Source organism: Danio rerio, chromosome 25 (assembly GCF_049306965.1).
Source record: "Danio rerio strain Tuebingen ecotype United States chromosome 25, GRCz12tu, whole genome shotgun sequence".
Lineage (NCBI taxonomy): Eukaryota > Metazoa > Chordata > Actinopteri > Cypriniformes > Danionidae > Danio > Danio rerio.
The window spans coordinates 11,321,703-11,393,791 of NC_133200.1; the positions used below are offsets into that span (position 1 = coordinate 11,321,703).

General features: G+C 34.8%; 3 protein-coding genes, 1 long non-coding RNA gene and 1 other non-coding gene across 13 annotated transcripts in view; 2 read left to right on the forward strand and 3 right to left on the reverse strand.

Annotated features, from left to right (window-relative positions):
• Positions 1 to 8,105: 8,105 nt before the first annotated feature.
• tesmin (testis expressed metallothionein like protein) lies at positions 8,106 to 39,580 on the reverse strand. Of its 5 annotated transcripts, XM_073941654.1 has the most exons (13): positions 39,459 to 39,580; positions 38,134 to 38,496; positions 33,949 to 34,041; positions 33,764 to 33,853; positions 29,708 to 29,876; positions 20,980 to 21,089; positions 17,468 to 17,538; positions 17,303 to 17,362; positions 16,999 to 17,101; positions 16,767 to 16,904; positions 14,372 to 14,487; positions 10,022 to 10,254; positions 8,106 to 8,167 (listed from the first exon to the last, which is right to left on the reverse strand). In XM_073941654.1, the coding sequence occupies exons 2-12, from the start codon at positions 38,461 to 38,463 to the stop codon at positions 10,059 to 10,061; spliced, it is 1,476 nt and encodes a 491-aa protein (XP_073797755.1). In that variant the 5' UTR covers positions 38,464 to 38,496; positions 39,459 to 39,580; the 3' UTR covers positions 8,106 to 8,167; positions 10,022 to 10,058. The 5 variants fall into 5 exon arrangements, with proteins under 5 accessions (XP_073797755.1, NP_001410769.1, XP_073797754.1 ...); XM_073941653.1 differs by lacking the exon at positions 8,106 to 8,167 and having other exon boundaries at positions 9,960 to 10,254; XM_073941655.1 differs by lacking the exons at positions 8,106 to 8,167; positions 33,949 to 34,041 and having other exon boundaries at positions 9,960 to 10,254; positions 29,708 to 29,885.
• Positions 39,581 to 43,106: 3,526 nt separating this feature from the next.
• zgc:110339 lies at positions 43,107 to 49,534 on the forward strand. Of its 3 annotated transcripts, NM_001017792.1 has the most exon segments (6): positions 43,107 to 43,315; positions 43,413 to 43,464; positions 45,161 to 45,348; positions 45,425 to 45,580; positions 49,044 to 49,154; positions 49,240 to 49,534. In NM_001017792.1, coding segments are annotated over 6 exon segments (768 nt in total). In that variant the 5' UTR covers positions 43,107 to 43,168; the 3' UTR covers positions 49,354 to 49,534.
• A 2,602-nt stretch (positions 49,535 to 52,136) lies between these two features.
• On the reverse strand, positions 52,137 to 60,214 carry gal (galanin/GMAP prepropeptide). Of its 2 annotated transcripts, NM_001346239.1 has the most exons (7): positions 60,137 to 60,206; positions 59,969 to 60,049; positions 58,013 to 58,067; positions 56,966 to 57,037; positions 54,215 to 54,301; positions 53,976 to 54,047; positions 52,143 to 52,389 (listed from the first exon to the last, which is right to left on the reverse strand). In NM_001346239.1, the coding sequence occupies exons 2-7, from the start codon at positions 60,047 to 60,049 to the stop codon at positions 52,328 to 52,330; spliced, it is 429 nt and encodes a 142-aa protein (NP_001333168.1). In that variant the 5' UTR covers positions 60,137 to 60,206; the 3' UTR covers positions 52,143 to 52,327. The 2 variants fall into 2 exon arrangements, with proteins under 2 accessions (XP_005163049.1, NP_001333168.1); XM_005162992.5 differs by lacking the exon at positions 56,966 to 57,037 and having other exon boundaries at positions 52,137 to 52,389; positions 60,137 to 60,214.
• A 4,408-nt stretch (positions 60,215 to 64,622) lies between these two features.
• si:ch211-107e6.5 overlaps positions 64,623 to 72,089 on the reverse strand; it is a 19,892-nt gene continuing 12,425 nt past the window's right edge. The window contains exons 1-3 of one of the 2 annotated variants that reach the window (XR_011008745.2): positions 67,079 to 67,533; positions 65,141 to 65,271; positions 64,623 to 65,010 (exon numbers count right to left, since the gene is read on the reverse strand). This is a non-coding gene — a transcript (si:ch211-107e6.5). Of the gene's footprint in view, positions 65,011 to 65,140; positions 65,272 to 67,078; positions 67,534 to 72,089 lie in introns of those variants that run through there. The other variant, XR_001797651.3, reaches the window with a different exon arrangement.
• The window catches only part of LOC141380904 (uncharacterized), a 6,084-nt gene continuing 4,772 nt past the window's right edge, over positions 70,778 to 72,089 (forward strand). Inside the window, exon 1 of the long non-coding RNA XR_012400272.1 lies at positions 70,778 to 71,891. This is a non-coding gene — a long non-coding RNA (uncharacterized lncRNA). The remainder of the gene's footprint in view (positions 71,892 to 72,089) is intronic.

Genomic DNA, 72,089 nt, shown 5'->3' on the forward strand with positions numbered 1-72,089 from the left:
ATTACATTCTAGAAACATACTATCCACATACCAGTCAATACTAATCTACACTAAATACATCCCAACAAACATACTATCATAATAGCAACATGCTAATTCATACTATTCATGCTAACAACATACTAGTTTATACTATAGTAACATGCTAGCGACATGCTATTTCATACTAGAACTATGCTAACATATGTACTTTTCTAACTGTTTCAAACTTCTTAAAACTACTTGAATTATTTTAAACTTTGAAACTACTTCAAACTTACAGACTCTGCTTTCTCAAGCCACCGTGAAGTTTGTCTAGGAACTTTAATTTTCTAGTTCTGATTGCTTTCTTTTTTCAGAAAATGAAATAATATTTAAATAATGACATACTTTTTGGAGAAAAGAAAAGAAAAGTGGTTTGACATTATCCGACAGCTAGCTCTGCAACTCTCACATGGTGGCCCACTGAAGCTAAGCAGGGCTGCCGGGTCAGTTCCTGGACAAGTGACCAAGTGGCATTAGTACAGCTATCAGGGGGCGCTAAACCTGCGGTCTGTGTGGGTCCTCAGTGAGCATTGTCTTTCGGATGAGACATTAAACTGTGGTCTTTAAAAATCCCAGCATGTTTAACCTGACATCCTGGCCAAATCTGCCCACTGGCTTCTGTTCATCCCTGTATCAGAATTGGATCACTCTGTGATCTCTCCACCAATCAGCTGATGTGTGGTCTGGTGCAATATGGCTGCCGTCATGTCATCCAGGTGGATGCTGCACACTGGTGGTGCATGGGGAGATTCCCCCCAATGTATGAAGTGCAGAGCCAAGACTCGAACCAGCGACCTTCTTGCTGTGAGGCGACAGCGCTAACCACTGAGTCACCAAACAGCTGAAAACATTTATACTTTATTGAATACTTTATATACTATTTTGACAATAAGCAGTAAGTGTATTTGATTATTTTAATGCTGTTGCAAAGAAATAACAGGCTATTAGTTAATTGCGTCAAGTTCTGCGCTCGTAAAAATGGACACAAAAGCAAATCAACTTGATTTAATATGCAGTCTTGAAAGCGAGTGCACTTTTGAACTTGTTCTGCAGCGAACTGTTTATCTTGGTTAACCACAGAGTTCCTGCTGCCTCTCCAATAATGAACCAGGAGATGGAGCCAGATGATTTATTCAGCAGAACGCATTACATTGAAGAAAAAAACAGAGTCCTGAAAAATGTTATGAATTTAACTGCACAACTATTTTTACACTTTGATAATGCTGTTTACTGAGCTCTGAGTCGGCATACGACACTATTATGACTATGCTGAAAATGCAGCGTTGTATTCACAGTGTAAATATATTTAAGTTTGGCCAGAGGAGAAAAGGTTGTGCCCAACTGTGCCTGCATGGTTCCTCTCTAGATTTTTTCATTCACTTTGTCAATTGGGGAAGTTTTGTTCTTCACTGCTGGCTTACTTGAGGACTTGTGGAGCTGCGCATCAATGGATTTGCTCTTTAGTGTTTGGACTTTCAGCAGTTAAATTTAGACCACACTGAACTGAATTAAACTGAACTTCAGTTCTGAAAACTGGACTGACACAGTTTCAATTTCAATTTACTAGAACTTCTATGATAAGCTAAACACAATCTAGATTGTAAAAGCGCTTTAAAAATAAAAAAAATAATTCAACTGAATTTAAGAGCAAAAAATTGTTTCAGTGAGGTTTTTTAACTTACATTTTTAAGGGGAAAAAAGTGTTCAATTAACATGCTCTTAATTGACATTGTCCAAGAGGAAAGTAGGCCTACATCACGATAAAGAGATGATGAAAAACAATAAAATACTTGCAGGTTCATTAAGTCAACAACTATACTATGTGAGCCAGTGGCGGCCTTAACCAATAAGCAAAATTAGTGCGCCCCAAACAATGCCAAGAATTGCCTAAATTATTCATGTAGCTCATTTAAAAATTTTCTATCATGTTTTGTAAAATTGGCGGTTCATTCCGCTGTGGCGACCCCTGGTTAATTAAGGGACTAAGCCGAAAAGAAAATGAATGAATGAATGTTTGTAACCATTAATATTTTAATGTTATTACTTATTTTCAAAACCGGTGGCCCTCATAAACAGTGGAACGTTACTTACGTACTGCACGTAAATATTAAAATCTAACCACAAATATGGCTCATTAACTGTACATAAAGTTAGTTTGTGAACCTTTTTTTATTTGTGATTTACAATAAGAATATAAAAGTTCCACTTAAATATATATTTTAACATGCAGTTTATATTACTATAAAAAAATACAGGAAATATATATATATCTATACAGAAAAAGAATGTTTCGAGTTTCAATGCTTGGGCCCCACCTGGAATTGCTTATGGCCCCCAAATCCCTAAGTCTTACCCTGTATATAGCCTATATGGGCAAATAATACAGTGCGTACAGAAAGTATTCATAGCACTTTATTTTTTAATGTTACAGCCTTATTCCAAAATGGATTAAATTTATTTATTTCCTCAAAGTTTTACACACAATATCCCATAATGACAATGTGGAAAAAGAGTTTTTGAAATTGTTGCACATTTATAAAAAAAACAAAAAAAAAATACACATGTACATAAATATTTGCTCAATAATTTGTTGATGCACCTTTGGCAGCAATTACAGCCCTCAAGTCCTTTTGAATATGATGCCTCAAGCTTGGCACAGCTGTCTTTGGGAATTTTTGCTCATTCCTCTTTGCAGTACCACTCAAGCTCAGATGAGATGGATGGGAAGCGACAGTGTACAGCCATTTTCAGATCTCTCCAGAGATGTTCAATAGGAATTAGTTCTGGGCTCTGGCTGGGCCACTCAAGGACATTCACCGAGTTGTTGTGAAACCACTCCATTGATATTTGGCGATGTGCTTTGGGTCATTGTCCTGCTGGAAGATAAACTTCATCTTTCCCTTTATCCTGACTAGTCTTCCAGTTCCTGCTGGAGTATTCCTATGGGGTATTATGTGTAGAATTTTGAGGAAATAAATGAATTTAATCCAATTTGGAACAAGACAGTAACAAAAAAAAATGAGGAAAAAGTGAAGCGCTATGAATACTTTCTGGATGCACTGTAAATAAACGTAGGCTTACAATACCGGTATACGTAGCTCCAGACTATACGTACAGAGGTGTTTTGAAGTATTTGTTTTGCCAGTTCTGTTTATGAACCACAAACGACCATGTGTTAAAGCTAGACATTTTCTTAATTGTATTACTAGATATATTAATTTCAGATGCCATGGGTAGGCCCACACGGAATCTGTGCGCGCAGAATTCCCCAGATTTTCCACAGATTTTTCGCAGAATTCTGCAGATTTCTGCAGATGTTTAGCCCATCATTAATTCTGTTTATTTACTTCCGTAAATGTGTAAATCTGAATTTATTCAGTTTTTATTATTTTTTATTTCATATATTAAGGTTTTAGTTATGATACTCCGCTGGATACTCACAAAATAATTCTGCAGAAATCCGCAGATTTTTACCAAAATTCTCCGCAAAAATAGCAAAAAACGTCCGCAGATTCCGTCTGGCCCTGGCCATGGGGCAAAGGTGAATAAATTAATTAACATTTTAGGATGAGCTATTCCCAGGGGCGGATTTAGTGATTTGGGGAATCTAAGCAATTCCAGGAATGGGGCCCAAAAGTCCTATACACTCTGTATTTATTAATTTATTTTGTTTGTTTTGCTGACTGAAAAAAAATAAAAAAATTATTGTTTCATTTTTAAAACTGTATCTTCATATGATTTGACAGCTAAGATGCTGCATTATTGGTAGGTGGGGGACAAATTTGCAAAGACTTAATAATTATGATACACTTATTTAATAGACGCTTAACTTTACTAAATAATAGAGAAAATATACATGAAACAAAAATGTTTTATATATATATATATATATATATATATATATGTATATATATATATATATATAATTTATAGATATAATTTATACTTGAAGGTATTCATTGGGGGTTACGCTTACCTCTATTATTGGTTAAATCTGCTCCTGACTGTCCCTATAAGCTGAAAAAACCCATTATCCCAGTGATATAATTAATTGTTTTTATGCTTGAGTTAGTATCTTTTCATTTGTACCCATATGTTTGTCTCTGCCAATAATTTAAATTAATAAAAAGCCAAAATGCATACACATTTGAAGGTTTTTAAGTAGGCTATGCAACGAAAATTGAAAAATTCTGTCTAAACTTGTATGATTTTCTTCTGTTGAACACAAAAAAATGATATTCTGTATAAATACTGTATGTCAATCGCTGTTTTTCCTCAACAATCTTCCTTTGTGTTCAACAGATGTCTCTTATATAAGTTTAAACGAGTGAAGGGTAATTAAACAATGACCGAATGTTATATTTGGGGTGAACTATCCCTTTTAACTTTATAGCTCTCTGAATGTGCATTGCATGTATTGAAGGCATGTGACCTTAAAAGAGAAGTCGTTTTTGACAGAAATATGCACTTGCTTTCCAGAGATTAAGTTTGTAGATAAAAAATGGGCACACACTGTTCAACAGATAGCACGTAGTGATAGAATCTTTCCAGTACAGTTTGCGGTGAACATGTGAGTGCAGTGAAAGGAGCCATTGCTCTCTGGACAAGCCTCACGTCTGCTTCACATGATCTGATCTGAGCTTCTGCAGCTGTTGGAGGTTTTTGAGGTCATCTGAAATTTCTCGATCTGCTGCCTTAAATCTATATATGCACATACAGAGAGCTCTTTTGATCGAGAAAAGTGCAACTAAATGTGGAACTGAAACCAATGTAAATGCATAAAATAAGAACAACTATGGATGTTTTACATTATACGTTAACAAATAAAAGCAGCTTTTAAAAGCGATAAAAAAAAATCTGAAGTTGATATGAATAAACACTTTTTTATGGCAATATTAAATCTAATATATGGGTTGACGATGCATTTTAAAGATCAGGTCGGGATCAAACTGTCAATCACATGTGATCGACTGAAAGCAATGCACAACCGTCCAATCAATTTCAGACACAAAATTGGGTCCCGCACAACGTTTTCTCACTTGAGAAGGCATTAATGTGCGTCACAATAGGGCAGAAAAAATCTCAGTGTTGTGTCATGTTGACTTTAAAAGCATAGTTCACCTAAAAAACAAAAGATCCACTTAAGTCGTGACGTATGGAATACTATATCCGGGTCCAAGTGATGACCAATTTTTAGTCATATCACACATTAAAGTGAATTTCATTTAAAATCATGGTGCACATGACATCACAGACACCAATATTTTAACAATTTATAAAAACAAATGACTTTCTGGCCATCTGATATAAGGCATGGATTTATATATTGCGATCGTGATTTTCAAAAGCGCTTTCTAAACGTTTATTATTACCATTTGATATAGTTTGATATGGCGCTTGTACCCCGATGCTGCTACACGTGACGTCACACTTAACAAGCGGCTAGTTTCTTGCACCGGCCAATTTTGTGTCTTTGACCTCAAAGTCGGCAGCTAGGTATTAGTTTTGTTTTGCCTGTACCTATTTTTTTGACCCTCAAAGAGCCAATAGTTCTACTGAAGACGAATAATGTTGGCCTGAGGTGAGTAAATAAACAGATAATTTGTCAAGTTTGGGTGAGCTGTTGCTTTAAAATCTTAATTAAATCAAAATTTACTGTTAATTTTCCTAGCGCACATCAAGGTTTTTGCACACTGAATCCCAAATTTTTGTCCGTAAGTTTCAAAAGTAAAAAATAAATTCAATCTCACGTTGTGTCAATTGTGACAGACTGCATCCGAAACCTTCATCCGTCATTAAAAAAATAAAAATAAAAAATAAAATATATATATATATGTTATTTATTTATTTTATTTTTTTGCATCCGAAAAGGCATTTTTGTGAAGCGTTTTGACAATTCAGGGCCAGCATACAAACAAAAATGCAAAATGGCGTCGGAATATGGAGCCAGATCAGTCTCAAAAATAATACATTTACAAAATACAATTCATAGATCCACAATTTGTGAATTTAAAACATGATTTAACAATACACATATTCAATGGGTAAATTCAAAACATGATCCGAAAATACACAAATCCAATTCTTAAATTCAAAACATGATGTGAAAACACACAAATCCAATATGTTAATTCAAAATATGATTTAAAAATACACAAATCCAATTGGGTAATTCAAAACAAGATTCATAAATACACAAATCCAATTCGTAAATTTAAAACCTGATTCCAAAATACACAAATCCAATTTATTTGGCGAAAAATTTTATGATTTTTATTCCTGAATTTTTTACAAATTTACAAATTGTGAATTGTGCTGCGCATTTTTGAATTTAATTTTGTAAATGTATTATTTTTGAGTCTAATCTGGCTCCAGAAAAAAAAAACTATATAGTATAACACAAATGTTTTGTGGTTTATTGTATGTTTGCCAGATGACAAATTTTTCAGATTTGAATTCGAAAAAAACATACAAATTTTAAAAACTCACTGTGCAAAGACCTTTATTCTTTAGGTAAACTAACAGTCCATGCAAATTAATCCACCGAAAAAAAAATGTTTTGGTTGTCTTCAAAGTCTGAGCGTTTGCTTCCGCATTTAAAGTGGTGGTCCTTCTCTTTTCGCATCAACCTAATGGCTTCCATAGCAACTGCATAGCAATACTCTTAACCCTGACCCTCTTATACCGTTAGTTTGCTAAGAGTGTATGATGAGCAAAAGAAAGCCCCGCCCCTAAACAATATTCCGTTTTAATTGGAAATACACCAAAATACTAAATTAAAAGTCTCAGCAACTTCCGATTCAAACAGACCTTAACCACAGCCCTCTTACCGTTAGTTAATTTGTCAGATTAAGGAGACATCCAAAATATCTACTGTTGGCATTCCTTAGAGAACAGGGTTGGAAAACACTGTTCTAAAATCTAAAAATCACATAATGATCAAAACAAAACCATTAACACTCCAATAAGTTGCGAGATCAAAAACCTCTTCGTACATTTGATATTTCATTCACTTTAGGCAGATTTGACTTATGTGTTTAACTTATGGTTTAAGTACTTCGTTAACTTGTGTTTTTATTGCGTCTTTGTTTGTTTTTTGGATTTTGAAGATGCGCAACAGCGCCCTCTACCACATAACAGTGAAAACACAGATTACGACAAAAATTAAAGAGCAGACACAAACATCCTTTCCCACACATATTTGACATAAATAGATTTATTTTGAAGTCTTGAACGGTACAAAATATGTCACACTGTACATAAACCTTCGAACTAACGGATAACAAAATTACGGGGTGTGAAAAATACTGTCAGTTGTCTTGCATTCGGCGACTTCAGCTTTTGCAATCCTTAAAGAAAACACAATCATAGAGGTTAAGCAACACAGCACAACATGAAAAACTAGTATCTTCAACAATTAACGAAATTAGCGCACCTTTGAAAACTGCGTACCAGCTTTTCAACCCTGAATTGGAAATGAAATGATCATCAATGTCAGGAACAAACCGTCTTCCATCTAAAAAGACCCCAAAAAAATAGAGAATGAAACAAATTGAAGATCATTAGCCAAAACAAACACTCTTAACAGGCGATCAATTCGATTACTTAAAGTGTATTGAGGAGGTCAGTCGTAACTCACGTTTTCCTTTTAAGTAAAGCATGGATTGTGGTCCCCAGTTTTTAGATAACGAGCTCTATAAAAGACAAATGAGTAAGAACTTGATTATAATAGATGCTACAAACTTCAAAAATAAATAAATAAATAAAATAAGACATACCTTTTGAATGCAATGAGACTCTGTCACCAATAAAAATAACACAAGTGTCCATAAAATCCACACTCTTGATATCTGAAAAGAGAAAACAGCTAATAATATATCTGTAATACTATAAATAAATGTATAATAAAATAGGTATATATGTAAATTTACCATTTTTGTTGAATCAAGAATCGTTTTTGATGGGAAGAACTAAACAAATGTGAAGAGTCCGGTTGTCTACTCCTCTATTTATGTCCTTCTTTAACAACAGGACTCAGGATTCAATAACAACCCCCTGCGAGAAACATCGCTTGTTTGTACCTTGTCCTATCATGGAAATGCTCTCCATATTAACCTGCACAAAAGCTTGACGTCAAGAGGATCTGCTGTAATGAAGATCGATACAGTGAGGTTTTCTCCAGAAGAAAAAAAATACACATGATGTTTTTGTTTTTGTTTTTTTCTGGAAATAGTCTCAAAGTTGTATCTGAAATTACTGTAATGAGTTTTTTTTTAGTAATTTAGTGGTTGGTAGGTGTTAAGTGAATAAAAAGAAAAGAATATAAGAGTAGAATGAAGGAAGTCAATATGGTATGGAAAGAGTATAAATCACAGATGGATAAATATTGTGACAGCTCCATTAAAAATAAAATTGCCACACTGCATTTGTAACACACAGAAATAACTGTATTGAGTGCAGACATAAAATCCCCAACACGAACACTAAAAAACATTCCAAAACAAGGAACAAGCAATAAATATGGAAACATCGCTTCTGGTCAAATTGATTACAAAAGTGGTTTTGTTAAGGACTTTGCTATATTTTTTTGGTCTCATATTTTAGATTTAAACAACATAGCCTTTATATTTATGCATAGAAACATGAATCAAATGTTCAATTGTGCAGCGGAAAAGGCAATAAATTAAAATAATAAATAATGAATGTCAAATATATAAATAAATGCTTCAAATATTAAAATCACAAACGTGAAGTGGTCGGAATCAGCATAAATAAATGGAAGAAATATATATTTATATTATAAGCAATAGTTTAAATGTTAGAAATAACATATTGTTCATATTTAAATAACAAGGTCTTAACATAGAAACAAAAGCAAAAAAATAAATGCAAATATCTAAGTATAGAAATATAAATAAAATGTTCAATTGTGTGGATGAATAAAAAATAAATAAACAAATAAATAAAAGCAAATATTAAAACAGAAAAAAGTTTCATTCAAATTGTGTGGAAAATAATTAAATAAATAAATTAATAAATAAATGCAAATATTTAGAAATATAGAAATATAAATATATAAACATAGAAATATAAATAATAGGTTAATTCAAATTGTGCAGATGAATAAATAAAAAAATAAATAAACAAATAAATGCAAATATTTAAGTACAGATATATAAATAAAATGTTCACTTAAAATTATGTGGATAAATAAACAACCAAACAAATAAATAAATAAATGCTAATATTTAAATATAGAAATATAAGTAAAATGTTTAATTTAAATTGTGTGGATGGACGGATGAATAAATAAATGAATAAATAAATGCAAACATTTAGGTATAGAAATATAAATAAATTGTTCAATTAAAATGATTTGGATAAATAAATAAACAAATAAATAAATGCAAATATTTAAATATAGAAATATAAGTGAAATGTTCAGTTTCAATTGTGTGGATAAATAAATAAATAAATAAATAAATAAATAAATAAATAAATAAATACATTTATAAACAACTAGACGAATAAATAAATAAGTACAGAAATAGAAAAAATGTCATATCAAATTGTGTAGATGAATAAATAAACAAAATGCATAAATAAATAAGTAAATAAACAAATAAACGAATGAATAAATAAATAAGTATAGAAATTTGAATAAAATGTTCAATACAAACTGTGTAGATGAATAAATAAACAAACAAACAAATAAATAATAGTAAAAATAAAATTAAAATATAAAAAATAAAATTTGAATAATTACATACATAAATAACATGTTAACAAAAATAGAAAATAAAAAGTGGTCTAAATCAACAGAAATAAAGGTACACAACATATATATTCGAAATAATAGTTCAAAAGCAATATATCATTCATATTTAAATAACTTATCTGTTACACAGTGTGTACGCAAATCTTTACAAGCGTCTCGTACCGTTTCAAGCACACCAAAGCAGAACCACCTGTTGAAAAAGCTGATTAAAAATCCCACCTGGATCAATGTGTGCCAGCGAGCATTTGTTCCTGAACTACAGATTGAATTGCACGCGGCTGGATTTGAATATTGAGCGGACGATCTGCGTCAGGCACTGGCCGAACTCCTCCAAAATCATTCTCTCAGCGTGAGCCGCGATGTGGCCGTCCTTCTGGGCCTCCTCAGCCTGGGCGAGCAGACAGCCGCATGTGGCTTCCACTACATCGCGCGTGATGACCGATACAGGACACCTATCAACACACAAAACCCTACAGCTCTCAATTACTGCCATCTGAAAAACAAGCAGCAAAAGCAGCACACAAGCAAAGGCCTGTAGCATCCGGCTCGCTTTACAGTGAGCTGAGCGTTCAAAGAAATGCTTTTAAAGTCAAACGTCCCATTAATTCTAGATTTTGCCTTTTGAAGTAATTCGTTGGGTAGATCATTATAATCATTAGATGAAATTTGTAGAGATGTAATTTCTCAGATTACATATTTTACATACATATAGTTAATGTCGGTTCAAGTTGGCCTCATTCAGCATGAAGAATCATCTGCGGTTGAACAGAACGCTCTAATTGGTTATTCAGCAACGAATCAGACCGTGAGAACAAATATTGAAAAGATGTAGCAAGTAAACAATTCAAGAAGGAACACAAAGAAGCTTGCTGTAATTTCACTACATTTCTCAAATATTTGCAAATGATATGGATTATTAGATTATCAGACATATTTGCTAGTGACATTTACTCTGGTAATGGTACTAAACGATTTGTTTACGCTTTGTCTGTGTGCATAGAAAAGTTGGCATTGGTGTGTCCCAGCCCTCAGATAACTTTTATTTGATTTCACATGTCTTAAAGTAGGATAATCTTGTACTATTTAGACAGATAAAGAAATACATTCATTCTTTATCAGGAAAAAAAACATCAACGGCTTTTAAGTGCAATGTTCGGACAGCTAATACTTTAAAATACTAATGACTTGCTGTTAGTATCTGATTGCTATTTAGTGTTAAAGTGTCTGATTGTTATTTCAAGAGTTCACACTTAGCTGATGATTGACTATGAAGCTAGTTTGGCATGCTGTCCTGGGTGAGAGCCCTGAGCTCTTAAGATCCTCGAGCCCAGGGCTCCCTCCTGTTGCAGGGTGAGAGGGGAGTTTGAGCTCAGGTAGATTTCGAAACTCCCCTGTTGTAGTAGCTAATGAAATGATAGTGATTGCTCTTAAGAGATGACTACTTACTAGGAGCATGTCTATGGCGCCGATTTGGATTAGTCAATTAACTTAAGTTGCATGTTTTTGGACGGAGGGAGGAAACCGGGGAACCCCGGGGGGAAACACACGTGAGCACTGGGAGAATGTGTAAACTACGCACAGAAATGCCAGCTGGCTTGGTAAGGACTAGAACCAGTGACGTTTTTGCTCTAAGGCAACAGTGCTAACCACTGGGCCACCGAGCCACCCATTTAGGAAAGGAGGAGGAGTCGGAGTGGAAGGGGATTCTTAAAAATGAAAATGGCTGTTATATGGAACTTAGAGTATTTATAGTGGTTTAGGAATCGTCTGATTGGTGAATCATAAATTGAATAATGCGGGACCAGCTGCAAGCAATCATAAGCATGTGATCCACTCGAAATTAGTTTATGAATAAACTTCACTTCAAGTATGAGTAGAGCTTTTAACCTGACATCACAGACACATATTTCATCTTGACAAAAATAAACATTTGCATATCATTTTGACACATTTGAGAATGAAACGTAACAAGACGATGGAGAAAAGACAATGATAGTTTATTTGAAACCTTATCTTGTGTATGAACTACAAACTCTGATTTCTATAATCGATCTCCATCTTTTTTTTTTTTTTTAAAGGTCATGAAATACTGTTTACATGAAAATCAATCCAGTCATCTTTTACAGCAGATCTCGCTCTTCTTTTTAAAAATCTTTTAGAACAGTTTGGCACATGAAAAATTGAAATTTAAAAAGTTTTTATTCATTTATTTTTTTGTTTTGTTTTTTTATTTTCAAAATGTATTTTATAGAAATCTACCACTAGAACAGCATTCCCTCTCAGAGACGAAAATAAAGAAGTTACGTGGAACGGCGAGAGAAAAGAATCTCGTTCCCTCCTAAACTGAAACCCAAAAACACAAATGTGTTTTCATGATGGCACATAATAACCAATAATGATAATAATAAATCCACAAGAACTTAGAAAAAAAAAATTATTTTTATTTTTTTTAAAACATGGTGCTCACATGCACATCGCTAAAAAATACGCAAGCGTAACGGTCAAACACATCAGTCAAGCATATGTTTACAATGAAAAACAGAGCATTGGGGAAAAGATGCATTCTATGTGAACGGCCCCTTAGGGTGCAATTGCAGCAGAATCTGACACGTTTCTTCTGGCATTTTCAGAACTTATGCACTCATTATCAGGCAAGCAAAGAATTACAGCAAAGAATTGAATGTTGTTTTTGAAGGGAAAAAAAGTCTCCTGTACATACATGTAAGCTATGGCTTGGACATGATTTCTACTTATATATGTTGGGAATGAATTAAGTACTGTTTAAAGGGCAAAATTGAGCAGTTTGACAAAATCCCAATTCCAAAAACCCAACAGAACAATGGATCATTTGTTAATGTGGTGATTTAATATAACTTTCATTAAACTTTACACTTTACTATAACCAGAACTTGTTAGGGATGGTTTGATTAAAAACAAAAAGTATCTTTCTTTTCAAATTTAGATTTTATATAGGTTTTATAGCAATAAATCTTGTATGAAAAAAATTGCATTGACAGTGACACTGAAAGGCTTTTGGATTCACATGATCTGCCTGGCAATTATCCTGAACGATTTTGACAGTTTAAATGTAATTGATATGACATAGTCGGCGCATCGCTGACAGCTCAACTTACTGCTGTTAGTGAGAATAATCGTGTATGTGCTTGCGGCGTTGTGAAATGTTTTACTATATAGAATAACTCTTTTCTGTGTGAATGTATTTTAAGATGACATTTTCTTCTGGGATGCAATGCTGGATTTTCTGCATCATTACTGCAGTCTGCAGTGTCACATGATTGTTTAGAAGTCAACCTAATATGATGATCTGCTGCTCAAGAACCACTCCTTTAAATAAAGAGTCATTTTGACAAGAGTTGTGCTGCTTAATGTAATGGTGTAGACAGTGGTATGCTACATTCATTGGTACAGTGTTCTTACACCTTTTCCGAGGTCAAATTTAAAGGGGTGGTCCACTAGGATATCATATTTTAAACTGTAGTTGATGTATAATGAACCTGCGTGAACACAAACAACATCTCTGAATGAAAGACACTTAAGTTCAATACAAAGTGGGACATTTGCTAATACAGAGTTAGCTTAGCAAAGCCTACAGTGAACAAAGTTTGGTGACTACAAAAAAATACATCCTTTTTAATGATGTCATAAACCCGTCAGGTTACAAGCATTCACCCTGCGCAGAAGGGGCATGGCCAGATGTGCTGTAATGTTATAGCATGATGCTTCCTGGTGACATGGAGCTGACTTCAGCACATTATGTAAGTTGACCAATCAGGCTGCGTTCGCACCAGACGTGGAACGCGTGTCAAGCGCGAGTGATTTACATGTTAAGTCAATGCAAACGCGCAAACAGACATCCTGCGGCACGACACGCACAAATGGCGCACCGCGAATGACACAAATTGCGCGAATGGCGAGGTGCGAATTAAGGGTTTTGCGCGTTTGACGCACGTTTCACGCAAATTGCTTGAGTTCAAAAGTCTGAACTGTTGGACGTTGTTCACAGAAGTACCATAACAAACAATCCAAAAATTTTTTTACAGCACTTCAAGTTAAGCCATTTTAAGAAAAGAAAAACAATCAAATGTATATTTTAATAGATTTATTATAATGCATGAAGTAGAGCAGGGGTGTCAAACTCAATTCCTGGAGGGCCGAAGCCCTGCACAGTTTAGTTCCAACCCTGCTCCAACACACTTACTTGTAGGTTTCAAACAAGCCTGAAGGACTCAATTAGTTTGATCAGGTGTGTTTAATTAGTGTTGGAACTAAACTGTGCAGAACTGCGACCCTTTTGGAACCGAGTTTGACACCTGTGAGGTAAAGGGTTAAATGTGATTTATTTTAATTTGACTTACATTGTAAATTTAGCCTATATTCATTTTAATGACCTCCAAATGTTACACACACACACATATATATATATATATGTATAGCTTTTGCAAATGTATATTAATGCAAACACCAAAATGTCTTCTTTGAAATTCTTAGCACACTTTGACTATTTTCCGTAAGCAATTCAAAATGATTTATTATTGTACTGTTTTGTACCTGGTGGGGAAGTAGATGTCATGCCTGTCCTGCTCAGAGCTCTTCTTCATATCACAGCCTTCATCATAGTTTCTACAGCCCACACACTTACAGGTGGATGTGCACATGATTTTGGCCTGGATGGAATTACACCATAAATTAATCACTGAACATATACACCAAAATCATGCCAGCACCGCTAATGGGAAAATATGAGCTTGATAAAAGTCAAATCTTCAAGTAAGGATTCAAATAGATTGTAATATTAAACCAGTGTGTAAAGCTCAGTCATCTAATATTAAAATGTATTTAATGGAGTTCCTCAAACTGTAAATTAAAATAACCAATACTGGCAAGAGATTAAAAGGAATTTGGGAGCTGTTTTTGAGGTAGTCATTGTTTTCACAACAATAATTAATAACGCTATCTTTATCCTGCACGAGCCCCCATTTATATTATAAACCACAATTTAATTCACAAAAATGTGTTAATTACTACAGAACTCTCTGGAAACAACAATCAGAATTATTATAGTTATTTTAATCCTGGACGAGCCCCTATTTATGTTACAAACCACAATTTAATTCACAATAAAAATGGTTGATTACTGCAGAGCTCTCGAGAAACAACAATCAGAATTATTACAATTATTTTCATCCCGGACGAGCCCCCATTTATATTACGAACCCCAATTTAATTCACGAAAATGTGTTAATTACTACAGGACTCTCTGGGAAAAACAACATAAATTAATAAAGACATTTTTATCCTGGATGCGCCCCATTTATTAACAAATCCTAATTTAATTTACATAAATGAGTTAATTACTACAAAACTCTCAAGAAGCAACAATGTTATTTTGATCCCGGACGAGCCCCCAGTTACGTTACCAACCCCGATTACAGAGCTTATTCGGGGAGGGGTTGAATAACTTAAAAAAGGAAAAAGTTGACTGTGAAAGAAAAGAAAAAAAAAACAATACAATAAAACCACGCATGCAGAAAACAAACCCCACAAATAAGAATAATAAAGAATAATAAAGCTTAAATAAATAGATATTACCTTATACAGGTGGAAAAATAAGTATGAGAAATTGTTAATTTTTCTGGCAACTGGTAAAAAAAATGTAATAAAAAATTTATAAACCACTTAAGTCACTCATGGTTAAAGAATGAACTGATGCTTTACACACTGCATGTTATGATCTTTTTCATTAAAAACTCAGATAAAAGTTGTTGTTTTTTTTTGTTGTTGTTTCCAGGGTAAATACTTTTTTTTCTCTTTCTATTTGAGAATTTAGGTATTTCCTGGTCTCTATATGTATTTTTGGTCCCACTTTATTACAATTCTCGCAATTAATAAGCTCTTAACTAATACTTTTGACTGAATAAACTTCTAATTTGGTGCTTATTATTAGTTAGATATCAGGAAGGTTTAGATCATGTAGAATATACACTACCTGACAAATGTCTTCTTGTGGATCCCAGTTGTAAGAGCAACAAATAACTTGACTTCTAGTTTATCATTTAAAAAAAGTGGCAGAAGGTAGATTTTTCCATGACCCCAAGATTCTCACAAAAAATTATTCAGTATGGGGGCATGCGAGATTTCTGCAGAGTGGATGGCAACATCAACATTCTGAGGTATCAAGACATCTGTGCTGCCCATTACATTACAAACCACAAGAGAGGGCAAATTCTTCAGCAGGATACAGCTCCTTCTCATACTTCAGCCTCCACATCAAAGTTCCTGAAAGCAAAGGTCAAGGTGCTTCAGGATTGGCCAGCCCAGTCACCAGACATGACCATTATTGAGCATGTCTGGGGTAAGATGAAGGAGGAGGCATTGAAGATGAATCCAAAGAATCTTGATGAACTCTGGGAGTCCTGCAAGAATGCTTTCTTTGCCATTCCAGGTGACTTTATTAATAAGTTTTTTGATTCATTGCAGAGTGGACACAGTCCTCCAAGCTCATGGGAGACAAAATATTAATTATTTTTCCTCTGCACCATGACTTTATATTCTTTACTGTACATTAATCCTGTTAAGTGACAAGACGTCTGTCTAAACAAAGTCAGACCTTCTTGTTCTAAGTAAATAATTCAAAATCAAGACATGATCATGTTTTATTTTGGTAAAAGAAGCATAATCTAGAGGTCTTTGCTTCTCATATAAGCCCCTTCTGATACCAAATGATCAACTAGAAGTCAAGTTATTATTTGTTTTACCTAATTCTAGGCAACAAGACTTTTAGTATTAATAAACTGCCAATATTTTAATAACAAAGCAGGTAATACACCACTAGGTTATAGTGAGAATTGGTACTAACACTAAAGTTACAGTATTTTCATTCTGAAAAGGAATAATAATAATAATAATAATAATAATAATAATAATAATAAACGTCCCAATTTACCTCATAACACTCGCAGTAGTTCTTTAAGCAGCCCGAACGTTTGCAGTTACAGCCTTTTGTGTGACATCCTTTCACATTCCCCTGTTTCCTGCTGCCAATTTTAGGCCGAAAAGCCCCTGGATTCCTGTCCAGACAAGCCTAGGAGCAATACATATGATGTATAATAAGCTTATAAGTGGCATGAAGTTATTTGCGTTGATGTATTTTAGAAAGTGACTGTGATGTGGTTCACCTTTACAGCCTGGGATCTCTCGAAGACGTGTTCAGTGTTATTAAAGCAGTTTGTGCATTTACAGCTGCTGCAGAACTCTCCATTGGCAAAACATTCACAATAACTGTCAGAGAAATTGTTTTGTGTAAGCTGATTTATTTTTAGCACAGTTGACCAATATATTTTTTATACAGAAGCATTAGTCATCGTGAAGAAAGTGAGTGCAAAACAGATGACTGTGTTGAGTAAACAAGATGTTGGGTAATATAACAGATTCAGCTGAGGTCACGTTTGATGGCAAAACATTCAAGTTGAAAATACCTACAGTTTCAGACACTGAGATTTTGTGCAGTTGCAAGGCCGCTTTGATTTTTCCCATTTCACACTGAAATAAAAATAAGAGTTAGGAAACATTTGAAGCTACTTCTTAGTTGAAGTCACTATTTAGCAATGAACATGAGAGCATCATTTACAGTAGTGACACTCATACCTTTCACATCCTTTGGTCTGAACAACTTCTTCATGTTCGAAGGCCTGAGTGGGGTAAAGTGTCTGATTGAACTAAAAAAAGGGCAAAAATGTTATTTATTAGCTTAATCCTTCCTCAAGTTATAATAGACAGTTAAAGTCAGAATTATTAGCCCCCCTTAGATTTTTTTAATATTTCCTAAATGATGTTTAACAGTGCAAGGACATTTTCACAGTATGTCTGATAATATTTTTTTCTTCAGGAGAAAGTCTTATTTGTTTTATTTCGGCAAGAATAAAAGCAGCTTTTAATTTTTCATGAACCATTTTAAGGTCAATATTATTAGCCCCTTTAAGCTTATTTTTTTCGATAGTCTACAAAACAAACCATCGTTATACAATAACTTTCTTAATTACCCTAACCTGTCTAGTTGACCTAATTAACCTAGTTAAGCCTTTAAATGTCACTTTAAGCTGTATAGAAGTGTCTTGAAAAATATCTTGTAAAATATTATTTACGGTCATTATGGCAAAGAAAAAATAAATCAGTTAATAAAACTATTATGTTTCGAAATGTGTTGAAAAATATATTTTCTTCGTTAAACAAACATAAAAAAATAAACAGGGGCTAATAATTCTGACATATATATATCAGTAAATTTTGGGCTTGACATTAAATTTTAAAATATGTACCTAAATTAAATTCGACAAGAAAAGAAGAACCATTTACATTGTAGCCTCTAATTATTTAATCTTTTTTTTTTTTGCTCATTTGTCAGCTGGTTTTTAGTTATTTCCAAAATAATAAAAATTTTTATTATTTTAATAGATTCTAAGTTATGAACAACAATTGTACGGTTATTTTATTAGTCTTAGTTTTAACTTCAGAACAAAAATAAAAAAGAGAAAACAATACAAAACTATTCAAATGTATGTTTAATTTACATAAATGTCTACTCAATGACAATGGGACAATTCCATCCATATTGTGATATTTTATTTTTTACAAAGATTTAAAACATATGCTTCCAATGTATATTAAAATGTTGTTGTTGTAAAAAAAATATTGAACTAAAATTAGAAAAAAAAAAGTAAAAAATGTATAGCAAATATATAGCAATTTTAAAATTGATAAAATGTATAGTTTTATATTACCAAATTTATAAAAAAAAAAAATTATAATATACAGTTGAAGTCAGAATTACTAGACCCCCGTTTATTTTTTCCCCAATTTCTTTTTAATGAGAAGATTTTTTTAACACATTTCTAAACATAATAGTTTAGTAACTCATTTCTAATAACTGATTTATTTTTTATTTGCCATGATGACAGTAAATAATGTTTTACTAGATATTTTTCAAGACACTTCTATACAGCTTAAAGTGACATTTAAAGGCTTAATTAAGGTTAATTAGGTTAACTAGGCAGGTTAAGGGAATTAGGCAAGTTATTGCAGTGTTTCCTTTAGGATTTTTTCCAGCTGTGGCGGCAGGCCTTTTTTTTTTTACACAGATCTACCTACTACCTGTGGCGTTATTATTTCAATGACAAATGTCTTGAGCGCAGTATTAGAAGTCGGGATCGCATTTATGTACTACGAGCATGCGAATCTCTGTGTTTGCGCGCCGATTTTCTCTGCTTGTGCACAAAACTTCTTGCACGCCCCCTCAAATATTTGTCGCTTCAAGAGCGCGCAGATCTTCTTGTGCGCTCTCAAATAAACGCTGCTGGGTGCGATTTAGTTTATCAGATTTGCTAGGATTATTTATCAATGTCTACAATAGACCTACAGAGTAGTATTAATGCGTCCTGAAGTAAAGTGAAACGGCTATATGTCGTGTTTGCTGGCCTCACGCATCACGCACCTGTCAGCCTGTCAGTCAGACAGTCAGCATGTCACCTTTAAGGGTAAACAAATGACGCACAGCACTACTACGGTTACAGAAAAGTTTGCGCTATTATAATTCACTTACCCTTTAATAAGTTTTGGTGCGATTATTACACGCTATTAAAAAAAACTAAATGTTTTGAATGAAAGCTGTCATGTAGCTGTGGCGGGATGAATTTTGGCGTGGCGCCTCGCCATGGAAGAATGAATGTAGCGAAAACCATGTATTGTACAATGATGGTTTGTTCAGTAGACAATCGAGAAGAACAAATAGCTTAAAGGGGCTAATAGTTTTGACGTATGCTGTAAGTAATTAAAAGCTGCTTTTATTCTAGCCGAAATAAAACAAAAAAACTTTCTCCAGAAGAAAAAATATTATCAGACATACTGTGAAAATTTCCTTGCTCAGTTAAACATAATTTGGGAATATTAAAAAAAGAAAAAAAACATTCAAAGGGGGGCTTATAATTCTAACTTCAACTGTATAGATTTTTTCTGGATCATATTTTAGCGCAAAAAAAGTTTTTTTAGAAGAAATGTTCAAACTTGTCATGAAAATAATATAGCAATGCAAAACAATTTTAATATTAGAAAAAACAATAATGCTTAAGCCAAATTTTACTTTCGCTTTATTTTTGGTTCGATATACCAGGAGCGGAGTGGGACTAAAAATCAGCCCTGGCATTGTAGCCACACCAGCCCACATTACCACTCCGACACAGCCCCACCCAAGGACACACACATTCACTACCTATATTGGTGTAGATGGTAAAATTATGTAAGCAGTACTTATTTAAGAGATATTAAAACATTTAATGTATGTGACTGGAACAAAAACAACCCATTTATATATGCAATCATGTCATTCATTTTCTTTTCGGCTCAGTCCCTTTATTATTCTGGGAATCGCCAACTTATCCAGCATGTTTTACACAGTGGATGCCCTCAAAGCTGCAACCCATTACTGGGTTACCCAATTCCCAATTGGCCTACCCAATTCACCTATAGCATGTGTTTGGCCTTGTGAAGGAAACCAGAAGGAAACCTACGCGAACATGCAAACTCTACACAGAAACACCAACTGACCCAGATGAGGCTCAAACCAGCGACTTTCTTGCTTTGAGGTGACAGCACTACCTACTGCGCCACTGCACTACCCCCTTTCGAGACTAGTTCAGTAAAATTTTATGTATTTGGCAATGTCTGACTTGATTGCCTATCCCTTTTTATGGTCCATCTCTGACAATTAGCTTGGGTTGCACTTACTGTTTGTTTGACATTCTTGCCAGATTTTGATTACGTCTGCGTAACCTCAGATTGGGTCGGCGAATCTCGAAACCAGCCGGTTGTTGCAGATTGAGCCAATGCTTAACATTTACTATTATTCTTACTATTATCACCATCATCATCACCATAATATTCACATCTCGCAAGAGATAAAAGCTGCCTACATTTAAAAAAACAATACATATGAAAAAAAAAAAATTTAAATAGCTGACCGGCCCACATTTAAAAAATGGTCCGGCCCTTCTGGCATTTGCCAGAATTGCCAGACGGCCAGTCCGCCCCTGCTATATACTATATGGAAACAGTTCAATCAAGGCTAAATTGCATCAGCCAATGATAAAGTTTATCTACAGCACTACCTGTGAGACATAATGTTCTGGTGAGAGGCTGACTGTGACTTCTGCAGATGTGCTGTGGGTCTGAGGAGCTTCAGCGGACACGATCATCTCTATGTGTCCAATGTCTGATCCTGGAAAGACATTCAAATACATCAGCATAAACAAGAATACAAAGGTATAGAGAGTATTAAAAAAGTGATTCTACTGAGAAAACCAGCCCTTTGGTGCAGGTGGCCAACCACTACAGTACATGCGTTTCTACTTCTAGTATATCTTTATCTATGACTGTAAACTAATTCTAACAGGAAATGGGTTGAAATGTTAAAAGTTATATAAGACAAAACAACCATATGTTAACGCAAAAAACAAAAATGATCATATACAGTAGTCATAGAAGCTGAATACATCAACAGTAAGAACTTGTCAAGGCCAGAAAGAATTGCTTGTATTGTTTTTTATTACCTCAGATGTCGAATATTTTCACTTTACACAACGAAAACAAAATTTCATGCGACACTTTGATGATTAAAAATGTTGAAAATTAAGCTATAACATCAAGGTATAAAAGATGAAGTGATATGCACAGACTATTTAGGACAATTCTGCATAATTATAAGGCGATGCTTAGCTAAGCTAAACTGTAGGTTTTGTTCCCTATGTTCCCACATGTCAGATTCAAATTCCATTAAAAAAAGACCCTTTAAATTTAATCTGATCAGAAATCATTGAAATATTTAGGAATTCATTCAACAAAAGAGATTTCAACATTAGCAAAAGTAAATTATGATCCTCTACTAATAAATATTAAAAATGATATACACAAATGGAATGCCATTTCTTTCAGAGCTTTAATCAAAGAATTGACGCAATAACTGAATGTCCTTCCTCTATATTTCGATTTATTTCAAGCTCTCACAATAGAAATTCCCCAAACACATTGGTCAGAATTCAATAAGACCATTTGTAGATTCATTTGACAGGGGAAAAAACAAGGATTAAATTAAAAACAGTACAACTTCCAAAGGAACAAGGAGGAATGGCTTTACCCTATTTTAAAGATTACTTTTATGCAGCCCAGACTAAATATCGTGTTAAACTATGTAACCCAACATATCAAGCTAAATGGAAAGACATCGAAATTACACTAATAAATGATCCTCCAATACAAGCGATATTGGCACATAAAAACCTGGGGGCATACATAGAAAAAAAGCTAAATTTATGGATTAAAGCCCAATTAAAAATTTGGAACATTATAAAAGAAGAATATAAACTGAATGATAAACTGCAAATAATTCAATGGTGTATGACCCTCAATTTAAACCAAATAAAATGGACTATAGATTTAAATCCTGGATTTCTAAAGGAATATTAACATTCTACTCACTCACAGAGAGAGGCCTTTTAAAAACTTTGAAAGTGTGAAGAAAGAATATAACCTGGATAAATCTGATTTTTATAGATACCTATAAAAAAATATTAAAACTAAAATAGACCCGGATGACTCAAAACTAAAAATGTTTACAGATGCCTATATAAGCAGTGGGAGTAAGGGTATAATGTCAAAACTTTATAAAGGATTTAGATGTAATAAACCCTACGGCCCACACAACAGAATATGATAAAGAAAAAAAAGAAAAGGAAAGTAATCTCATTATTCCGGAGGAAGAAAGGTTGGTCATATGTAGATTTACATCAAAATGTACTAACTCACATATGTGGAGAGAATTTGGATGGAAATGTCCAATAAGATTTTTCATCACGCCAAAACAAAGAGCATACGCCATGGGAAAGGACACTAAGTGCTGGAGCCTACAGTATGTGGGTCTCATGAACCTAATCATTGGCACATTTTTTGGGAATGTCCAGTAATAAAACAATACAAAATACAGTAGTTACAATAACTATAATGCAAGTTAAGATAAACTCTTGTTAAATAAACCCACTGAAACTGGTACAAAGGATTTTCTTATATCGGTTCGACCTGCACTTAGGGACTCTATGTCTCCTACCAGAGGGAAGCAAATTATGTGGGAAATTGGATCATTCAGAGTCCTTTCCACCTGATTAGGGACACAATTCTCATATAAAACTTGAGGATTAAAATATTCATCGTGCCTCACAATTTTCCATTCTGACGAGATGCATCAACTTAGATTTACACAGTACAGATAGGTTGCCAAACCACACTGATATCATATCCAACAATGCTTTCAAGAAAAACCTTATAAAACAGCATAATTGTCACGATCACCAGAGATCGTAACTCCCTAGATCGCTGTTTTGCACGCACAATCACTATGGACTAAAAATCCGCCATTGTTGGACAACATTTTCATATATGCACTCCGCTCACATGCACATGCTTCCTCATTCTGACTGATTACACTCGCACCACCAGAGGATTGTCAAAGACTGATTACACACACTATTTAAGCAGCCGACTCACTCCCATTGCTGAGTCTTGTTTACTGTAAGTGACATTTCAACGCGGCTTCTTTATCTTGGTTTTTTGTGTTTTGACCTTTGCCAAGTTTGTCTTTTTGTCTCTGTCTGCCGCCTGCCTTTCGACCTCTCGCCTTATACTTTGACTACGATTCTGGTAGTGATGGTGAAATGACGCTTTCTGAACCAGTGAAGCGCTCGACCCAATTGTATTGGAAAAAGGTTTGTTAGGTTCGAAGCTTTCTAAATCAGAGCTCGATGAGGACCTCTTCTGGTTAGTGTGGGAATGCACTGTGTTGAAATAATGTCAAATGTTCACAACTGACCAACTCATTCATGTAGTAATACAACAACAGTAACACAAACAAATTATTCAATTACTGTAGTTTTTACACACAAGGTATGTTACGTTTCACCACCGATGACTGTAGTAAAATCCAAGGTAATCAAAACTATTTACATTTATTGTATTCTAACTAGTCCTTCACCCACCCACTCGTTCCAAGCAGGGAAAGAATCAGCGATTCCTGCACGGGAGGTGAATGCTGTAGTAGGAGGCTATGTGAGTGATGGTTTTGGGCTGCACTCGCCAGCTGGCCTACGTTAAACATTATACTTCGATATGTAGGGGTTTTCTTTAAAGATAGTTGTAAAAAAAAAAACACTAATACACTTCAGTATGGTTCAAAACCTTTTTACTATAAATTACTATTGTATTTTTTATTTTATTACTGATGTGTGAGACCGGTGCAGTGCTTTGAAACACTAGAAATGTATGTAATCGACGTCTAATCTCTCGCTATACACTTTACTAACCCATGGGGGTGTTTAGATTAGATTCAACTTTATTGCCATTACACATGTACAAGTACAACGCAACGACTTTTGAATCAAAATTCGAAGCAGTCACGTGGGTAAAGGCAAAAATGAAGCTTCGGATGTCGTCAATCACGTGATGATGGCAAAATGAATCAAGCTTTTTATGATACATGCTAAAGCCTTGGTGCACAACGTCACATCACTAGATTCTGTATTTCCTTCACATATCTGTTTGCACCTGTGTTGACCATTGCTCGCCTGACTACCCCAATAAACCTGCAAGTATATCCTAACTCAGTTGTCTGTATCACTCCCCGTGTTACAATCATAAACTTTTTGTTAACTCTAAAAAGATGTTACCTCCATAAAAAAAACGATCTCTGGTGTAAACGAGAGCAAACCCACTCTGTGTGTTGTCCATGAAAAAGAAACGTCAATGTAAATGCCCAAGTATTCTGACTGAGTAATAGGATGGTCATGCACAATCACTTGATGATGGTCACCTATACACTTTGGGTTAAATACCATCACTTCTGTTTTCTTAGTATTTATTTTATATCATTTTTATCACACTAATCAATTAACCGGCTAATAAAATGTATTTTATCATCAAATATACAATCAATTTTGTTTTTCCAGCTCATTTAAAATGAGCAGAATCAACACACATCTTGAGTTTTTTGTGACAACTTTATTATTTTAGGTTTACTTCACTTAAGATTGTAAAAAACAGGTTAACTTAACCCATTTGTGTGGAACCCAGCATTTTTAGGTCAACTGTTTTTTGACCTAAAAAGAGCACCTACTTCTGCTACCCACAAATCAGGTAATCAGCTAGACCTTATCTACACACGACACTGCTTCACTGATCAAACAATAGTAACTCCACTACAAATATCTGATCATTTCCTTCTGTCTCTCAACATCCACATTACTCCTGAGCCGCCACACACTCCAACACTGGTTACCTTTCGCAGAAACCTACGATCTCTCTCACCCAATAGACTATCCACCATTGTTTCAGACTCTCTTCCTCCATCTCGCAAACTCACTGCACTTGATTCGAACAGTGCCACTAATACACTCTGCTCCACACTAGCATCATGTCTAGACCGATTATGTCCTCTTGCATCCAGGCCAGCCCGTGCCAGTCCTCCTGCACCCTGGCTCTCGGATGCTCTCCGTGAGCATCGCTCAAAACTTCGGGCTGCGGAGAGAATTTGGCGGAAAACTAAAAATCCTGCACATCTCTTAACATACCAAACTCTTCTGTCCTCTTTCTCAGCTGAGGTTACTTCTGCAAAGCAGACATATTACCGTCTGAAAATCAACAATGCCACTAATCCTCGCCTACTTTTTAAAACATTTTCCTCCCTCCTCTATCCTCCTCCTCCACTCGCATCCTCCACACTTACTACTGATGACTTTGCTACATTCTTCTGCACCAAAACTGCAAAAATCAGTGCCCAATTTGCTGCACCTACAACAAACACGCAAGATACAACACCAACACCACACACACTCACCTCTTTTTCTCAGCTCTCTGAGTCTGAGGTGTCCAAACTTGTGCTATCTAGCCATGCAACCACCTGTCCACTCGATCCCATTCCCTCTCATCTCTTGCAAGCCATCTCTCCTGCAGTCATACCAACACTGACTCACATAATTAACACATCTCTTGACTCTGGTTTATTCCCCACTACATTTAAGCAGGCTAGGGTAACCCCACTGCTAAAGAAACCCAACCTGGACCATACGCTACTTGAAAACTACAGACCAGTATCCCTGCTTCCATTCATGGCCAAGATTCTGGAGAAAGTAGTGTTCAATCAAGTCCTGGACTTTCTTACTCAAAACAATCTCATGGACAACAAGCAATCCGGCTTTAAGAAAGGCCACTCAACTGAGACTGCCCTGCTCTCGGTCGTGGAGGATCTCAGACTGGCTAAAGCAGACTCTAAATCATCAGTCCTCATTTTGCTGGACTTGTCAGCTGCTTTTGACACTGTCAACCACCAGATCCTGCTATCTACGCTTGAGTCACTGGGCGTTGCGGGCACTGTTATACAATGGTTCAGATCTTACCTCTCTGACAGGTCATTCAGGGTGTCTTGGAGGGGAGAGGTGTCCAACCTACAGCATCTAAACACTGGGGTACCTCAAGGCTCTGTTCTTGGGCCACTTCTCTTCTCCATCTACACATCATCTCTAGGACCAGTCATCCAGAGACATGGATTCTCCTACCACTGCGATGCTGATGATACCCAGCTATACCTCTCTTTTCATCCTGATGATCCCTCGGTTCCAGCTCGTATCTCAGCCTGCCTGTTGGATATTTCACACTGGATGAAAGATCATCATCTTCAGCTGAACCTCGCAAAAACGGAAATGCTTGTAGTTTCTGCCAACCCGACTCTACCCATAACTTTTCAATCCAGATGGATGGGGCAACCATTACTGCATCCAAAATGGTGAAAAGCCTTGGAGTAACGATTGATGACCAACTAAACTTCTCTGACCACATTTCTAGAACTGCTCGATCGTGCAGATTTGCACTCTATAACATCAGAAAGATCCGACCCTTCTTATCTGAACATGCAGCTCAACTCCTTGTTCAAGCTCTTGTTCTCTCCAAACTGGATTACTGCAACTCTCTACTAGCTGGGCTTCCAGCTAGCTCTATCAAGCCTCTTCAACTGCTCCAGAATGCAGCAGCATGAGTGGTCTTCAATGAACCTAAACGAGCACATGTCACTCCGCTGCTAATCCGTTTGCACTGGCTGCCAGTTGCTGCTCGCATCAAATTCAAAACTCTGATGTTTGCCTACAAAGTGACTTCTGGCCTAGCACCTTCTTATCTGCACTCACTTCAGCAGATCTATGTGCCCTCCAGAAACTTGCGCTCTGTGAATGAACGTCGCCTCGTGGTTCCATCCCAAAGAGGGAAAAAATCACTTTCGCGAACGCTCACGCTCAATCTGCCCAGTTGGTGGAATGAACTCCCTAACTGCATCAGAACAGCAGAGTCACTCGCTATTTTCAAGAAACGACTAAAAACTCAACTATTTAGTCTCCACTTCACTTCCTAATCTGCAATTGCCTCTTTGAATATCACACTAACTGTACTAAAAAAAAAAAAAAAAAAAAACTACTAACACTTCCCTTCTTAGACTTTACAGACCTGAAACTTGCCTTTAGTACTTATTCAATGTTGCTCTTAGTTGTGTAAATTGCTTCCTTGTCCTCATTTGTAAGTCGCTTTGGATAAAAGCGTCTGCTAAATGACTAAATGTAAATGTAAATGTAAATGTTTTACAGTCTATGTAAATCTCATTCACTGTAAAAAATAAAATGCTGGGTTCCACACAATTCCTTCATGTTCTCCCAACACAAATCGATTAAGGTAACTAAATCGTTTTGACAAATTTAAGTGGATTGAACATAAAACAATTAAGTTGTCCAAAAAAAACTTAAGAATTGTGTTATTTCATAAGATAAGTAGTTTCAAGAGTTCACATTTAGCTGATAATCATTAAAGTGTATTTGGCATGCTGTCCCGGGAGAGAGCCATGAGCTCGTAATATCCTTGAGCCCGGGGCTCCCTCCCGTTAGAAGGGCGAGAGGGAAGTTGGAGCTCAGGCAGGTCTCAAGAACTCCCCTGCTTGTCGCCGTGTGAGAAGTGTAAACTAAGGTTGTCTTAGATGATAATTTGGTTTAGTCGATGACTATGGTTTATGTTTTTGGACGGTAGGAGGAAACCGGGGAACCCGGGGGAAACCCACGCGAACATGGGGAGAACATGTAAACTCTGCACAGAAACACCAACCAGCCCAATAGAAGGTTGCACCAGCAGTGTTCTTGCTGTGAGGCAACAGTGCAGCCACTGGGCCACCGTGTCGCCCTATCGGAAAAAAAAGGGGGAAGTAGGGGTGGAAGAGGGGAAGCTTCAAGACGAAGATAACTGGAGTGAAAAACTGGTTATTTATTAAGGGTGAAATCGAAATCGATCGAAATTTATGCTCAACTCCGATTATCGAATCAAAAAATAGAATCGTCGATGCTTCCACGCCCCCATGTCGCGTTAGCTTGGCTTGCCAAGCAGGAAAAAAACATGCTTGTTGAAGTGCTTGTTAAACTGCAGACGCAGGAGACCCGTCAACAGAGCTTAAATCCTCTCCTCTTTCAATGAAGTCACCGGTGTGGAAGTATTTCCAGTTAGCTATGTAGACAACGTTCATGTTGTCGACAAAAAAACACAGTTTGCAAGCTCTGCTATGTACGTATTACGGTTGGGATGATAGACGATGGGCGCATCGCGATCCTCCGCCCCGCACCCGTTGTAAATCCGCTCGCGAAAAATACACACTCAGGCCCTGTTTACACTAACATGTCTTTGTTTTTAAATGGCATTTTAGAACGACAACGATCCACATCCACACCGGCGTGTAGCGTTTCTGAGCAGCCCTCCTTCCTCACTACCGCTGAAAACGCACATCACGTGACCACACACACTCATTCACACACAGACACAGACGCACACACATTGTCATGCGCTAGAGACAGCGGGTCAAGGCAGTCATCGGGTCAGTAGACTGCTTCCATCTTTTACTTTCACACAAGTACTTAGTCATTTTAGCGAACACCTCAGATACTGTTGGCTGGTTCCTGTTGGTTGTGCACCTTTTTTTACAGACGCCATTATAATGACACAGATCACTGCCTATTCTCGAGTCCAGCAGAAAAGGTGATTGACAGGTGGTAATTATGTGTGTAACTTACCTTTATTCATTTAATGTATGATTTGTTTATGGGTAAAACAAAGACCATGCAAGTCAGGTAGTTTAAACGGTAGGCTACAAATAATTAATTTGTTATTAATTAATTAATTATTCATAATCGAAAATCGAATCGAATCGAATCGTGACTTTAGAATCGAAAATGTAATCGAATCAAGGATTTGAAGGATCGTGACACCCTTATTATTTATAATGCTTATAAGCTAATGAGGAGCCAGCTGTGTTGATCATAAGCATGTGATCCTCTCAAAATTAGTTTATGAATAAACCACACTTAAACAAGCAGCAAAAGTTATTTTTTGAGTGTTGTTGACCTGTTTTGATTTCAAAAAGTTGGATTTTTTTTCACCCAAATTTTTAGTTTTTACATCTCTGCATAAAATAAGTATATTCACTACTGTGCACTCCATTTGTCTTAAAGTGCACAGACCACGAGAAACCTTCCTTAAGCATTTAAAAAACTTGACATAAAAATGACAAGAATAGCTTAATTTCCTATCAAACATTAATGCATTTACTCATTTTATATGCAATAATGAAAGGTCTGTTTGACACTAAAGTATGTGGAGAATGTGTAGAAAACCCAGTTGAACAAACAGTACACAAATGCATAGAGCTCACGGAAAAATAAAGGATAAGAATGCATGCTGGAGCTGTTTAAATCAATTTTAAGTGTCTATGATGATGACCTGGTTCATGGGGTGAGTGGTGTTCAGAAAAGAAGCTCTGGGCTGGCATAGACACAGACTCTGCGTTCAGATCCGACATCATCGAGTGAGGAATCTGATCCGGACTGCAGTGGTTCAGCACCATGACAGGCCCTCCGACGTTCACATCACACACAACCTGCACTGGCACCTGCAACATCTCAGAAAACACAGCCTGTTTCATCACTTCAGTAATGGCTGAACGGCACCGAAACATAAAGGTACAGTAAGGCCCTGACATTTGTGTTAAGCTCGATTCTCAAGATTAATTTCAGTCCTAGTCAACTTTAATGTTTACACTATTATTTTAAAGAGGACCTATTATGCAAAAATTACTTTTAGAAGGGGTTTAAACACAGTTGTGTGGCAAAAGACTGAATATAACCAGCTTCTAATTGTAAAAATTTATTCATTTTATTTTTTATAATCCCACTTCATAAATAGCAGTCTGCAGAAATACTTTGATTGACATTCTCCCTTTGTACATGTTATCAGAGGGAGAAAGCCCCAGCCCTTAGTGACGATCTCTCCCTCATTGGCATAGGACGTTAGTCTTGTTTTTAAATCTGCCACTATGCTGACACACAGGCATTTCAACCTCCGCCCTCTTTTGTAAAAAGCACAATCCCATTTGAATTTGAAGTGACAGTCACCAAAATGCCACAATTATGATCAAAGCCTAAAAGGGGCAGTTTCAGAGAGCTACATTACTTGTGTGGTATTTTGAGCTGAAAATGCACATACTGTACACGCTTTAGGGACATAAGAGACTTATTTCATATCTTGTAAAGGGAATGATAGGTATCATTTAAAACCAAATCAAAATATATATGCAAAATGGTCTTTTATTAGGCATATTTCAGCCCACTTGTTTAAAATTTAGCTTTTACAGTTATTCAAATGAATCACACCAACAAAGCAATCACACTACAGTGCATTTAAATCAAACTAAAGGTGAACACACCTTTAGTGTGCATCTGCAGGGTATATCAGTTCACTGTGCTTGTAAACGTGCGCTGTAAACGTAAACATACTGACACTGAGGAGAAGAAACTACAGAATAAAGTGATTATTTTTGTTTTATGTTGCACACAAAAGGATTTTCGTAGCATAATAATATTCAGATTTAACAAGTCTGTTTTGTGGATTTTTTTTGTACCTTTCTGAAATCAAATAAAATATTGGGCTGCACAATACTGGGAAAATATATTATATGTGGTATTGCTCCTAAGTACTGCATTATGATATTTCTTTATTATATAAAATTTTCCTAAACAAATGCTATTTTTATTAGCTATGTTTTTAAATAATTTATTGATGTAATGATATCAAAATAAAAAGCTTAGCACTGTCGCCTTTCAGCAAGAAGGTCACTGATTCGAATCCCGACTGGGCCAATTAGCATTTCTGTGTGGAGTTGTATGTTCTCTCCGTGTTCACGTGGGTTTTGCTCAAAGTTCCTCCAAGACATGGAGAGATATTTGTTTCTCTGCTGTGTTTTATAAGAAATATTTCTGTGTTAAAAGTTCCAAGTGTATTGTACAGTCAACTTTTGTATAGTAATGTTAGTCATCATTTTAACACCAGGCATGCATTAAAAGGAAATTTTTTGCTTCCCATTTCAAAAACTAATGCAAAGCAACGTACCGTGATGTATAGAGGAATGAAAATATGGAATGAATTGCCATCAGACATTACATGCTTTGTAACAAGTAAAAGGAGGTTTAAAAAATCATTTAAAAAATATTTAATGGAACAATATTAAGTGGATTGTTGATTTGGATGTTATGTATGAATTTTGTATGTTAATGTTTTTATTAGTCTTTGTTGTTGTGTATTAATGTAATTTTGTGTTATGTTCGATGGACCCCAGGAAGAATAGCCACTACCTTGGTAGTGGCTAATGGGGATCCTGATAAAAAATTAAAAATAAATAAAATAAATAAACATGCGCTATAGGTAAATTGGATTAACTAAATTGGCCATTGCAGGGTTCAACAATAAGGACTACCCGCTGGCCTGGGGCCAGCGTGCAAGAAGCTCAGGACAGTATACAGAAAGTTTGCTGGCCCGATTGGTGCTAGTGCTGTCTTGTCACTAAAGTTTATTTGGCTGCAACTGTTTGTAAATTGCGTGCTTTCATGCCCAGACGTTTGTTTCGGAACCTGTCTCGTTTGCCCAGTAACCGCGGTTCATGTGGCATATGTGAATCCCGCAATCGTGTTTGAGTCTGCGCCAAATCAATCGTTCTGAGATCGCAAACATGAGGTGGTATTGGCTTAATTAAGCGGATTGATTGTAGTAAAACAAAACGATACAACGAACCAGCCTATATCACAGTGTATTATGGTTGTGTAATGACCGAAATTACCATCTGATAATTTTTCCATTTTTTAATCTAATAGTTTGTATTAGGCCATTTGTTTTGTTCATTTCGACACCTCAAAAGAAAGATCCACATTGCTTCATGATCTGACTGCAGTCCCGGTGTTGTGGCGAGAAATGCACCCCTGCACGGACCCCCTCCATAGACTTTCCTTAGCATTCATAGTGTACATTTAAAAAAAAACTCAAAGGCCATAATTGATTAAAACGTAAGCTAATATGATTATGTTGATGGATCAGGCAAGAAATGAAATGCATTTTAAATCTAGGTTTACAAAAAAATGAAAAATAAAAATATTGACAGTATTAAAGATTGATTTAATAAGCCGGTTTAAAAATTAGGCATTTTGGTGGGTTTTAAACAAATAAAAAACATAAAATTGTTGTAGTTTTCAACTAAACCACACATTAAACAATTCACTTTAATCAAATCAGTATTGTATTTAAATTAAATCGTTTTTAAATTGTCAGTTGTATTTAAAGAAAAGTTATGCTGAAAAACTAAATGGCTGACTTCTTTTTTTTGGTGGGACCAGAGAAAATTTTGGCAGGGCAAGTAAAAATCTAAACCACTTGCCCGATTGGGCCAGTAGAAAAAATCCCTGGCATTGAACCCTGCATTGTGTATGAATGCGTATAAGAGTGGATGGGTGTTTCCCAGTACTGGGTTGTGACTAGAAGGGCATGTGCTGCGTAAAACATCACCAAGTATAGTTGGCGGTTCATTCTGCTCTGGCAATCCCTGATAAATAAAGGACTAAGCTAAAGGAAAATGAATAAAGATATTTTTCCAATCTAATTATTGCTTATTAAACTGATTATACAATACCTCATTATAAAAATAAGCACAACCCTGTTAGACCGTGCGCTGGGGCGCAGAGCATATTTTTCCGTCCTTAAAATAGCAAAAGTGAATTCGGACACGGCCTTTATGCTTTTGCGTCATGCGCTTTAGACTTTTGGCCTAGATCATTAAAATAGAGCCCTACGAATGAGTGAAAACCTCAGCAGAAATTTTGATTGGCTGGTGACATTTTCTCCACTCCAGGATAAAAATAGTGAGGCCCCATCTGATTGGTCAAATTTAGATAAAAAAACCAATGTACATACATGCATACATAAATACATGTAACTTATCACACATGTCTGCGATATGAATATTGCGTACATTAATATAACCGCAATAAAAGTAATGTTACAATATATCAAGCAGCCCTAGTTGGGAGCCTTGCTGTAAATGGAGGATGAGGGAGCTCTCTGATTTCCCAGAAAAAAAATAATAAATTGTGCGTCAAAGACAAACAAAGGTATTTTGGGATGAACAAAGAGGATTGGAATGACATGACGTAAAGTAATTAAAAATATACGTTTAATGCGCAACCATGTAGAGACAGAAATGACATGCCATTATGAAAATAAGATATTACATACAGCTCTTTAGCTTGTTGATTAAAGGAAGTTGTGATCTGGCGCTCTATAGAAAATAAAATTAACTTGTTGGGGCGCCACCCTACTATAATGGTAGGGTAAACACGGAACGCTTTAACCATATGTCTTCAAATGACTCCTGCTCACATGCCTGACTAGATTTGTTTTAGTCTTTAAACTATTGTTAAAATTTCATTTATTTATTTCATCATCTGAGAGCATTACCTGACAAATATTGGATGTCTGAGCTGGAATCTTCTCCACCATCTTGTGCTGGTCATGGGGTGACAAAAGAAGAGCGTGTGGCTGATTACCCTGATAAATGACAGACAAAGAAGCCATTTAGTCCCTCTGAACCATGCATATGCTTCACAAACACAAACATCTTCAATGCGGAACATTATATTAACATGTCTGAATCCTTGGTGTGTAGAATAACTGTCCAAACTGTAAACATCTGCACCATCAGAGCCCAGACTGGAGACAGTTCGACAGACGTCTCCCTTATAAGATAAAAAAAAGAATTATATTACATTTAAATGCATAGATTTCAATTTAAAATTTGGTACAAAGCACTTAAAATGGGCACAATAAGCACATAACATATTTTTAAGCCAGTGCACAATAGTTAATATAGCAGGTCACTTAATATAATGTAGTGTTGTATATTAGAGTTTGTAACATTTAAAATGATACCTTTTAAAATACTTATACTCGATACCAATATACACTCACCGGCCACTTTATTAGGTACACCTGTCCAACTGCTCATTAGCAAAACTTTCTAATCTGCCTATCACATGGCAGCAACTAAATGTATTATGGCATGTAGACATGGTCAAGACGATCTGCTGCAGTTCAAACTGAGCGTCACAATGGGAAAGCAAGGTGATTTAAGTGACTTTGAACGTGGCATGTTTGTTGGTGTCAGATGGGCTGATCTGAGTATTTCAGAAACTGCTGATCTACTGGGATTTTCACGCACAACCATCTCTAGGGTTTACAGAGAATGGTCTGAAACAGAGAAAATATCCAGTGAGCACCAGTTCTGTGGGTGAAAATGCCCTGTTGATGCCAGAGGTCAGAGGAGAATGGCCAGGCTGGTTTCAACTGATAGAAAGGCAACAGTAGCTGAAATAACCACTCGTCACAACCGAGGTATGCAGAAGAGCATACCTGAATTCACAACATGTCGAAGCTTGAGGCGGATGGAGTACAGCAGCAGAAGACCACACCTATAAGCTAAGAACAGGAAACTGAGGCTACAATTCGCACAAGCTCACCAAAATAGGACAATAGAAGATTGGAAAATCGTTGCCTGGTCTAATGAGTATCGATTTCTGCAGGGATATTTGGATGGTGGGTCAGAATTTGGCCTCAGCAACATGAAAGCATGGATCCATCCTGCCTTGTATCAACGATTCAGGCAGTTGGTGGTGGTGTAATGGTGTGGGGGATATTTTCTTGGCACACTTTGGGCCCATTAGTACCAATTGAGCATCGTGTGAACGCCACAGCCGACTTGAGTATTGTTTCTGACCATGTCCATGCCTTTATGACCACAGTGTACCCATCTTCTGATGGCTTCTTCCAGCAGGGAACCGCGTCATAGACCACGAATCATCTCAGACTGGTTTCTAGAACATGACAATGAGTTCACTGTACTCAAATGGCCTCCAGTCACCATATCTCTATCCAATAGAGCAAATCTGCAGCAACTGCGTGATGCTATCATGTCAATACGGACGAAAATCTCTGAGGAATATTTCCAGTACCTTGTTGCCACAAAGGATTAAGGCAAAAAGGGGGGTCTAACCCGGTACTAGGTGTACCTAATAAAGTGGCCGGTGAATGTTTATTGTCATAGCATTATTTAAATAATGTTTATGCATGTCTTTTTTTTCTTTATTTGACAATTTAAAATCTCATTCCCACCTTAAAAATATCTCAGATGTTTTACTACTCATCCATAAAAGTCTCAAAAACATTTTCACTTGCCCAGCTGAAAATAAAATAAATAAATAAATAACTGAACTAAGGAAATTATGCCACAGCATTCCAATAGTTTCACAATTCTTAATTCAAATTCCAACATTAGAAATAAAAAGGGCTAGCCTAAAACTTATAGAAGATAAGTAAACTGAGTCAGTAATTGTTCATTCATTTATTTTCTTTTCAGCTTAGTCCCTTTATTAATCTGGGATCGATACAGTAGTACGAACCGCCAACTTATCCAGCACATGTTTAACGCAGCGGATGCCCTTCCAGCTGCAACCCAACACTGGAAAACATCCATACACACACGTACACTACGGTCACTTTAGCTTACCCAATTCACTTGTACCACGTTTTTGGACTGTGGGGGAAACCGGAGCACCCAGAGGAAACCCATGCCAATATGAGGAGAACATGCAAACTCCACACAGCAATGCCAACTGACCCAGTCGAGGCTCGAAATAGCGAACTTCTTTCTGTGAGGCAATTGTGCTACCCACTGCGCCACCGTGCTTTATGTATTCTTCAGGTATATTTTTTTGTTGTTATTTTTAATGTTAACAACATGTTTGGGCTGCAGTCACTTTAAAACATTTCTTCCTTTAATTCTTAATTTATTTTTAGTTCAGTATCTCGTAGTTCTTCTTAAGTGTTGAATTTTATTTATTTTTTACATTACTACCTAATATTAAACTTTTAACTGTTTAATTTTGTGTTTCTAATCAGTTTTGTAAATGTTTTTCATTTTAGATTTAGTTGTTTTAGTTTCAGGTTATTCATTCATTCATTTTCTTTTCGGCTTAGTCCCTTTATTAATCTGGGGTTGCCACAGCAGAATAAACCACAATTTATCCAGCATATGTTTTACACAGCGGATGCCATTCCAGCTGCAACCCATCACTGGGAAACATCCATACAAACTCACTCACACACAAACACTAAAGACAATTTAGCTAACCCAAATCACCTATACCACATGTCTTTGGACTTGTGGGGGAAAACAGAGCACCTGGAGAAAACCCACGTCAGCACAGGGACAACATGCAAACTCCACACGGAAATGCCAACTGACCCTGCCGAGGTTTCAGGTTATACTAAAAGAAAATAAGGAACTATAATCTGGGCATTTAGCTGAATTAAAATGAGTTTTTATTTATAATACGCTTATTTCACGCGGCCGCCATTTTAAAGAACCAAAGCGAGGCTGCGGTGGGAAGAAACCTGGAAGTATAGGACCAGCACTCTAAACATTGCAGTAACATGCTGTGTACTACAATCCTCCAGCTGTTGCCGAGATTAAAAAATGCAGAAAGTTTAATTTAAACAATTAAAAGCAATTTAGCATCAAACAACATCACAATCTCAGTGATATGTTTAAGTGTCCTCCTAGGCTTCAGTTCATGGCAGCAGGTAAACACCATGGGGACGCTTTCCTGCCTCAGCCTATGTAACCTGGTGAGCGATAAAACACTGCAGTCCTCTGTAGCACACTCTTGTGTTGTCTGTAATAGTGTTGTCCTGGTAACATACTGAAGTTTTAAAACCGTCTATTTCCCGCTAACATGGAAGCGCCGCTGAGCGCGGATGACTGGACTGATCTTCACAGCTCTGATATCCCTTTTTATTTTTATCATTCATTCAGAACGAACCTTCGAACCACCAGGAAGGCGAGGAAATGATAAATTTGTGTTACTTTCTTTGCTGATAAGATATACAGCCAGCTACACAACATTCCAATGTAACTCCCACTGATACTTCCGGGTTTCTTCCCACCGCAGCCTCAATTTCACTTTTAAAAATGGCGGCCGCGTGAAATCAGTCTATTAACAGTAATTTTATTATAAGGAACCAAATAATGTTATGGTTATAGCCAGGACCAGAAGGAATCTGCGGACGTTTTTTGCTATTTCTGCTGAGAATTTTGGTAAAAATCTGTGGCTTTCTGCTGAATTATTTTGGGAGCATCCAGCGGAGTATCATAACTAAAACCTTAATATATTAAATAAAAAGTAATAAATTACTGAATAAAAACTGAATAAATTCATATTTACACATTTACTCAAGTAAATAAATAGAATTAATAATTGGTCTAAAAATCTCCAGAAATCTGCGGAATTCTGCGCGAGCAGATTCCGTGTGGGCCTAGTTATAGCTTAATATAATAACTGATTATTTTTTTATTTCAACTCTAAAGTCATTTCCCATATAAAAATTAATCACTTGAGACGTTATGGGATAGTTCACCCATAAATGAAAAATGTACTCACTATTTACTTGCCCTCAAGTGCTTCCAAAGAATTCTGAAAACCTGTAACCATTGACTTCCATAGTGAGAAAACATATGGAAGTCAATGGTTACAGGTTTTCAGCATTCTTCAAAATACCTTCTTATGCATTTAAAAGAACAAAGAAACTCAAAGAGGTTTGAAACAAGTAAAAAGTGAGTAAATGATGACAGAATTAAAAAGATTTAGGTGAACTATACCTTTTAACTAACTGTTTAAAAGTAGGGTATTGTGGTTTACAGATGAAAGGTAATGCTAGTGTGAATATTCAGCTTTATCCATTGAAATGTCTCATTAAATACTCAGCACACTCACTGATGACATGCTGTATTGAAAAGCCTCATGGGATGGCCATCCACCATACTGTACATGCTGATAATGGCTCGGCTGAGCCAGCAAGTATTCGGAATAGGCCGCTGAGCTAAAATGTGCAACTTGAGGTATAGGATCACGTGCTACGGGATGAAGAATCCTGTATGTGGTGTATTCGTCCTCCTCCATTCTGGAGTATACAGGTTCTGCTGAAGTCTGATGGCTGACGAGATTTCCCATTCCAGGACTTCCATGAGGGTGTTGGAAAGGGGCCACTGACCCTTCAGGCAGGGCTATTCTGTAGGTGTACTCGTGCCCTTCCAGCTCACTCATTTTCCTGATACTGTAATGGTTCAGAGGATGGCGCTGGAGTCACAAAGAAAAGAGAACATCATATCAGTATGCTAAATGTTCGTTTTAGTATACACATTAGTCTTTTATGTTAGTCAGTTAGTTATTTATTATTTAAATCCTTGGTTTTTGTTTAATTTAAAAGTTTAATAATTTGTTATATTTTATTAGTGTTTTATGTATCCATAATTACTATTTATAAATGTTTGAGATTTATGCTATACTAAATGAAATCCAGCTAAATGTTATTGACATTTAGATGAAATCAAATACTTGTTTTTATACATTTAATTATTGTTAACAGTTCTTTTATTTTATTTAAAAATAAAATTGATGCATTTAAGTAACAAAAACTATTTATAAATTTAGATTAATTAACTATAACCCTGATCAAATTGGTTCAACATAACCATTTTAACTGTAGTTAGTTCCAGTTATTGTATCCTACTTCAATTGTTTTGAGCTAGAACTAAATGAAATGAATATGGTTAATAAATATGATTATTTAGACACTGTATGTTTCACGACACTGATGAACTATGGTTAGTGTAGCAAAACCATGGTTGCTGTATTACGTTATACTATGGTAATCATAAATCAACCATGGGTTTGCTACACTAACCATAGTTTAACCATTTAGTAAAACAATGGCTAAATAACTTCATTCTGCCAAAGAAACATGTCTATACTACACTTTTAGTATAAGAAAAAACATGGATAACGTTTATTTTCATAAGGGTAACCATTGTTTATATTTTTACTTTCAGTCAACACTGGTCTTGAATGACTAGAGTAAAACAACTAATAAATGTTCGTTTATGAAGTAAAATATACACAAATAGACACGTTTTGTAAACGTATAACGTTAGTAAACGGCCCCAGCTAACATAGCGATTCGGCTAATCATTTCCAAAGTCTGTCATTTCATTCGCCTCAGGAAATTATTATGAAGCCTATCGAGATTATAATACACTTACCAGACAAATAAGCAAATACAGAATTTTAAAATTACAATATTGTCTTAGCTGACACTGGATGCGTTGTTGACGTGACAGTTACTGTAAAAAAAGTGAATGTTATGAGTTCGCGCCACAGGGTTGCCAAGTCCGCGCATAGGCTACATTTTTATCACTTGCTGCGGGTGGTTAAAGGTTTTATGCATGAATTCCATTTATTATATGGTTGCCTTTAAATATTTTACTGTACCAAATTTATATTCCATGACATAAACTGTGCTAGGATGATGAAACAAGAGTAAGCACACTTTTGTTGCACAAGACTTTAGCCAGAAAACCAATGTAACTTAATAAACTAGTTTTCGTTTCCATGGTAACAAAAATACAGGACTTTTTTGAGTACACGAAAGGTAACGACTATTTTTATGATAACATCATGTTTATAATTACGATTATATAGTGTTTTAAATGTGTTTTAAAGGCATTATAATGCATTCAATGAGATAATATATTAAACGAATGGGAATAGCATATTTAGTTTTGATATAGGGTTTGTTTGGGAAGGTGTGTTGCGAAAATCTGGCAACCCTCATATAAAATCACACTTTAAATAGCGTTGTAAGAAGCTCACCTCATCTAAAGACATTTGGTACACTAATACAAAATTAATTATGTCATATTTGCTTTAGTACAAAATGGAATTGATTCAAAAAGTACAACTTATTTTCTTATCCAGCTAATAATTCATTCATTCATTCATTTTCTTTTCGGCTTAGTCCCTTTTTTAATCTGGGGTGGCCACAGCGGAATGAACCGCCAACTTATCCAGCACATGTTTTTATACAGCTGATACCCTTCCAGCTGCAACCCATCTCTGGGAAACATGCATACACACTCATTCACACTCATACACTACAGACAATTTAGCCTACCCAAATCACCTGTACCACATGTCTTTGGACTGTGGGGGAAACCAGAGCACTCAAAGGAAACCCACGTGAACACAGGAAGAACATGCAAACTCCACACAGAAACACCAACTGCTGAAAACAACAGCTTAAACCAGCCTTGACTGGTTGGCTGGTTTAACTGGTCAACCAGGCTGGTTTTAGAGGGGTTTGGCCACTTCCAAGCTGGTTTCCAGCCATTTACAGCCTGATCTTAGCTGGTCAGAATGGGAGTTGGGAGATGACCAGCTAAACCCAGCATGACCAGCTTACCATGGCTGGGAGCCCAGCCAAAACTATGTCCAGCTTAAACCAGGTTGGTCAAGGCTGGAACATGACCAGCTAAAACCAGCTTGACCAGCCTGGATTAAGCTGGACATAGCTGGTTTTGGCTGGGCTACCAGCCAGGCTGGTCAAGTTGGTTTTAGCTGGTCATTTTCCAGTCTGACCAGCTAAGATCAGGCTGGAAACCAGTCTGGAAATGTCCAAAACCCCTCTAAAATCAGGCAGGTCGACCAGCTACAACCAGCCAACCAGCATTAGCTGGTTTAAGCTGTTTTTTTTTCTCAGGAGGGCCAGCCGACAGCTAATAAATTACTTGGAAAATACTATATACATGTCAAGAAATGGTCAAATTGTGAACATTTTATAAAGGAGATTAAACAATATGGTACTACACTATGAAACCTTAAAAACAGGAAGGCTAAAAAAACATAGGAAGCATTATGTAAATTTCATCTGATTAAATAAATGTTTTTTTATTATAATTATCTTACCTGTTAATTTATTTTACTCCTGTCACCTGTTTATACTTTGATTGTACAACTAATATAATTTCTCTCATTTTTGTTTTGCTTTATTTGTTCATAATTGTTGTGAGATATTCTTGTACTAAGTTTGTACTCATTCATTCATTCATTCATTCATTTTCTTTTCAGCTTAGTCTTTTATTAATCAGGGGTCGCCACAGCAGAATGAACCACCAATTTATCCAGCATATATTTTACACAGCGGATGCCATTCCAGCTGTAACCATTACTGGGAAACACCCATACACACACATACACTACAACAATTTAGCTTAACCAATTCACCTGTCTTTGGACTTGTGAGGGAAACCAAAGTACCCGGAGAAAACCCACTCAAACATGGAGAGAACATTCAAACTCCACACAGAAATGACAACTGACTCAGCCGGGGCACGAACCAGTGACCTTCTTGCTGTGAAGCGAACGTACTACCCACCACGCCACCGAGCAGCCCGTACATTTAAACAATAAATAAATAAATAATTTTAAAAGGGAAACTTACCTCATCATTACTAAATATATAATACATTTTGATTGCTTTAAACCCCATATTTCCCATATCAGAGACTTTTTGGATGTTTTTTTCCAAGTTATAGACACTAAAAAGAATAGTTAAACCTGATAAGCTCACGCGAGGTCGTCTAGGCAAGGTGAAGTGTGATGAATTAGATTTTTTGAATTTAGATTTTTTTTGCAATATTCATTTACAAGTGTGTGTGTCTTCGTGTTTTTGTGACATATGAGGACACAAATTTGTATAATGAGCTACACTACAAGAAGGTTGTGAAATATGAGGACATTGCTCATGTCCTCGTTTCTCAAAAAGCTTAAATATATCACACAGAACGATTTTTTAAAAAGTAAAACTGTACACAGCGTCCTGAGGGTTGGGTTTAGGGGTAGGGTGTGGTTAGGACAATAGAAAATACAGTTTGTGTAGTATAAAAACAATGGAAACCTATGTAATGCAGGCCTGTAGCCAGCTTGGTTAAAGGGGTGGTTCTTTTTTCTCAAAACTAGGCCTAGATCTTTTTGCAGTTATTGGCCTCATTTTCTGTTTAACTATGAAACTTAAATACTGCATTTTAGTCACTTTTTAAGCACAAACTTTAGCTGGATTACCTTGTCAGATGGTCATAATAACCACACTTTTTAATGCTCCAACAATATTTTCTAAAGAGCTTAAATAAAAAAAATATAAAAATTGCTTATTTTTTAAAACACAAATGTATTACATTATATATCATTAGAAAAAAATAAGTATCTGTTAAACTTTTACATTAAAACCTGTGGCCCATTGCCATTTATTAGGCAAATAACAAACTGGCCAGCACATTCGACTTTCCTCAGTCACAATTAAAAAATAATAATAATTAAAAAAATCTATCATAATAATAATTTAGAGCTTCACGATTTTTCTAGCCTCTCTTGTAAAAAAAAAAAGTACATTTGAAATTTCATGGATAACAACAATAGCCATATTCAAATTAATTTGAAGATGGTCTGCTTTTGGTTATTTGTTGTTCAAGAATAAGATCCAAAAGTGTGTCTAAGTGCTGGTGAAGTGGGAATTTCGGACTCATATGGAGAAAACAGCCTTTTAAAACATGTTTTGTAACTGAAATCTACGTGCAATATCCTTAAAAGTGTACTTAGGATGCTTTCTTATAATTAGACTGAAACCATTTAAAACCCAAAAAGCCCCAAATCTAAAAATTGATAGCATGCTTGAGGCCTCTCCCAACAGTGATGTTATAATAAATGTGGAAAATAAATGACCATGTAACCATATTAAAGCGCCAGATAAGCATTGCGAAACCGAGTGAATGATTTTCTAATGCATTATCCATAGTCCAGTAAATCGGCTAAATCTGGAGGTTGGACGGATTATGAAACCAAACTCCGCCCCCAACAAGACTGAAGTTGTTCAGCTAGTTAAGAGAGCGCACTTGGGAGCCCTCGAGACGATTATAGGATGAAGGGTAACTTCGCTAAGTGCGGATCGGTGCTCATCACTGGAGCGAGCAGGGGTCTCGGTCTGCAGATGGTCAAACAGCTGCTCGCCACCCCAGAAAGACCCCAAAAGATCATAGCAACCGTCAGGAATCCAGCCGCTGCGGAGGTAGGCCGTCACATCACGCGCGGTAACTTCACTTTGTAATGAAACATGCTTGGAAGTTGCTTAAGGAGTGATTATTATGGTTTGTTTTCGTCTTCAGGAACTACAAAACCTCGCCAAAGCTCATCCAGACGTTCATATCGTGACCCTAGGTGAGTTTTTGTGTCACGTGACTGACGCGGACGCGCATAAAAACACTCACTAAAAACGAGTCACTGCTGTTTTCAGTGGGTTTAATGTAAATAAAGCGATTACATACTGAATATTACACTTATAAAGCGCAGTACACAATTTGTTTTTCGTAAATACACGTTTGTAGCATGCTTCATCTTATATTTGAATTAATTAATTCATATTTATTATGTAACAACAAGTATAAATGTCATAAATAAGTTTAGAAATAAATGTATAAATACTGTAAAGTCTATTTGCATTTTAATAATTCAAATAATTATGTTTTTGTATGCCATCCCAGCTCCACAAACTGCATAAATCATAATAATATGGTAATGGTGAAGTGTATTTCGTTAATGTGGCCAGCAGGTGGAGACAAAAGACTAGAAAATGCTACTTTTGACCAATAACAATCCAATTGTGACCAATTGTGTGTGTGTGTGAAGCTCTTCATACTTCCTTTTAACCATTTTACAAAAATCTAAAATATATTTATACACAAATTTAATTAAATATAGGATTCAACTGATGGTCAAAAACAAAAGGAGCCCATGGCAAAAGTGGAGACCCAGGTACACAATTACAGAATATGTTTTTCCACCAGTCATAGGTTTTACACTGATGTGTATGTTACAATTTTGAGTTTAAAACAATTTAATAGTTGCAAAACTACAATTAAGGAACAAATTATTATTTATTTGATAACTGGAAATTGATTTACAATATACTAATGCCCTATTTTTCTAGGCTTTATTGGTGATAATGGTCAGGAATATTAGACCATTATTTCCTTTAGCATAGGAAGAGGACAGAAACTAGCCTGACAGTAATTGTGTGAATTGTGGAGCGGGCTAAATCTAAAAAAAACATCTGTGTTTTTTAGTAAATGTACCTTTTTTTGTTTTTATTCTTGCCATAATTTAAAAATATTTGCAGAGCAACTCGTGTTCTGTCGTCATTAATATTTTAATAAACTTTAATAGGTAAAACTGTCCGAGATATAAACAAAAGCAAGTGATTCATCAAAGTTTGATTTAAAAAAAATCTTGAATTGTTATAAAAATCCTTAAAATCATTAAAATAATTAATAAAAACAAACAAACAAAAAATTTAAAATCTTGAACGATATTAATGATGTGACGTAGTTCCGGAAACTTCCTACTTTTCTGTTTATCCGTCTGACTCTTCGGTCAGTTTCTTTTGACCACCCCCTGTCGTTTTAAAGAATATCACAACAGCGATCGCACAAAGTATAAAAGCCTCATCCAATTCGCTAGGTTGCGCGCAGCCAGCAGATTTCTGCGATGCGGCCCCAGGCGAAAGTATAAATCCAGCTTTAGCAACCACTCAGAACACACTGTCAACAGCCTAGCAAGAAACATGCTAATCCATACTAGAAACACGCTAACCTACTGTATATGTAGTTATAACCGTTTCAAACTTCTTTAAACTTCAATTATTTAAATTTTGAAAGGACTTCAACCTTGCTAACCACAGAGCCATCGTGTCTTCTATCCAATATTTCATATATTTTTAAGCTGTATGCATTTCAGCTGATCGTTCACAGTAACAATGCTGAAGATCCAGTCTGCATGTGTGATATTTATCTGATCAGACAAGCCTGCTGAGCTGAATACTGTACATTTGAAACAAATGAAACCTTCTGTGTTTCAGATATATCCAATGAAACGAGTGTGAACGCTGCATCTCAAGCAGTTGAAGCCATTGTTGGGGCCAATGGTCTGAACTGCTTAATTAACAATGCGGCGATTGGTTTGAGCTCTGACCTGGACAGCGTCACTCGAGACGTCATGATGAAGACCTACGAGAGCAACACGGTTTCTCCTCTCTTTGTGACCAAGGTATTAGAGGATTCTATTTTCAGTAGTTGTCCATTGAGGGTTTATCCTCCATTGAATAGCGTGTGGTGTTTTTCAGGCTCTCCTGCCGTTGTTGAGGAGAGCGGCGGCTGAGGGGAGTGGTATGAGCATCCAGAGGGCCGCAGTGGTCAACGTTTCGTCTCTTCTGGGATCCGTGCAGCTCAACTGGGGCGAGGGTGCGAGCTTTAAGAGCTACGCTTACAGGGCGTCCAAGGTAAAACTTAGGCACTGAAAATGAATTACATAATGAACAACAGATAACAGCAATCAAAATACTTTGTTTCATGACTTATAGACAGCTCATTAAAAAACTATCACAGCCCTGCTGAAAAATCCAGCTTAAACCAGCCTAGGCTGGTTGGCTGGTTTTAGCTGGTCGACCAGGCTGGTTTTAAAGGGGTTTTGGCCATTTCCAGGCTGGTTTCCAGCCATTTCCAGCTTGGTCTTAGCTGGTCAGGCTGGAAAATGAGCAGCTAAATCCATCGAAAACCAGCTTGACCAGCCTGGTTTAAGCTGGACATAGCTGGTTTTGGCTGGGCTCCCAACCTGGCTAGGCTGGTCAAGCTGGTTTTAGCTGGTCATCTCCCAGCCTGACCAGCTAAGACCAGACTGGAAATGGCTAGAAACCAGCCTGGAAATGGCCAAAACCCCTCTAAAACCAGCGTGGTCGACCAGCCTAGGCTGGTTTAAGCTGTTTTTTTTTCAGCAGGCAGGGTCTGACCAAAGACATTCATCAACCTGAAGGATTTACAACCGGCAAAACACAAACAAAATGGTAAACTTTCTGGTGTACCGAGTGCTCGAATTTTCATTCAGTCTTTCAGTTGGACTAAATTAGTGTACTAATGTAGGGAATAGTGAGTGAGGGTTCTCAATCTCATTCCTGGAGGTTCGGTGTCCTGTAGATTTTAGCTCCAACCCCAATTAGACACACCTGGGCTAGCTAATCAAGCACTTACTAGGCTTTTTAGAAACATCCCTGCCTTACCTGCCAACAATCCCGTTTTTGTAGAGAGTCTCCTGTATTTCAGACCCATCTCCCGTATTTTTCTGCCCCCTCATCACCCCCACCCCTGCTGTGCACTTTGCGCGCACCCACGGATAAAATCTCCCGGATTTTATGATCTGAATGTTGGCAGGTATGATCCCTGCAGGTGTGTTGAGGTAAGATGGAGGTAAAATCTACAGGGCAGTTTAGTGGCATTGTGGGGAATAGTGATTCAGTTTTTATACAAGATGTAAAATAAATCTCTGATGCCTCTAGAGTGTGTATGTGAAGTTTCAGCTCTTGGAAATGTTTGATCTAATGTTTGATAGCTCTTTGAAATGGCCCCTTTTAGGCTTTGATTCTAAATTTGCCATTTTGGTGACTGTCGCTTTAAATTCAAATGAGAGTTTGAATCAAAAGAGGGCAGAGCTATAAATGCCTGTAGCTGCGTCCGAAACCGCATACTTCCTTACTATATAGTACGCTAAAATCAGTATGCGAGCCGAATAGTATGTCCGAATTCATAGAATTTGAAAATCAGTATGCGAGAAGTACCCAGATGACTTACTACTTCCGGCGAGATTCAAGAGTGCGCATCCCATGAATCTCATGATGCCCCGCGAGCAAATTCATGAATGGGAGTAAAGCGACGCAATTGACGCAGGTAGGTCACGTGACTATGACAAAATGGCGAAAGTAGTACGTCCGAATTCCATTCATACTTTTCACGTTTATACTGTATAGAACGTACTTTTCTAATGGCCGAGTAGTTCGCTTAAATTCTAATGCAGTACCTACTGAGTGGTAGGCGGTTTCGGAGGCAGCCTGTGTGTCAGTATAATGGCAGATTCAAAAGCAAGACTAATATCCTGTGCTAATGAGGGAGAGATTGTCTCCAGTCGGTTGAGCTTTTCCCTTTAGATGACTCATAAACAAGCGAGAATGTCAATCAAAGTGTTTCTGCAGACTGCTTTATATAATTTGTGATTATGAAAAAACAAATTAATATAATTAAAATTAATAATAAAAAAAAATTAATGCATTTTTACCAATAGAAGCTGGGTATATTTACTGACCCTTGCCACACAACTGTGTTTAAACCCCTTTCAAAAGTCAATTTTTGCATGATGGGATGACAAAAAAGCTAAATTTTCCACGACATGTCAACCATATTGCTCACATAGAGCAGTGTAATTTAATTGTGTCAAGACCTCCGGTCTCATTCACTTCCATACATTTTAGTTAAAAAAACCTCTTTGTTGTTGTAAGCTTTAATTTTATTATGATATTGTTCTAATATATTTGACTGCCAGACGACGAGTGGAAAAGAAACAATTTGGCACGAGAAAAAAAGACTAACCATAACAATAAGAAAAACATGGAATAATGCAATAAAAAAGGTACAGAAAAATTACATTTTGATAAATGGAAAGTAAAATTAAACCAATAAAAGCGAGTGGTTTGTGTGGCTTTGTGCTTTATTTTTTCATGCATAATGAAAATAACATCACGCTTTGGTATTTAACCATGGCATTCATATCACAAGCACATCTGTGGCCAGACCTCACAGTTTGTTCTCTCCAGATAATTTGTCCCTCTATTCCCTCTGCATAACATTGCTGTGTAAAAACTTGAGTTTTGAGTCCTGGGGCTGATGTGTCATATGACAGAAAGCTGCTGTCGACATTATTCTCATATGAGGATTAGCAAAAGTAAAGCAACACGGTACTTTTTGGAAAGGGTATTTAAAAATGGTAGTCTAATTAACTTTTTTGGTGTATTTAACAGTGGAAATGGACAAAAAAAACATAACATAACTCATGAAAATGGACCATTAGTATCATATACAGTGCATACGGAAAGTATTCATAGCACTTCACTTTTTTTTTTCACTTTTTTATGTTACAGCCTTATTCAAAAATGGATGAAATTTCCTCAAAATTCTACACACAATACCCCATAATGACAATGTGAAAAAGATTTTTTGAAATTATGGCAAATTTATTAAAAAAAAAAAAAAACTGAAAAATCACTGAGCTCAGGTACATTCTGTTTCCGCTGATAATTCTTGAGAAGTTTCAGCAGCTTAATTGGAGTTCACCTGTGGTCAATTCAGTTGATTGGACATGATTTAAAAAGGCATACACCTGTCTAAATAAGGTCCCAGGGTTGACGGTGCATGTCAAAGCACAAACTAAGCATGAAGACAAAGGAATTGTCTGTAGACCTCTGAGGCACAGGGCTGGGGAAGGTTACAGAAAACTTTCTGCTGCTCTGTCAACTGATACATTAAGAGAGGACGGGACCTAAATAGCTACTGGAGTAGTGTTTGTTTTATCACAGCTCTGGGGCATCAAATAAAGAGCAAATGAGAAGCGTCTTGAAGTGGACGGGTAATGTCATATTCTAGAGAGCATTTGTTTGGTCGGGAATTGATGAGAAATTGAAGTATGTGGTGACATAAAAAAAAAACAAACATTGCATTTAGATGGAAGTGAGAAACTGCAGGCTTTGGACGTTTATATCGGTTTTAGATTTCCTAAACGTGAATTTTGTTTTGGAGCACACTAGCTTATAGACATCTTTAAAACTAAAATACTGATTCTAAACTCTAAAAAATGTTATTTAAATTTTAATAAAACTCACAGAACCTTTAAATTAGCCTTTGATTTTTCATTTTTAAATACAGAGTGCGCTGAATATGGTAACAAGGTGTTTGGCTGCTGATCTGGAAGCTGACGGCATCTTGTGCGTGGCTCTTCACCCCGGTTGGGTGCGCACTGATATGGGTGGACCAATGGTGAGTCTACATGATGTTTTTTTTTTCTTTTCTTTTTATTCCTAAAAACGACTTTGATTTTAACCCATTTACTTCCCATTTACAGGCTCCTTTGAGTCCAGAGGAGAGCATTTCATCCGTGCTGTCCGTCATTGCTGGATTAAAGGAGGAACATCACGGTGGATACGTGGACTACACTGGGAAAAACCTACCCTGGTGATCTGCCCATACTGTGTTTCCACGCTTGTCACGTTGACCGAGTGCCAGATGACCACTGAGAATGCAGAAAAACAGCCTGTCTTATTAATTATTCATGTTTCCGCCTGTTTGTGTCCACTAAACCTGAGCCGTTTGTACTTTTGATTACAGAAAATAAACTGTGCTACTTGTCAGAAAAAAAATCAGTTATGATTATTGCTTTTATTGGTCAAATATATATATTTTGTTTTTTTTACTCACCGGCCACTTTATTAGGTACACCAGTCCAACTTTTCATTAACCCAAATTTCTAATTAGCCAATCACATGGCAGCAACTCAATGCATTGAGGCATGTAGACATGGTCAAGACGATCTGCAGCAGTTTAAACCGAGCATCAAAATGGGAAAGAAAGGCAATCTAAGTGACTTTGAACGTAGCATGCTTGTTGATGCCAGACGGTTGTTGGTGCCAGAGTATTTAAGGACAAATTTGAACAAAAGAAGATTGGAAAAACGTTGCCTGGTCTGATGAGTCTTAATTTTAGCTACGAAATTTGGATGGTAGGGTCAGAATTTGGCATCAACATGAAAGCATGGATCCATCTTGCCTTGTATTAACGGTTCAGGTTGGTGGTGGTGGTGCAATGATGTGGGGGATATTTTTTTGGCACACTTTGGGCTCATTAGTACCAACATAGCATTGTGTCAACACCACAGCCTACCTGAGTATTGCTGATGACCATGTCCATCCCTTTATGACCACAGTGTACCTATCTTCTGATCACTACTTCCATCAGGATAACGCACCATGTCATGAAGCACAAATTATCTAAGACTGGTTTCTTGAACTGTACTCAAATGGCCTCCACAGTCACCAGAACTCAATTCAATAGAGCACCTTTGGGATGTGGTGGAATGGGAGATTCGCAGCATGGTTGTGCGTCCGACAAATCTGCAGGAACTGTGATGCTATCATGTCAATATGAACCAAAATCTCTGAGGAATATTTACAGTATCTTCTCAAATCTATGTAGGAAGGATTACAGCAGTTCTGAAGGCAAAAGGGGGTTCAACTTAGTACTAGTAAGGTGTACCTAATAAAGTGGCCGGTGAGTGTATATTGGTATTTAACAAGATCATACATATTATTATGATATGATACAGAATAAAAATAATTACAGACTGTTAGTTTTCTTACTTTCCCACTATCCACTACATTTTTACTGCCTAAACTTTTCTGCTCACCAAGGCTGTATTTATTTGAGGTGTACAGTAGAAAATGGTCAAGAGCAAAATATTATTACAATAAATTAAGTTTTCCTGTTGTATGTAGTTTAATTCATTGTGATTTAAAGATCAATTTTCAGCATCATTATTCTAGTATTTGGTGTCATGATCCTTCAGAAATCATTGTGATTTGCTGTTCTATTATGATCAATTATTGCAACTCAATTAATTATGATTCATGTAATCATCAAAGTTAAAAACATTTTTCAGCTTCTTGGGATTCAGTAGGTAGCGCTGTCGCCTCACAGCAAAAAGATCGCTGGGTCACTGGTTCGAGCCTCTGTGTGTCTGTGTGGAGTTTGCATGTTCTCCCTGCATTCGCGTGGGTTTCCTCCGGGTGCTCCGGTTTCCATCACAGTCCAAAGACATGTGGTACAGGTCAATTGGGTAGGCTAAATTGTCCATTGTGTATGAATGAGTGTGGATGGATGTTTCCCAGAGATGGGTTGCAGCTGGAATTGCATCCGCTGCATAAAAACCTGCTGGATAAGTTGGCAGTTCATTCCGCTGTGGCGACCCCGGATAATAAAGGAACTAAGCCAAAAAGAAAATGAATGAATGAATGCATTTTAAATCTTTTTTACACACAATTCCTTCAAGCTATTCTAAAACAAATCGATTAAGTTAGCTTAATTGTTTTATGTTCAATCCACTTTAATTTGTAAAAACAATTAAGTTGTCCCTCCAAAAAAATTAGAATTTACGGGTACACACTCTAGCCCGGATCCAGAAAGCTCCCCCCTCAGATTTAAATAGGTATCTGGTTTAATAGTGTGGGGTTGGGGTGGTGGAGGGATGCTGAATTCGAGAGAAAACGGAGGTATGACATGTTTGACTATAGGGGTTTGCTCTTGAGCGGATTGGATAATAGAATGATTGTGTGTGTGATGACTTGGCCTCGTCAAAGACTGATCATGCTCCTTCTGAAATTTGTTTATAAAACATCACTTTGTGTTCATTTATTTATTCATTTTCTTGTCGGCTTAATCCCTTTATTAATCCGGGGTCGCCACAGCGGAATGAACCGCCAACTTATCCAGAAGGTTTTTATGCGCTGTCGCCTCACAGCAAGAAGGTCACTGGTTCGAGCCTTGACTTGGTCGGTTGGTGTTTCTGTGTGGAGTTTGCATGTTCTCCCCGTGTTGGTGTGGGTTTCCTCCGGGTGCTCTGGAGTCTGGTTTCCCCCACAAGTCCAAAGACATGCGCTATAGGTGAATTAGGTAAGCTGAATTGTCTGTAGTGTATGAGTGTGTATGGATGTTTCCCAGTACCGGGTTGCAGCTGGAAAGGCATCCACAGCGTAAAACATATGGTGGATAAGTTGGCGGTTCATTCCGCTGTGGTGACCATTAATTAATAAAGGGACTAAGTCGAAAAGAAAGTGAATATTTCTTCGTTTTATCATGTTACAGTATTTTTGATCAAATAAATGACTTTTTTTTTTTTTTTCAAAATATCAACATTTTAGACTGATGATTAAAGATATTGAAAACTAAAAGATCAGACAGAGGATAAGCTGAGTGGAATGCCATTTATGAGTTTTATTTTTGAATCCATCTCCACATCAGCCGTCGAGTGATTGTGAATACGTGGCCATATTGAAGGTTTAGCGTGTTATGAGTGTGAATGAACAGCCTCTGAGAGAGAAAGAGTTCAGCGTGACACAGTGGAGGAGGTCAGGGTGTGCGAGTGCTCACTTCGGTCAAATTTAGGGTTGACTGATCTCTTCTGATGTGAGAGAGGACGGCAGGCTGTCCAGAGCCCCAATTTCTGCAGGATGAAGAAAAAAGTACAAATGGGGACAATAAGAACAATTCACTTCCTCAGTCAAGATGCAGTTGAAGTCAAAATGATTCACTTTCTAGTGATTTATTTATTTTTTTCTTTTACAATTATTTCCCAAATGATGTTTAGCAGAGCAAGGAATTTTCACAGTATTTCCTATAGTATATTTCTTCTGGAGAAAGTCTTATTTATTTTATTTCGGCTAGATTAAAGCAGTTTAGATTTTTTTTAAACATCAGGAGGGCTACTAATTTTGACTTTAGCTATATATTGGGTGAACAGTGGATTTTTCTACTTTTTAGAACTAGAGAGGTTTATGATTTTATGATGAGGTCTGTTTATTAATATTGGAGTAAATTGGATAATTTCTAGTAAACGTTTTTTTTTTAAAGTTTTTTAATACGAGATAAGAGTGGAAATTGAATATATTCAACGAAATGAATTAGTCACACAGCAGATGATTTTCATAAATGTTTGTCTCAGAATATATTATAAAAATATCATCATGCATTATGTACCGGGTCAGAAAGAGGGTTTTTTGTTGTTGTTGTTGTTGTTTTTTTTGCAAGTAAGTTTTTTTTTGTACTGTTTTTGTCTTACGAAATCCAATATAAATATTATGACTATTTAAAATAATTTCAAAGTAATTTATTAAAAAAATAATTCAAATATATATTTTTTATTATATTAATGATTATTAAGAAATATTTTCTAATTATATTAATATGATTTATTTAGAAAAATGTTTTATTTTCAATGTTGGTAATATATTTTACTATTTTTTATAAATTTTTATTAATTAATTATTTTAATATTTAGTTGCTTTTTAGATTTTTGTGAAAAAAAATATTTGAAACTTTTTACATACAAAATATATTTGAAATGTCTTCTTTTACTGATTTCTTGCATTTTAATATACTATAATACATATAATAAATATACTATATATAATTCTAAATTAAATTAATAAAAAATATTTATAAAATTATATCTATAATAAATTAAATAATATGTAAATTCATATATATATATATAGCACTTAGCATAAATGAGTACACCCCATTTTGAGAATGAATATTTTTATCCATTTCCCAGTCAACATAGGTATTGTATTTTGGTCCATTTAAACAAAACAGATTTATTAAACAGATATTTTTATTAAAATAATATTTTTGTTACCAAACATATTTAGAAATGTAAAGATTATACAATTAAATTCAAGCAAAATATTTTTTAAAAAATACAACCTTCAAGATTTCAACTAAATTTTTACAATTTTAAGCTTCTCTTAATTTTGACTCTTTTTAAAAAATTGTATTTAATATTTCTGTTTAACATAAATTTGGTTGTACTAGTATGTGGACCGTTATGGAAAGTTATTTTTGTTATTTGGAGTTATAAGCTCCAGATTTGGCTTCAGTACTGACTAATCTCATGTATATGCACAAATATAATATTGTATAGCTTCCTATCACTAATATGAATTTAAAATAGAGATTTGTGAGGGGTGTTCTGTGTATAGTTTTTTTATATTAATTTATTTGTTATGTAACTTATTTATCCCCGCTTACCTTTTAATTTGAGATACGAAAGAAAGTCAATGATGGTATGGACGACATCCTCATCTGCTATCCTCAGAGCTCCTTAAAAAAACATAAACAAACAACTCATTATCGTTTATTATTTCCATTTCAACATCTGTGCATCTGTACATTAACAATTAATGAATATTTCAATCCACTCCCAAAGCCTAAAACAGCATTATTAACAATGTCAGTAATGAGCCCCGCCGGCGCCACATGTGTCTTACCTGTCTTGAAATCCTCATCTAAAGGCATTTCTCTCTTTCCTGCCAGTCCGTGTTTGTCGCTGAGGCTCCTGTGACTATCAATGGCATCTGATCATAAAAGCACAACCACACACACACACAATCCCAATGATCATTTGAAGAGGCACTCCAATATTCACCAGCAGACCCTGCAGCCCCGCCGCTCATATTCATATTCATTTAGACCTCCCCGTGGCACACATATGGTGCTAATGCCACATTATGCCAGGAATGTCTGGTTTTGTTTTATTGGTTTGTTTTATTGTTGTTGTTTTTGTTTGGGACAGATTGAGTAGAGCAACCTGCAGGACTTGAGTCATGGAATTGCTTTTTTTTTGTTGCAATGCGAAGCACACACACGCTCACAGGCTTGTGAATAAGAAGTGCACATACTTGTATCAAATGCATGCTTTTAAAATACATTCCTCGCGGTTTGTTGAAACTACTTATTTAAAATAAGATGAAAAAACACGAATCTTGAGTTTTTTTAGGACAACTTAATTGTTTTATGTTCAATCCACTTAAATTTGTAAAAACAATTAAGTTAACTTAATCAGTTTGAGTTGGGACAACATGGAGGTATTGTGTGGAACAGCGTTCGCTGCTTTTTCAAACTACTTATTAAAAACGAGCTGAAACAACACTTTTATTGTCTTTTTTTGGGGACAGCTTAAATGTTTTATGTTCAATCCACTTAAATTTTTTAAAACGAATAAGTTAACGTAGTTAACGTTCCTTCATGTTGTGCCAACACAAATAGATTGTGTGGAACCCAGCATTTTTTACAGTGTAGTTCAATTTATCAAGGTATATAAACTGTAAAAAATGCAGGGTACGACACAATTCATTCATGTTGTCCCAACTCAAATCTATTAAGTTAACTTAACACTTTTAACAAATTTATGTGGATTGAACATAAAATATTAGGCTGTCTCAATGAAATCTCTAGAATTGTGTTGTTTTTTGAGTGTGTATATATATATATATATATATATATATATATATATATATATATATATATATATATATATATATATATATATATATAATATTATATATATATATATGTGTGTGTGTGTGTGTGTGTGTGTGTGTGTGTGTGTGTGTGTGTGTGTGTGTGTATTTTTGAGTGTATATTTGAGTGTTTTTTTATCTACTTGGTCATTTTTAATTTTCTATTATATATATATATATATATATATATATATATATATATATATATATATATATATATATATATATATATATATATACACACATATATATATATATATATATATATATATATATATATATATATATATATATATATATATATATATATATATATATATTTCACACTTGGAGTTTGTATTTATGTAAAAATGTAAATATTTGTACTTCAAAACATCAAGGTTGATTCAATGCTACTCGCAGCTTCTTTGTAAAATTTTGCTGTTTTGAATTAAAGTTATTAATACAAATATTAATCATCATATATGTTAATAGGCTAGTCATGCTTTGCATTTTTACTGTATATTGTAAAATTGAACAGTTTTTATTTAATTGTAAGTTAATAAATAAAATACACATTATTGGCGTGATTGTTTTTTTTTTTTTACAAGAAAATATTATCTTAATATTTCTTATTTAAAGTTTTGCATTTAATCAAATCAGTCAATGGAAAATATTATAATTATGAAAATAAACATAAATTAGGTCCTAACCAACTGCACTTACCATAAATTAAATTATAATAATTTCACAATAAAATAATAAAGATAATAATAAAGATAATAAATAATTTTTCTAACAAATGATCAATAAAATAATAGCTCGCAGTTAAGCGTCCAAAAATTCAGTTCACATTTTATTTTGAAAAAAAAAAATGTTTAATTTGCTGATTTCGAACTTTTATTTAATTCTTTTTTTATTTTAGCGATTACTAAGTGAAAATTGTTTCTACACTGATTAATAAGTGATATTTAATAAATTGCAATGGCGTGTCCAAAACCACATTTAGATTACTTGCTATGTTAATTTTGGTTTCACGTTTATTTAAAATATATATTTTTAATTCTAGTAATTGCTAAGTGTAAATAGTTTCTATGCTATTTAATTCATTAATAACATGTAATTGAGTGTCCAAAAATATCATAAATTCAGTTCACAATTTACTTTGAGAAAGAAGGACTTTCCGATTGTTTTGCTAGTGTCAAATTTCACTTTTATTATTACATTTAATGCTAAGCGAAAATAGTTTCTACACCACTTTTTTTCTGAAATATATTCATTTAAAGTAATATATTTTACAAAAGTATTCTGAAGTGTGCTTCTTTTTCACAAGTGCATCCGATGCAAAACCCAACAAAGAAACACAAGCAGAAGCTCACAGCAAGTGAACAAGCAGATAGAATAGAAGATAGAAAAGCCAAATACTAGTTTAAGTCTACCTTAGTGCAGGTAAAACAACAGAAAACGGATATTCTGAAAGAAATATGTCAGTAGTACTAATTAATCAAACTAAAGATTACATAATAAGCCTGTGTTTAGAAAGTCCATGCATTTGCACACAGAATATGCATCTAAAGTATGCTTTAAATTAAAGCTCGATGCATCGATCTTTCTGGTTTTCTTTCCGAAAAGATCTGATTCATTCTGAATTGTAAGCTCCACTGGGAAAAAAGCACAAAGCGCGAAACGTCACAGAGCAATTCCTGGTCTGACTTCAACAACCTGCAGGAGCTTTCTTACATTGACCAAGCAGATCTTCTCGCCCCCTTGCACTGGGAGTATCCTTAATCTGTATAAGGTGATCAATACGACCTGAAACACAGGGAGCTTATATGTAACTGACCTACACAGGTGTACCTTCATGAGCTCAGCATCACTGACCCCAAAACAGTTCATCAACAGGCCTGCTCAGACAGCATGTGCAAACTACTAATGTCTATTTTTTTGTATGGTTTAACCAATATAATGCATTCAATCCATTTTGACCTATAATAGTTCAAAAATTTAATTTGTGGCTGTTATGGAGTTGGATTTGACCCTCCAAAGTTACATTTCTTACAATAATATTTTGTAAAGTGTTATACATTATGTTTTTTTAGGTCATTTTCAACCCAGGAATGCTTGGAGAACTTTAGGTGAAGAGATTCAAGATTACTTTTTGTAAATTTATCTATGAAGCTAAATTACTTTTGTTGTTTTTTTTTTCTTGTTTTTTTTTATAAATCAACCAATTTGGGAACAAAATTTTGTTATTTTGAAACATAATCGTTTAGCAAATTTCATTTATCTATATTTATTTAATTTATAATTTATCTATCTATATTATTAGATATATAAAATAGTTAATGTTTTGAGGAGTGATGAGTTAGCAATTTAATTAAATTCCTTTTATATAAAAGACAGAATAATACTGGTAATTCTCGGATTATGTGTTGTAATAAATTTCATAAAATTATACAATAAATAATTTCTTTGTGAATATTCAAAAATATACTTACATTTTGCATTAAAATTAGAAATTCTCAACTTGTTATTTGACAGAAATTATGTAAATAATAACAAGGTAATAACAAGGATGAAATCATCAATGACATCAGATTAAATATAGTTTAGTAGTTCTAGCTATTAAAAAATCTTGGGGTCCAATAATATTGATTTTTCTATGCATTATAAGAGTTAAAATGTAGACCTGAGAGCAGCATGATTTGTTAATAAACAGCTATTGGGAAAGACAGAGAGAAAGAGGGATTATAAGAGAGGACAGACAGATGGACAAAGCGGACTCACGAGGACCGAGGAGGTAACCAGCACTGTTCAGGGTCCATCCTCTCTTCTCTTTTGCCTGTTTTACACAAAATGTATTCACATATAAAATATATATATATACATATATATATATATATATATATATATATATATATATATATATATATATATATATAAACAAGATACAAAAACATACAGCTTAATCATAAATTTTTTTTTACTATTTTTATTCAGACTATATATATACATACACAGTTGAAGTCATAATTATTACCCCTCCTCCTTGAATTATTAGCCCCCGTTTACTTTTTTCCCCAATTTCTGTTTAACGGAGAGATTTTTTCAACACATTTCTAAACATATTAGTTTTAATAACTTATTTCAAATAACTGATTTATTTTATCTTTGCCATGAGGACAGTACATAATATTTTACTAGATATTTTTCAAGACATTTCTATATAGCTTAAAGTGACATTTAAAGGCTTAACTAGGTTAATCAGGTTAACTAGGCAGGATAGGGTATTAGGCAAGTTATTGTATATCAATGGTTTGTTCTGTAGACTATCGAATAATATTTATAGCTTGAAGGGGCTAATAATTTTGACCTTAAAATGTTTTTTTTTTATTAAAAACTGCTTTTATTCTAGCCTAAACAAATCAAATAAGACTTTATTCTAGAGAATCAGACATACTGTGAAAATTGTCTTGCTCTGTTAAATATCATTTGGGAAATAATTTAAAAAGAGGCTAAATAATTCTGACTTTAACTGTATATAACAAATGTCTCTTTTAAATTCATGTTTTTAATAGGAAGCCAATTTATATTTGTGCACATTATGTTAGTCAGTACTAAAGCCAAATATGGAGCTTATCTAACAAAATAACTTACAATAATGGTCCAAAAACTAGTACAGCCAAATGTATATGTTATATAAAAATATTAAATACAAATTTAAAAAAGAGGAAATATCAAGAGAAGCAAAATAATAATAATAATAATTAGTTGGTGACTAAAATATAATTTAAATAAATCTATCTGTTTAATAAATCTGTTTTGATCATGCACCAAAATGCATCGCCTATATTCACTAAGAAATGGATAAAATATTCCTTTTCAAAATGGGGTGTACTCAATTATGTTATAATCTATATAATTGTATTTTAGTAATTAAATAGTAGAGTGTAAATAAGTGTTTCATATGTCTGGTTGGAAGATGTCACATTTAAAATGCATTATCATACTTTATATATTTATATTTATTTATTTGACTATTTATGCTGTTTAATTATTTTGATAAGCTGAGTTAGAAGGTCTTAATTAAATGGCAAAAAATAATACAGATTACATTGAGATTACATAATAAGAATTTGTATCAAAACTACACAATTTAATCTTAATATAAAATTATTTATAACTATATTAAAATAAAAAATAAAAAAATATTTTACCTAATGTAAAAATACACTTTTTAACAGTGATTTTTAGTATTTTATTGTCAGGTTGGGGCAACAAATTTTAGCTGTATTAATTGTAGACAGATAAATTATAATAATAAATAGTAAATATTTTGTTGTATGACTATTTTTGTTACATTATTAATAGTTTTACCGTCATATTTAATACTAACATTTTCATTAAATACACATTTAATGAATGTCTCTCAAATTACCCCATATTCCACACAGCATTTATTTTATTAATAATATTAGTAGTTCTAACATAACAGTGCAAATGTTGCTCTTTTGAATATTATTATAACTTTTTATTAGCTTAAAGGTTACACGTTTAAACAATTAAAAATAATTTTAAAAGCCACCTTGAATTAAATACACTCGAGTAAATAGTGAAAACTAAAGTTGTTTCACAGATTTTAAAGACGTGGCTGCAGGTTTCAACTTTCAAGTCAAATTTGCATTAAAACATTAGACTGTTAAAAATCAAAATAAAGAATCTTTGAATCAAAAGAGGTCTTACCGCGATCACCATCCCGAGTGTTTCTGTCAGAAACGCGCACACAATGAGAGACACACAAACTCCACCGACACACCTGTGCATCTGAAACAACACCAATGAAGCGTTATAAACAACGTGTTCTCATTAAACCTCACAGAATATAACCAGAGACCCGGACTGAGAATTTACCCTGAGTATCAGTTGGTCTTTGGAGAGTGAAAACACTGGTAATATTCCCGCCTCTTCTGCTGCTGGTCCTCTGATGCTCCTGTGGATTCGGGCGCCTTTTATTGAAAGGCAACCTCTAACCTCTGACGTCTTTACGTCAAAAGGTGACACCGGCAGGCTCTTCGTCACCGAGCAGAGCACATTTTTTGTTTATGTCCATGAGATCAGTTGATTATGGTCGCATTGATTATTGTGTAGTCACATCCAGGTTTATGTGGCACTCAACGATCCATTCAAGGACAAGGTATTATGGATTTTGCCTTTTTCTTCCAGTTTGACTTTTCCCAGCCCAGCACAAGCGACTCATATTTAACAGTCAACTAAATATTTTGTATGATATAATATAATAAATATAATATAATAAATTATGTAACATTTGTTAACATTGTCATTCCATAATTGTTTCACTTTGTTTAAATTCACTGTATTATTGATATATAATCTCTCACACCCACACAAACACACACACACATATATAAAATAATTTTCAAAACTGTGATTAACTTGAACAAAACATGTTAAAACAGCAGTTATAAAAAGTAGTACATGCACCACAATTAATATGTTAGGGGAAAACATCGTCAAATTTTAATAAAGAGGAAAAATCAAGAGAAAAGAAGAAAAATATTACATTTATTACATAATTATTAAAATATTACACTTAACTTAAATTTTGTAATTTTCTAGTTTTTTATTTTATTTTACTTTTTATTTTTGCAACATCTCACTTGAATTTAAGTGCATTATCTTTCTATTCCAAAGATGTTTGACGGTGACCATAATTTTATTTTAATGAATGTAACTAAAATAAAATAAATACACATTATATTGTTATAGGGGCTGTGCTCATTTATGCATTCATGCTGTGCAATACATATATATATATATATATATATATATATATATATATATATATATATATATATATATATATATATATATATATATTTAGTGCACCCCCCCTGTTTATTTTTTCCCCAATCTCTGTTTAACAGAGAAAATTTTTTCAACACATCTCTAAACATAATAGTTTTAATATCTAATCTCTACTAACTGACTTATTTTATCTTTGCCATGATGACAGTAAATAATATTTTACTGAATATTTTTCAAGACCCTTCTACACAGCTTAAAGTGATATTTAAAGGCTTAACTAGGTTAATTAGGTTAACCTGGCAGGATAGGGTATTTAGGCAAGTTATTGCTAGGGCCAGACAGAATCTGCAGACGTTTTTTGCTATTTCTGCTCAGAATTTTGTAAAAAAAATTGTGGATTTATGCAAAATGATTTTGAAAGTATTAAAACCCAAAATTTAATATATGAAATAAAAAATAATACAGCAAAACGGTGGCACAGTGGGTAGCACGTTCGCCTCACAGCAAGAAGGTCGCTTGTTCGAGCCTTGGCTGGGTCAGTTGGCGATCCTGTGTGGAGTTTGCATGTTCTCCTCATGTTCCCGTGGGTTTCCTCCGGGTGCTCCGGTTTCCCCCACAGTCCAAAGACATGTGTTTTAGGTGAATTGGGTAGGCTAAAGTGTCTGTAGTGTATGTGTGTGAACGAGTGTCTATGGGTGTTTCCCATTAATGGGTTGTGGCTGGAAGGGCATCTGCTGCGTAAATCATGTGCTTGATAAGTTGGCAGACCATTTCGCTGTGGCGACCCCTGATTAATAAAGGGACTAATCTGAAAAGAAAATGAATGAATGAATAAATGAATGAATGAATGAATGAATGAAAAAATAATACCTTTTTAACTTTTGTTAAATGCTTATACTGCAAATCCAATTAGATACACCTAATTGGTAAACAAAGCAAATCTCTTATATAATATATCTACTAAAACACATAAAATATTACATTACAAACTGTATTGCAAAAACATTTTCATTTTTGTCAATAATATTACAGAAATTAATTTTAAAACTAAATAAAAACAAATTTACACACATTTACACAAGTGAACAAAAAGACTCAATGATGGGATAAAAATCTCTAGAAATCTGCAAATTTCTGCATGCGCAGATTCCGTGTGGGCCTTTATTGTATAACGATGATTTGTTCTGTAGATTATTAAAAAAATATGTAGCTTAAAGGGGCTAATAATTTTGACCTTAACATGTTTTTTTTATTATTATTAAAAACTGCTTGTATTCTAGCCGAAATAAAACAAATAAGATTTTCTCCAGAAGAAAAAAAAATCTAATTTACTGTGAAAATTTCCTTGCTCTTTTGGAAAATATAAAAAATTAATTAATTAAAAATCAAAGGGGAGCAAATAATTCTGACTTCAACTGTATATTTTACTGAAATGCATTCATTTAAAAAATTGAGAATTGTTTTCCAGTGTTCAAGTAGTTTTCATATCTCTCTCTCTCTCTCTCTCTCTCTCTCTCTCTATATATATATATATATATATATATATATATATATATATATATATATATTAGGGCTGCTCGGTTTTGGTATCACGATTATCATGATTATTCAAAACCCTTATCAGTTGAAGTCAAAATTATTAGCACTCCTGAAAATTTTTTAAAAATAAATAATTTCCAAATGATGTTTAACAAAGCAAGGAATTTTACCAGTATTTCCGCTAATATTTTATCTTCTGGAGAAAGGCTTATTTGTTTTATTTTGGCTAGAATAAAAGCAGGTTTAAATATTTTGAAACCAATTTTAAGGTCAATATTATTAGCCCCGTTAAGCAAAATATTTTTTGATTGTCTGCAGAAGAAACTACTGTTATACAATGAACTGCCTAATTACCCTAATTAAGCCTTTGAATCGCACTTTAAATTTGAATGCTTGTATTTTGAAAAATATCTAGTAAAATATTATGTACTGTCATCATAGAAGAGATAAAATAAATCCGTTATTAGAAATGAGTTATTAAAACTATTATGTTCAGAAATCTTCTTTTCATTAAACAGAAATTGGGAAGGAAAAAGGGTTGCTAATATTCAGGAGGGCTAATAATTCTGACGTCAACTGCATATGTTATTTTCCACCCTGCAAAGGAAAGAGAATTAAATACAATAGAATAAAAATATGAAACAAACTGTGCTTTAAGCATCTTCACTGTCAGAAAAACACTAGCTACAAAAGCCCAGAGCAGTGAGGGATTTTCAAGTTTTGTTTGATTAATGATAAACACAGGCGGCAGCAGGAATTGCACGCTGTCACTTTAATGATTTCTTTTTCACGTGTCTTTTGATTCTCAACTCGTTTGTTTATTACACAAATGAGGGTTAATATGAATAATCACTAAACACCACAATTTGACACCTATTTGACCATTAAAGCGTTCACATTAAGATGAGATGTGTGCGCTCTGATCAGTGTGTGAATGAGACCGAATGCTGAACGCATGCTTCTGACTGCGTGTGCACGCCGCGCACACACACAGAAGCATGCTGTCTTTCACGCTTTAAAGAGCAACACATGTACAACTGGAAAAGGGCGGTATATGATGCAATAATCGTTTATCTCGATTAATAATTTTTCATAATCGTTAAAAATGCTACACGCCACTGTGGATGTCAAATCGTTGTCTTTCTAAAAAGTCAGTTAAAAACAAAGACAGTGTAAACAGGGCCTGAGTGTGTACTTTTCGCGAGCGGATTTGCAACGGGGGTGGGCGGAGGATCGCGATGCTGGTGTTGTCTATCGGACGAACCCTAATACATACATAGCAGAGCTTGCAAAACTGTGTTTTTTTTTGTCGACAACACGAACGTTGTCAACATAACTCACTGGAAATCCAAAATGCTTACACACCGGCAACTTCATTGAAAGAGGAGAGGGTTTAAGTTCTGTCGACGGGTCTCCTGCTTCTGCAGTTTAACAAGCACTTCAACAAGCATGTTTTTTTCCCGCTTGGCAAGCCAAGCTAACGTGACATGGGGGTGTGGCAGCATCGACGATTCTATTTTTTAATTCGATAATCGAAATTGAGCATAAATTTTTCGATTTTTAATCGAAATCGTGACACCCCTAATATATATATATATATATATATATATATATATATATATATATATATATATATATATATATATATATATATATATATAATATACACACACACACACATATATATATATATATATATATATACATACATAYACACACACACACACACACACACACACACACAYATATATATATATATATATATATATATATATATATATATATATATATATATATATATATATATATATATATATATATATATATCCTTTAACAAACAGCTGTTTCTTCTTTTTTTTTTTTGCTACTTATAACCTCATCTAGCAGAGGTGAAGAGGTTAATGCCGTTGGTAATTGCAAAAACCTTTGCGCCTTCTCCAGTCACGTATTTCAAGACCATCCTTTGTTTTTATGGATCCATGCTTATTGACATTTTACCAAATTCCAAAAAAAAAATCAGAAGACAATAAACACTTTTTCAAACCACATTTTGTCATGCTTTATTGTGTTCTGAATGCAAACTGTGTTCATATGTTCATACGGGCGGATTGTGCCTTTTAACACAGCACAGTTTTACAAAGTCACTCAAGCAATACTGATTGGTGACCATGAAAAAAACAATTACTCCAAAAATGAAGAAGAAGATGAGAAGAATCCCGATGGCTCTTCTCAAAAGGCTTTGCTGATGGAAAGCACTCTCAGATTGCTTATTGTCAGTTTCTGTGCGTTTGATTGGAGTCTGCGTGACAGTGTCATTCATCTGCTTCTCAGTTCCCCCAGAGCCGTGTTGTTGAGTGTTTTCTTCCTGATGATGTCCCTCACAGATTGGATGGACGATGGAAGCTATTGGTGACGAAGTCCTTGAAGAGATGGAGCAGAGTGCAAACTATTCATTGTCTTTCTTTGAATCAAATCAGATAATATAAGTGTGTATGTCATTTACAGGCAGTTCAGCTTTACAGTATGTTTCCTGAAGAACAAGAAGCTTACCTGTAGTCATCCGCAAGGTTTAAATCTGGTTTTGGTGTCCCATGCATACTAATGAGTAATCTGAAAACAGCTCGAGAGTGAGCGGATTTCTCCAGCTTTACCACTTTCATGGTAGAAGATGTTTCAAAGACCTATGATACAAACATTTCAATATCATTCCATTTCTTGCTCAGTTTCACAGGAGTTCAGAAAGTCCTAAATTTAATAACGACAACATCTCTGTACTTTCTCAGTAGCTTAGTCTTTTCCAATGCAATTATCTAAACCGAGATAAATGGGATGCAAAATAACAATATGAAGTCTTGTTTCTTAAAAGTACGACAAAATTATGGGTAGGGTTAAAACAAGAAGAATTTAATATTAATAACGTTATACTGTATAGGCCTATCCTCCCTTGAACAGATGCTGAAAATTAGCAAGTCTGCTATGACAATTATACAAATGCATATGGATTTTTTTTCTAGCATAAATGTGATGTTAATGCCAAATAAATAAACAGATTAACATTTTAAAACTAGTTTTGCCTTATTTTCTGAACCCATTGGCAGATATTTGTTGTTTTCCCACCACAAACGTACTTAATTATCATAAATTTCACAGCAAACAAAACAGTTTGCTTCTCAAATGTATGTTAACTTGTGTATATCTCTATTTGCACTACAATTCAAACCTTAGGCTTTTTAGATTTGTTTGTTCTACAACTTTAAAATGTTGCTAATACAACTCACTGTACTTATTACTGATGTTATTTCTTTTCCCTTCATTTTATTCCTTAAACGTCCTTAAACTCTCTAGCCTTAAAGAGCTCAAAGAGTCTTGAGTTTTTCTTAATAAACTAGGAGAAACGTGGTTTCAGTAACTTTAGGATTTAGACCATTTTTAAAAAAATGTTATGAGCTAAACAACGATTAATCTGAACATTTTCAAAATGTGCCACATTGTTCAGTTTAAATAATTAACGTTAGCTTAAGTCAGTAATGTTAGCTTAAGGAAATGTTTGTGATTTTTGAGATATGTAAATAATAAACTGGTATATAACTAAAATGTTTGTCAGAATCAATCAACATTCAGTTAAGGGCCATAGCCAGCCTGGAGAAAGAGGTGATATTTTAAGCACAATTTTTAGCTGGATTAGCTTGTCAGATGGTCATTATAACCACACTTTTTGATGTACCAAAATTATTTCCAGAAGATTTAGAATAAAAAAAATATAAAAATACTTATTTTTTAAATTAAAAACTGTGGCCCATTGTCCTTTATTAGGCAAATAACAAACTGACCAGCACATTCGACTTTATTCATTTTGAATTTAAAAAATTATGAAAACATAATAATAATAATAATAATAATAATAATAATAATAATAATAATGAAGAGCGATTTTTCTATGCTCTCTCATTAAAAAAAGCACATTTGAAAATTCATGGATAACAACAATAGCCAAAGTAGTATTTAAATTAAATTTAACATGGTCTGCTTTTTGTGCTTCATGGTCATTTTTTGTTTCAAGAATAAGGTCCAAATTCTTGAATAATAGTCACTTGTAAAATGTTTTCTTTATTTAAAAACAATACAGCAGCGAAAGTCAGATTGTAAAATTAAAATATTTGTTAGCATTGGTCAAAAGTGATTAGCTGAAGTTCCGCCGAAGTGACAGCAAACAGAGGATTCCACTTGGTCCTAAAGCCTTTTTCCATGAGTGATTTTAACTATGATAACATAGCTGTCAAAATAGTACCAATGAGCTCATGTATATGAGACAGATTCTGGGCTTTTTCAGGGAGGGGTGGGTCTTCCGAACCACCCGACTACCCTGGCTACAGGCCTGCAGCAGTTCAAAATGAAAGCGCCGGAGTATTGTGCTGTTCCAAAGGTTACCTGAGCTGACGAACAGGGTTTTAATCTTCACCAAAACAATAACTAAATCAAGCAACTAACCTCTTCATTCAGTTCCGGCTGCGGTTGCATTTCTGTTATCCGTGTTACTGCTAATGGACAAACACGAATCACCAGTTTCAACAACAGAAGTTGAAAAGATTACTGTTGCTATGGTTACAACGCGACGTTCGCTGTCAAACATATTCTCCGTACATAAACATAAACAAACGCGCGACCTTTGAGGTAACTAATATGGCGTTTGATGATTTTGTTGACAGGAACTCTCAAGCAAAACTTAAAGGCATATTTTTAGTTACCCAAGTTTGGTCTAATACGCTCTGGGATACTTACATCTACTATTAGTCAAAGTATGCGTGTCGAGTACTGAAAAGCGAAGCAAAATCTTCGCCCCCTTGTGACTGGCTATGGAAACGGTTTCTGTCACTCAGGTATGTTCAAACGTCTGTTAGTCCAAAAAGTTGCTGCATCCAGATGAGATATAAAAAACCCGCCATGTTCACTCATGATTGTGTTGAAGCTTGGCCAGGATTTAGGCATCTTTTTTTTTAGGCACCTTTTTTACACACGAAAGAATGTAAGAAGAAATTGCTCTAAGAATGTTAAGTTTTAGTTTCTAGAACTTTCTTTTAATGTTTATTTTTGAGAACGTTTTCATAGCTGAAATACGAATCTTTTCATAGCTGAATTACAATGTTATTAGTGTTTGGTTTGCAGAGCATTGTAAGTATAACGTAGAATGAACCCATTGATCTATCAGAAACCTACATTATCTGTCCCTGAAATAAAAACATAAATACAGTGAATTAAATGGTATTTCATTCCAAAAATTTCCCAAATGAACTGTTCTGTAAAGAAATATGTCAATCATTTGTTTCTCAGATTTCAGTTTGTTATAAAACACTTTACAAATTTACAAACACTGTCATTGTCCTGGTCCTCAGCCTAATTGAACCTAAAACTTACAGTAAATAGAGTTGTAATGCTAAATACTGCTATTTAGGAAAAAAACGTAAAAAAAAATGTCAAGTTTATGTTGTTATCCTTCACATCAATTGATAAAAAAATATAAAAAATTATAAATAAATTCTACACATAAACACAAATATATGATACAAATAAATTTACAATTGTCCCCATGTTTCGGTCAGTCCTGTCACATCTGCATAAAGTTTAACATAAAATGCATGGGATGCACCTTTGAGGCAGTGACATCATTTGGAGAAGCTGACAGTGATGAAGGAGCCGTTCTATCATTGAATTGTATGATTTTATGCTTGCTTTTGTATTATTTTTTTTGAGGATGACAAGCTTAAAAGTCAGGCCCTGTCACAATTTAGGAGTGAAAATGTACGTTTCTGGTAGAATCTCCCCTATATCATTTGTAATATTTTTAGATATTACTTTGAATTTATTTTATAATTCTTACATGTATCCTCTATTTTCTTTGTTTTAACATATTGAACATCGTATCTAATAAATTTAGTCAAATTCAATTGCAAACAAAACAGTTTATTTGATCATTAAAAGACTCAATAAAAACAGAAATTAATATTATTGAAATAAATTGTACTTTTTAAATTAACTAAACAAATACGTAATTAGGTTTTAAAAATGTAACAATAAATAAATTTTAATGCCATACATCCTGATTTAAGTTAACGTTACCAAGTAGGTCTGCAAAAGGAGTTATTACTATAAACAAAAAAGCTTTAGTGCTTAGCTCCTCAGGCCTCTTGTAACATGAATGACGTATTAATTTCAGACTCATTTGTTCTCCAAGAAATGAGAATATTGACTTTTAATGGGTGCATTAAATAAGTGTTAGCATTTCACAGAAATTAATTACAGTCACGCGTCTCTTTGTCCCTCAGGTCTATTATGAGATCACATCAAAGAAAACTGGGATTGGACTCATTATGACGCATGATGAACTGATAACCACAACTGACTCATACTTATTATAGTTATGTATCCGATCTTCGGTGGACATTCTGTTTATTTTCTGAATCTCTGAGGCTCCCTGTAATCAACATTAGTGTTTAAATCATGTTCAGCAGTTACAAATTCACTATTCTCGACACATATATTAGTTGATTTTATGTGTGTTTAGACGTGTCTCTAGGGAGACCAACCTAGTGGGTATCATAAACCCTTTTTATTTTTGTAAAATAAGTTTATTTTAGAGTCTATTAACTTCCTCTTTTTGCATCATTTAACATTATTGTCACTTTTGATGGGTATCTTGTTTCCAGCTGTCTGTTTCTCACCTCTGCTGAGCATATATGCTTGCCGTATTTCCGATGGAAACAAAGATACAAAGAGCAACTCTTGTTGTGTTTAGCTAGAGGGATGAAACTAGCGCAAGGCAAGGTAATAGAGCCTAAAGTGCCAACAGAAAAGTGGTTTTAGACTGCATGAAACAAGTTAATAATTAGTCTTTTACATTTTTTATTTTATATTTAAACAGTGTCTATTTTCACCCTCAAATGCAAGGCCTCATGCTGTGTTAAGATTGCAGTTTTGTTAGCAAATCCAAAAACAAGTCTGAAGTCCAAAGGATGAGGTGTCATACTCAAAACTAATATGCCATTGGCCAAGCCACCAAAATTGCTACTATCGTTCATTTTAATTAATTTAGTATCATCAACATTAATATGGTAATGTCGTTTTCTATATGATTGCAAAAAAAAAAAAAAAAAAAAACTAAAGAAATAAAAACTAAATCCAAAAATAAACAAATATTGGTTATGTAAAATGTACAGCCTAAAGAATTACATTTAACATGCTCCATAAATATAGGCAGGTCATTGATTTAAAAAAAGAGTTATGAAAAGTTAATATTTATATTATACATGCTCCAAATATACACCGAAAAATGTCAGTGATGCTCTTTAACCCTCTACTGCACGGTGTCACCATATGGCAACATGATACTTATGTTAATTTCCTTGTTTCTTAAAGACCAACATATTTTTTTGTTGTTGGAAAGAGAAGACCTTAGTGGAGCCAATGATGTGCTGTGTTTTTCTGGTGCGTGATTTGTGACAGACTGGCGTTTATTGTGAGTAGTTGCTGAATGCAAATGTAAAAATCAATAAAAACAAAGGATCAAATTATGTCAGATCCACAAAAAAATCTGAAACATCACGTCTGGTAAGTTATGATGACATATTCACAGTTCAAAAATGTTTTTAGCAAGTTAGCTTCTTGCAAACGGATCAAATGTGTGTGTTACCAAATGGCAACACTGTCCTAGTGGAATGTGCAATATTGCGATGGGTTAGCTTGCTAGCAAGGTCAGCTGTGAACTTTTAAGTTTTAACAGTAACAACATGAAAGCTAGTAATATAATGTTGATAAGTCATGTGTTAATGGCATTTGCAATATGGCAATACTACTTTTCAATACATATCAATACAGAGAACTGTGTATTAGCGAGCACCACCATGTTCTATGGTAAGTGAAACAAGAAAAGGACGAAACTGGCTCTTCCTGCAGATGAAAGTGAGGATGAGATGGGTTTTAGTGACCATGAGAATGATGCTGACTGGACAATTTAATAGAGAAAGTTCAGGTAAGTTAGCTCAGAGGCGGATAAGACAGGTGTAGAATAAGATTTAGTATAATATATATAAACATTGTTAGCTAGTAGCTACATTGTTCGGAAGCATCTGGATATACTAGACTTGATATTTATTTGTTATAATATTTACTGGAGGAAATATTTATATTTACTGTATGTTATATACTGTACATGATAATACAATACGTTTGTTTTTAATAATATTCAGAATGGAATGAATGAAAGCTGTTGGAATATGAGTTGTTGGAAAGAATGTATTAGGTGTCATTAACAAGATCCGTGTTAAAGCTCATAACGCTGCAACACCAATTAAATCATTTTAAACAACAAAATGATTAATTATGAGGAAAGTTTTAAATTTGAAATTTCTAAGTTAGATCCGCTGTTGGACGTTGTTGCCATATGGCAACATTTCATACACTACCTTAAAATAAACATTTTTCCTATTTTTTACAGCACTTCAAGTTAAGCCATTTAAAGAAAAGAAAAACAGTCAAATATATTTTCAATAGATTTATCATATTCATGCGGTAGAAGATAAATTTAAATAACAAAAGTGTGTTAACATTACATTCGATTAATGTGAGCCTAACTTCAAAACTAATGCAGGAATGTTTAGGAGCATTAAAGGTGTGTACTTAAAGGGGACAAAATATAATAATGTAATAAAATATAGTAAACATATGTCTCATCTTTCAGCTCAAAACATTTAATTAGAGTACTAACAGATCATTTATTATTATGAACATGTTCTAGTTGCAACCCAGGCCCACTGGAAATATGTGCCCAGAGCTACATTTTTGAGACCTGAGAAGTATGTATCATGGGCTACTTTGTCTCTAGTTTTTGCTTTCATAAATCCACAGGGCACTGTGTACATTTTTAGCAATCTCAAATAGAGTCTTGGGGGCCTCAACCCAAAATTGTAAGGCAACTTGCTGCAGAGCTTTTTTGAGTTGACTTAAATTTCAACCCAAGTACTGCACTTGACTTGATTTATGCTGAGTTCTGACTGCATGATTTTCAAAGTAGTCATGTCACAGAGGTTTTCCCACTGCATGACTATCTTGGGTAGCGTTCTGTTGCTGCTGTGTTTACACTGTAGGATAGATCGGTGGCAGGGGGTTTCACACTGCATGACTTTACAATAGGAAGAATCGCCGACAGCTTTGTCTCGGTCCACAGCCAAACACAAAGTGGCATGGAAACAGCACAAGGTCACATAATATATATTTTATTATTAACTACATAATGAGAAAGGGGCCTTAAGTGGGGTAGAAAAATTACTTATTTTGCTTAGCCCCATGACATATAATGTCTCTGAGACCACCTGTAGTCCCATTTAGCAACTTGACAGCAACCGTCAATTTAAAGAAGCATAACCGATTTAAAAAAATCAAGAGTGTGATGTAACTGATGATGTGTTAAATGTCGTAGAATAAAACGTGAAAGTATCTTGAGTTTGTG

Coding starts and splice junctions, on each gene's coding strand:
- tesmin (XM_073941654.1), bottom strand. CDS start 38,463: ATGAGTGAGCTGGAAGGGCACGAGTACACCTACAGAATAGCCCTGCCT. Junction 34,042..38,133: donor TTCAATACAGCATGTCATCA/GTGAGTGTGCTG, acceptor TTATCTTATAAG/GGAGACGTCTGTCGAACTGT. Junction 17,539..20,979: donor CAGAACATTATGTCTCACAG/GTAGTGCTGTAG, acceptor CCCTTTTTTTAG/TTCAATCAGACACTTTACCC.
- gal (NM_001346239.1), bottom strand. CDS start 60,049: ATGCACAGGTGTGTCGGTGGAGTTTGTGTGTCTCTCATTGTGTGCGCG. Junction 58,068..59,968: donor CACTCGGGATGGTGATCGCG/GTAAGACCTCTT, acceptor TGTGTAAAACAG/GCAAAAGAGAAGAGAGGATG. Junction 54,048..54,214: donor AGATGAGGATTTCAAGACAG/GTAAGACACATG, acceptor TGTTTTTTTAAG/GAGCTCTGAGGATAGCAGAT.